The 71,371-nt window shown below is 36.4% G+C and overlaps 6 protein-coding genes and 1 long non-coding RNA gene across 10 annotated transcripts; 3 read left to right on the top strand and 4 right to left on the bottom strand.

Annotated features, from left to right (window-relative positions):
• Window positions 1-3,897: 3,897 nt before the first annotated feature.
• Window positions 3,898-5,714, bottom strand: LOC133781352 (uncharacterized). 2 transcript variants are annotated; one of them, XR_009870068.1, is made up of 4 exons: window positions 5,523-5,714; window positions 5,368-5,442; window positions 4,838-4,899; window positions 3,898-4,120 (listed from the first exon to the last, which is right to left on the bottom strand). It is a non-coding gene; the product is annotated as an uncharacterized LOC133781352 (long non-coding RNA). The 2 variants fall into 2 exon arrangements; XR_009870069.1 differs by having other exon boundaries at window positions 4,209-4,899; window positions 5,523-5,690.
• Window positions 5,715-25,037: 19,323 nt separating this feature from the next.
• Window positions 25,038-25,964, top strand: LOC133812649 (syntaxin-112). The gene has a single exon (XM_062246440.1). It carries the CDS (start codon window positions 25,064-25,066, stop codon window positions 25,958-25,960), a length of 897 nt encoding a protein of 298 aa, XP_062102424.1. The 5' UTR covers window positions 25,038-25,063; the 3' UTR covers window positions 25,961-25,964.
• A 358-nt stretch (window positions 25,965-26,322) lies between these two features.
• LOC133812646 (pentatricopeptide repeat-containing protein At5g66520) lies at window positions 26,323-28,547 on the top strand. The gene has a single exon (XM_062246437.1). The coding sequence runs from the start codon at window positions 26,399-26,401 to the stop codon at window positions 28,244-28,246; it is 1,848 nt and encodes a 615-aa protein (XP_062102421.1). The 5' UTR covers window positions 26,323-26,398; the 3' UTR covers window positions 28,247-28,547.
• Window positions 28,548-30,751: 2,204 nt separating this feature from the next.
• LOC133812645 (putative glucose-6-phosphate 1-epimerase) lies at window positions 30,752-34,079 on the bottom strand. The gene is made up of 10 exons (XM_062246435.1): window positions 33,923-34,079; window positions 33,642-33,755; window positions 33,333-33,446; window positions 33,068-33,119; window positions 32,749-32,886; window positions 32,455-32,553; window positions 32,037-32,134; window positions 31,405-31,512; window positions 31,208-31,289; window positions 30,752-30,989 (listed from the first exon to the last, which is right to left on the bottom strand). Exons 1-10 carry the CDS (start codon window positions 33,988-33,990, stop codon window positions 30,924-30,926), a joined length of 939 nt encoding a protein of 312 aa, XP_062102419.1. The 5' UTR covers window positions 33,991-34,079; the 3' UTR covers window positions 30,752-30,923.
• Window positions 34,080-35,090: 1,011 nt separating this feature from the next.
• LOC133812644 (laccase-11-like) lies at window positions 35,091-38,860 on the bottom strand. The gene is made up of 6 exons (XM_062246434.1): window positions 38,707-38,860; window positions 38,477-38,628; window positions 38,129-38,373; window positions 37,871-37,999; window positions 36,136-37,059; window positions 35,091-35,457 (listed from the first exon to the last, which is right to left on the bottom strand). The coding sequence occupies exons 1-6, from the start codon at window positions 38,827-38,829 to the stop codon at window positions 35,327-35,329; spliced, it is 1,704 nt and encodes a 567-aa protein (XP_062102418.1). The 5' UTR covers window positions 38,830-38,860; the 3' UTR covers window positions 35,091-35,326.
• Window positions 38,861-51,682: 12,822 nt separating this feature from the next.
• LOC133812641 (tubby-like F-box protein 5) lies at window positions 51,683-54,188 on the top strand. 3 transcript variants are annotated; one of them, XM_062246431.1, is made up of 6 exons: window positions 51,697-51,861; window positions 52,008-52,069; window positions 52,293-52,678; window positions 52,787-52,874; window positions 52,956-53,085; window positions 53,177-54,188. In XM_062246431.1, exons 3-6 carry the CDS (start codon window positions 52,319-52,321, stop codon window positions 53,859-53,861), a joined length of 1,263 nt encoding a protein of 420 aa, XP_062102415.1. In that variant the 5' UTR covers window positions 51,697-51,861; window positions 52,008-52,069; window positions 52,293-52,318; the 3' UTR covers window positions 53,862-54,188. The 3 variants fall into 3 exon arrangements, with proteins under 3 accessions (XP_062102414.1, XP_062102415.1, XP_062102413.1); XM_062246430.1 differs by lacking the exon at window positions 52,008-52,069 and having other exon boundaries at window positions 51,683-51,861; XM_062246429.1 differs by lacking the exon at window positions 52,008-52,069 and having other exon boundaries at window positions 51,698-51,961.
• Window positions 54,189-54,783: 595 nt separating this feature from the next.
• Window positions 54,784-56,787, bottom strand: LOC133812643 (anaphase-promoting complex subunit 10). Its single transcript, XM_062246433.1, has 6 exons — window positions 56,518-56,787; window positions 56,370-56,430; window positions 56,183-56,275; window positions 56,009-56,079; window positions 55,223-55,327; window positions 54,784-55,136 (listed from the first exon to the last, which is right to left on the bottom strand). Exons 1-6 carry the CDS (start codon window positions 56,694-56,696, stop codon window positions 55,067-55,069), a joined length of 579 nt encoding a protein of 192 aa, XP_062102417.1. The 5' UTR covers window positions 56,697-56,787; the 3' UTR covers window positions 54,784-55,066.
• Window positions 56,788-71,371: the final 14,584 nt, after the last annotated feature.

The raw sequence follows: 71,371 nt of genomic DNA, 5'->3' as shown, positions 1-71,371 counted from the left end.
CAATCCTCACCATCCCGAATAGTATAGACGAGTTTGAAAATTTTTGTGACGCTTCAAAGATGAAATTAGGAGTGGTGTTGATGCAAGAAGAGAGAGTAGTAGCTTACGCCTCCAGACAATTAAATGATTACGAGAAGAACTACCTCACACATGATTTAGAGTTAACTGTGGTAGTTTTTGCCTTGAAAATTTGGAGACATTATCTCCACGGAGTAAGATGTAAATTTTTTACTGATCACAAGAGTTTGAAGTACTTCTGTAATTCCCAGAAATCCCTAATGCGGATTAGTAGGCCGGGAGGGTCATAACTATTTAATTATGCCATTAAATGATAATATGCATGCTTATGTGAATTATATTATAATATGATGTTAAATGCATGCATGTGGGTCCACATTTCATGACAGGGGTATTTTGGTAATTTGGCCCGTTGAGGGCATAATTGTATATTTGTATGCATGTCGGTGATATATTGTTGAGGCCACATTATAATGTGGATTTGTTCGAGCTAATCGGCATGAGACGATCTTTGAATATTAAGTAGCGGTTTAGTCATAATGGGAGTAAGTTTGAGGCTCAGGGTGAGTCTCGGAATGTTTTAATGATTAGAGCGTTGCCAGGAATAAAATGGTAACGAGATATGAATTATTGGTATTTGGGAATATTGAAAGTAGCGGGAATTGGAAAGCGTTAATTATGATTAACGAAATAGGTGAAAGATGACGATTTTACCCTTGGGGAGACTTTAGAAGCTTTAAATGACCTAGGGGCATTAGGGTCATTTGGCTTAAGATATATATGATTTTGGTTGGCTGTAGAAACATACAAAAACAGAGCCTCACTTCTTCTTCACGTACATCACCTTCCCTCTATCTTCCTTTGAAGTTTTTGGTCCCAAACTAAAGAATCAAGTTAGGAAATCAAAGCTTAGAGGTTATAGAGTTAGTTCATTTACTAAGGAGGATTCAAAACCAGCTTGAGGTAAGAAATTGTCCATGAATTCCAAGTATTACTCTGTTTTCCTTTTAGTTTTCAGCTTATAGATTTTGATGTGGATAGTAGGAATCAATGGAAATTTTTGTGTAAGATTGATTGGGTTTTGGTGAGGGGCTGATGTAGATGAGGTTTAGGGGTTGAATTGGATGTTTTGGTGAGTTTTGGGATTGGTTTGGAAGGTTGGTTTCAAGGGGAATCGCAAGGAGGGAAAATCAGAGGAGTTGCTGGTCTGAAGCTGGCGCCCTAGCGCCAGTCCTAGCGCCCCAGCGCTATGCAGGGTAGAGAATGGCCCTCTCTGTTTCTGAGGCAGCGCCCCAGCACTGGTGGGCAGCGCCTAGGCGCTAGGTCAGTTTCAGGGAATGTTATTTTTAGGGCTCGGGATGGTTTTTAAGGCTCGGGGGTTGGTTCCTTTACCCCTTTTGAGTATATTAAGAGTCCCGAGAGTGAGGGATTGATCTCGGGAGTGTGGTTTTAGATTGTGAACCTTTTATTAGTTTACTTTATTAATGGATTATAATTGGTTATGATTAGGTAACCGCTAAGGAATCTAAAGGTTGATCGTTCTTAAGGGTCGTTCTTATATTATTTCTCGTTCGAACCAGAGGTAAGAAAACTGCACCCCAAATGTGACATGCATGGTTATTCATGAGGCATGTTGAGTGTTTAAATGTGGACATGGAATGATTATTGAATGCTTAGCAAAATCTTGCTCACTTGTGCATGGTACTGACTAATTAGTCAGATTTGGCAAAGGTGTCAGTATCAACTGTGAAGCTGGGACTTATTAGTCAAGTTCGGCAGTGGTACTGGGCACTGGTCACACAGTGCTGACTTATAAGTCAGGACGGACTTAGTGTGTTTAACGCAAGCCAATAAAGATTAGATCTAATCGACATCTGCATTAAATGACTCAGAAGAGCATTAATGCCGGACCGACCTCAAGTTCGATGAAAACTAAAAGCGCTTGTGTGACTTACCCAGCAGTCACTCATCTGTTAAGGCTAGTGACTTACCCAGTAGTCACTCATCTGCTTAAAATAGTAACTCCCTTGTCGGTCACTCAGTATGGTTTACCAGAACCTCAAGTGTTGAATCACTCATCTGTTTAAGAGCTATAAGCTCTGCGTGATTAAAATAATAGTCAGTTGTAAATATCTATATGCATTACTGTGTTTTCTTGCTGGGCCTTGGCTCATGGGTGCTATGTGGTGCAGGGAAAGGGAAAGAAAAGCTCACCCAGCCTTGAGTGGAGAGCTTAGGTGGTGATGTGTACATATGCGGCCGCTTGACCACCACGGCCAAGGAGTTCTCAGAGGAACTAGGGGGTTTACCCTATTTTTGCCGCTTAGGACGGCGGGCTTGTAAATTTGAAATAGTAATGACCATTTTGAGTTGTAAATAACTTGTAAAGGATTTTATGGGCCCATGAACAGTTTTATGTACTTAATAAAATATATCCTTTCCTTTTTATTGTTTTCCACCTTAGCCTATTAATAACACTTAGAAGCACGTTTTAACCAAATGACTCGGGTAGCGAGTCAAATTTCCGGTTCACCATTCACCGTAATTGTTCTGGAGTAACCAGGGCGTTACAACTTCTTTACCCAGAAGGAACTTAAAAGCTAACAAAGTAGCGAATGCATTAAGTAGAAATACATCGACAAGCTTGATGTTCCTTCAAGCCTTGTCCAAACCTCTACAACATGAGGTAGTAAGATCGGGTATAGAAGTAGTAATCGGAGGATTGTCCAATTTGACGTTGCAGTCGACTTTGTTGGAGGAAATAAAAGAAGGTCAAGAATCAGATCCTCACCTAACCAAGGTCAACGCAGAAGTTAAAGAAGAAAAAAATGAAGAATTTTAATGTTTCTGACTCAAGAATATTAAAATTTAAAGGAAGAATTTGCGTACCTGCAAGAGAGGACAATAAGAAAAAGATTATGAATGAAGCTCATAACACTCCATACACGGTACACCCAGATTCAACAAAGATGTATAGAAGTTTGAAGGAACACTTTTGGTGGCCTGGCATGAAGAAAGATGTAGCCCAATACGTAGCTCGGTGTTTTACCTGCCAAAGGATTAAGGCAGAACATCAACGACCTGGAGGAGAACTGCAACCCTTAGAACTACCAGAATGGAAATGGGAGCAGATTGCAATGGACTTCATTATTGGATTTCCACGAACAAGTAAATGATATGATTAGATATGGGTCATCATCGATCGATTAACAAAATTTGCTCGTTTCCTTCCGGTAAAGGTGACGTACACAGGGGACCAGTTAGCAGAATCTTATGTGCAAGAGATAGTACGATTACATGGAATTCTAATTTCCATAGTGTCAGATAGAGACTCAAAATTTACTTCGAAGTTATGGAAAAGCTTGCACAAGGCTATGGGGACAAGATTGAAATTTAGTACATATTTCCACCCACAAACAGATGACCAAACAGAAATGACTATACAGACTCTTGAAGATATACTAAGAGTGTGTCTCCTAGATTTTGAAGGATCGTGGATTAAATATTTATTGTTGATTGAATTTGCCTATAACAACAGTTATCAGGAAACCATAGGGATGACACCCTATGAAGCGTTATATGGGCGGAAATGTTAATCTCCTATCCATTGGCATAAGGTGGGTGAAAGAAAGTACATAGAGCAACAGACTGGACCAGATATTGTGACGTTGACAGCGGAAGTCGTTCAAAAAATTCAACAGAGGATAGCAGCAGCCCAAAGTCGACAAAAGTGCTATGCATACAAATGAAGAAGACCATTTGTAACACCCTCACTTATTTTAGTTAAAACCATATTTGAGGTGTTACGTTTTAAAACTATATCATAATTTATTACTGCAAAAGTTTGGACATTTTTTTTTTTTTTTTAAACTTGAAAACTTATTTCACATTATTTACATTAAACATAAAGTGGGTCTCAAACATATTATACATAAGTATTAAATAACCCAATTTATTTTCAAAACATAACTTCACACTTTATTACAAACATCTCACTGATAATTGAAATAACCCACAAAAGGTCGATATGTTCATATGTACAAATCAGGGTCAGGACCATGCTTCAGTTCTCCTCATGTCATTCACACATTTCTTTCTCTACCTGCAACACAAGACAACTGTGAGCCTAAAGCTCAGTAAGCAAAGTAATGCATGCAATGCTAATGATTACCCAATATCAAAGGACATACACAACTTCTTTTTAAATTTTGGGCCCCTTAATATTGTGCACACTGTTTGAATTGGTCAATGCCTGCAGGGCTTGTTACACATACAATATAAAATCCCATGGGTTCTCCTCCGGCTAGCCATCACCACAGTAGGGCACATTAAAAACCTTATTCCATCGTTGCCCCGTCAGGCTCAAGAGTTAAGGCGGCCACACACTGTGGTGTCAATACATATAACAATAACTCATATGGAGGAGAAATAAAAACGGAAATATGGCAAACAATATAATTGGTTCACTAAACCTAGCCCAAATTATTGGGCAGCCACTATAAGCCTACTATAGGCCTCCGTTTACACTTATTAACACTTTCATTTGCCTTTTCAAAACAGTGGCACTGAACTTAAACTTCTTATTACAACTTTCTTTTATGTTGCACAAAACTTGCAAAGGCATCATATAATTAATCATCATAATATCATGCATGGTCTTATATCATATAATAATTTACCATATCACTATTATGCCATGCATACAAATTTATGATGAAGTGTCAATGTATGTTAATACCACTTACTCACAAAATATTCATATAATGCATACTTTCACATAACATGTAATTCTTGTGTTGCAGTTGAGTACTTTACTTACCTTTTGTCCAAAATATAGTTCACCGTGTAACAAGTGGTGTCTTAGGTATTGATGTGCTTATCCTGACAATGGCATGGATTTCTCATCATAATGAAGGCAGTAAGACATTGAACTCTCATTTAAAAATACCCCTAAAACATCATATCAACTTTCATATCCAAATCATGCCTAAAATGCCTTAAACCACCTAGATCGAGCATTAGATTTATCTTAGACATTTGGGGAAATTTTGACAGAGTTTCCCCTTAATTTTAGCTATCCTCAAATATCAAAATATACCAATAATCAACATCAATTAACCTGCCATAACCATATATCCCAAATACCAACATGATTCATCATAAAGTTATCATATACCGATTTTGATAAAATTCTTATCTCCTAGATCATCACCCAAATTAAATGAGTCTCCACATATATTCAAACATTTATAAACATATATACTCTCTTATAAACTCAATCAAATAACCAAAAATCATCTTGTACTCCAAGAACCCCAAAAACCTCATAAAACACAAAATTTCACTTACCGAGCAACTTTTCGGCGAAAACAATCTCTTCAAGCTTTTCTAAACCTCAAACCACTTGGAAACCCCAAGAAATATCTTAAAAAGGATAAAACACCATATATAAGTTCTCAGAAAAATTCAAAAACATAGTTTAACTTCCAAGTACAAGAACTTACCATAAAAAGGCTAGAACTAAGCTTAATCTACTTCTTTGGCTTTGCTTTCACTTGGATCTCCTTAGAATTTCTTCAAACCAGCCAAGAAATGGTTTTTGGTTTTCTTTTCTCTCTGTTTTTCAGAATAATGGTCGTGCAAAGTGATAAGGTTGATGAAAATTCATTATTTTCAATGATTTAGCCTTATTGTCAAAAGTTGACACCTTTCATCTCATCATTTCACCTTTTGACTTATGAAAACCTTATCACTTCAATAATTTCGACTTAATCATCTGCTAGGCCTATTATCCTTATGTGTAAAACACTCACACCAAACCTTAGGTCCATATGACTTCATACCCAATAGTTATGCTTACCCGATCGAGCGTAGCGCACTTATGCTAAGCTCGTTTTGACTTTGCATCAATACCACTGATTATGTATACCTCCCATCAAGAATTGATCTAATGGTTCTAAAACCATTTTTACATCATCAATGAGACCTTAATCATACCTCGATTACATTTGGTAAATCCATAAATACTCAATTTTACACCGAAATACTAGTAATCAACATTGTACTATTTTTCACTACTTAACCTATTTTGCCTTCTATATCTCACTTTCATCACTTAATTCCATGCCTTGTCCATATTTTTCATACTTTCTTATATCTTGAGCACATCAAACACCCATAAAAGACAACTCAAATGCCACAAGGTTAATAATATTGAGCATACATATAGACATCACATACACAACTTTTATACTTATACATGAGAACACTTATAAGAATATGCATATGCTCAAATTATACATATTGTATGATATGTAATGCAATGCAATCATGTGATTATTGGCTATATATATCAAAATAATGTGGGTGCTACACCATTAGAGTTCCAAGTCGTAGAAAAAATATTTCTACGGATAACACCAATGAAATGTGTTATGAGATTTGGACAAAAAGGAAAGTTGAATCCAAGGTCCATTGGACCTTTTGAAATATTAGACTGAATTGGAAAAGTGGCCTATAAATTAGCACTGCCACCAGAGTTGTCGGATGTATATGATGTCTTCCATGTGTCTATGTTGAAGAAATATATTCTTGATTCCAGTCACGTGTTGCAACATGAAGTTATCAAGGTGGAAAAAGACCTTACCTAGGAGGAAAAACCTGTCCAAATCTTGGATCGAAAGAATAAGGTCTTAAGAAATAAATAAATACCTTTGGTTAAGGTATTGTGGAGAAGCCAGACAATAGAAGAGGCTACGTGGGTGCGTGAAGATGAGATGAAAGCTAAATATCCCGATTTACTCTAGATTTTCAAGGAGGAAAATTTATAAGAAGGATAGATTGTAACTCCCACTTCTTTCTACAACTGCATTATAACAATTATGAAAAATAAGAGAAGATATTTCTATTCATACTTTTGAGTGCATTACAATGTTAATCAAAGGCTAGAGCTATTAAGTAAAGTGGAAGAATAACTAATGAATACGCAACTATAATATCCATGGGCATTTCATTAGTATAATACCCATAGAATGATGCAAAGTACAAGCAAACAATCACTAAAGTTATGAGCAATAAAGAGAAATTCATAATTAGATGTTGAATTTTATCTAGAAGGGTAAGAGATGAAGAAATTGTTGCAAGTAAATGATTGAAGGAACAAGTTTTATAGGACAAAAACTAGCCGTTATGACCGTTGGTGAATAAAGATCCAACCGCTGGAAATGGTAACTTGACTGTTGTGGATATAACTGTATTCTACTGTAGGATTTTAATAATTTTAAGTTGTTGAAGTAACTAACACATAAGAATAATTAATTTATGGATGTTAGATAAACTTTTTCAGAAAAGTTTGTGAGTAAAAAATGTTGAACTAAGTAATATAAGAAGATTGTGAAGTTTACATTTTTTTGGTTACTATTCACCAGGTACTATTTATAGTGGGTCCCACAACGGGGTCCGCAAGGGTCCCACAGCAGGGTCCACCCCATGAGTCTCACATGTTGATGTAGTAGTGATACAGTGATGACTTTAGCAAATTACTATGTTTGATATTTTGAATATTTTATTATTTTACTATGCTTGATCTTTTAAATATTTTACTATGCAGCATAGTAACCCAAGTTTTTCCTATAAATAAGCTCTTCCAGAATTCATTTTGAATTACAAAACCTCATTTTTTTTCTCTCACTTTGCCTAAAAATCTTCTTAACACTTTTTTAAAGTTCTAAATCTCTAAGATCTAGGCAAAATTCTGTCTGTAACGCTAGCCTACGAAGACCTTTTAGGTAAGCTCCTTCCCGAGCCTTTCAGTTCAGTTATTTAGCTATTATATATATTTAGATTATTTTACTATGTCGTTATAATGCCAAAATTTGTATATAGATTATTTTACTATGTCGTTATAATGCCAAAAATTTATGTATAGATTATTTTACTATGTTGTTATAATGCAAAAATTTATATATAGATTATTTTACTATGTCGTTATAATGCAAAAAAATCATATATAGATTATTTTATCATGTCGTTATAATTTACAATGCCAAAATTGAAATATAAACTATTTTTTTTATGTGTCATTATAATACTAAACTTATATAGGCCATGGTCACACTTTGGACTATTATGGACTTTTATTATATGACCTTATTCCCTATTATTATGGACAAGTATTCTGACCTGGACATTTCCGTATGACCATTGACCACAACTTTTAGACTGGGATCTTGCCATGGACAATTATAGTATGACCATACGCTGGACATAAAATAAATAATAAAATAGGAAAAATGGAATAATAACAATTATAAACTAAAATCATATCATGTAGATTTTATGCAAGTTAATAGTTTATGTTTTTATGAGGAAGCTAACAATTTTAGTTGTTTTATCAGGACGCAACGTAAGTAGAATCATCATCTACAACACAAGTCTTTTATGTGCATTTATATGCTTTACATGTTATTATGTCATATTGTTTTTATGCATAAGTTATTTTCAAAAATGTTATATATATTATGTATAAGCACGCTTAATGTTCACAGACAAGTTATTGAAAGCGTTAAAGTAGAGGTGCTGCTTGTGAGACCTATGTCCCAAAATGTAATAAGGGAGACGTACTTCCCTATATAATGAATGTTTATGAGGGAGAAATTCCCTATTATCATGTTTATGTTCAGGTGGGAATGTGATTCCCTATGTAATGGCGGTAGCAGCATCCTCTAGTGCCCAAAAGAAAGGAAAGTGAAAGAAAGAAAATACATAACATGTTGCACGTTTATTTTAATGCATATGAGGTAGTTATTCTACTTACTGAGCCTTAGCTCATCAGATAATGTTTGTGTTGTAGGTAAGATGCCCCAAATATAAATTATTGATGAGTATACGTAGAGCCAACATGACTGTACATATGAGGCTGACCTGGAGGGAGTGGAGTTCGGCTATGCGATATTATAAATAAACGAGAAACTTGATTTTATATTTATATTTCATAAAAAGTATTTTGTGAATTTTATAATTTACATAAAGCTTTAAAAATATTTCTTGAACTTTGTAATTTACATAAAACTTTTAAATTTATCAGTTGGATACATCTATAGTTCTACATTAAGGTGTAGTAACGCCACGAAAATTATTTATAAAAGTATTAAGATTTGTATGTAAGATAAATTATTTATTTAGTTGTGAGTATTGTATGGTTTGAAGTTATGAACATTAGTTTATGTGTTGTTTAATATAGTTATTTTTTTGTAAATTCAAAATTTCAGTATTGTTGTATTCAGGTTGAACTTTATGTTTACACTATATATATGTATGTTAAGAAATGATGTCGTTACAAGTTTTCTCCAAGAAACTCATAAAGAAAGTGCTTGACTTTAAGAGTTTAAGGCTTGTTCAATCCCAATTCTCATTTCATCTTAGAAAATGTCTCAAGCATCAATGGTAACTAGGAAATAGAGAATTAGGACAACGACTCGAGTCGTGTATAAGCCTTTGGTTGTGTTTTTGCATTGAAGAAGGAAAAGCTCAAAGTGTTGGTTTCAAAGGGTTTTGAAGGTTCATCAATGTTGAGGAAGATTGTTCTACAACTAGGGTTTGCATCTTCTTTTGCAATCTTTCTTTGGTCTCCGTCAATCATTATTTTGTGTAGATTCCAGATATTGTGGTGGTGTAATCTCACTCTCCCCCAACAAAAATTCTGTAAAAACATTGTTAGAGGTACAAAACTGAAAAATAGATATCAAATTATTTTTCATGTTAGGAACACATTAGACATTATTTAAGATAAATGTTGTTTTACGAGTTGAGAGAAAAGTAGAACCAGTGTGAGTAATAGAAAGACCCGTGCCAACTCCGATCATGATGTCATCAGTGCCAGTGTATGGTTCATAAAGAGATAGATTGCTCAAGTTAGAAGTAACATGGTGTGAATCCCAACTATCTATGAGCCATGATGCAATGTTAATAGTAGTTGTAGCAAATCGAGCTTATGGCTGCCATGGTGAAGTGGTGCGACTCATTTGTGGGGTGGAATAGTTCGATGATTGAACTGGTACTATGCGAAAAAAGATGGGCATTTTTTGCTGTGTGTCCTTGAATCCTACAGATTTGGAAATAACCCAGATATGGACTTGAAGGTGGACGATCTCCGTGAGATAAATTTTGGTTGGTATTGTTTCCAAAGTTGGACAATGGACAATTTTTCATGTAGTTCGTCAAAGGTAATAGTAGTGTCTCTTGCTTGAACAGCTCGCACCAACTCCTTGTAATTAGTAGGGATATTTACGGCATAAGTTCCCAATGTTTGGGTTTTGTACGCGGCATAGACCCAATGTTTATTTTTAGTGGCAAAAGTACCCAAAGTCAGTAAAACTGTAATTCCGTCAGCCTCCTCCATTAGGTTCCGTTTCATGATGACTGGACCAACACGTGTCACTTTGTGATTGGTCCAACTCAATAATATATTAGGGATATTTGCGGCATAAGTACCCAATGTTTGGGTTTTGTACACGGCATAAGTACCCAATGTTTAAAAATAATTATGATTCGGACCAATAAAAACGTGACACGTGTCTGCCTAACAGAGTCTAACGGAGGAGGCTGGCGAAATTACAGTTTTACTGACTTTAGGTACTTTTGCCACTAAAAATAAACATTTGGTCTATGCCGCGTACAAAACCCAAACATTGGGTACTTATGCCGCAATTATCCCTAATTAGTATTAAGGCTGTACGCCCTGGTTTTCCCACGGGCTGATTAGAAGGTCGAGCCTCGGACTAATCAAGGTTAGTCCGAGACCTTCCCCAGGTCAGAGATTTTGTTTTCCAGGTCGTGGCTCATTTAGCTCGAGGTATCCTCAAGAACTCGCCAATGCTGCCCAAGGCTGGGGGAAGGAGTCCTTAAGGCCGAAGGTTGGGTCGGTAAAGCAGCTCGTTGTGCGAGCTGATGCTCGTGGATCTCTGATCCTTTGTGAAGTCAACACACGCAAGATAAACGTGCCTATATCTGACATCATGTGTCCGATATCTCCCTGACTTTCCGGTCACGCATCAGGAACGTGCGCATTCAGACACCCACGGCTGGGTTGGGCCGTGCGACCCATTATCTCCTTACATGCTGATTAGACCACACTTATGTGTCAGGTTTAGGAATTAATCATAAATGTTACAGAGTGGATATGACCAATGGTAAGGTCACGTGATGGCCTCCCTACCAACTTCCAGGTGCCTTCTCCTATAAATATGGGGACCCTGGGAGTTGATAGGGGTTGGAAAAAATAGTCTCTGAAGAGCCATATACTTTGTAAACCAAATACCCAGAATACATCAATAATATTGACTAGTGGAGTAGAAGGATTTTAACCTTTGAACCACTTAAAAAACTTGTCTTAAGTCACATAGTTCATTCTCTAAGATTTTATATCTGTGACGGTTCTACTTTCAGCACTAATCCCTTTCTCTTCTTCTCTTAATTACCTGTTGGCGAAGAACCGCGTCAACAGTTTGGTGCTTTCATTGAGAGCTAGTTCGATTAGTGCTACCGCAAACACCCAACTATGGTGACCACTCGATCCAGGCATGGCAACGAAACAGAACCTCATGATGGGCAGGAGGCCCACCATGTTGCCATCCCTGATGAGCAAATTCCTGAAGTCCAGCAGAGGCCAGGAAAGCAGCCGGCGGGCCAGGACGACACTGGTAGCTCAGCACCCTGGCCACCTAATCTAAACCCGTGTTATTATACTGTAGTGGAAATGGAGAATGCTCAACTGAGGAGCCAGTTAGCAACAGCCGGTCGGCAGATCCAGGATTTTCTGGCCCGACTACCTCCTCTCACAACCAACGTTAACGTTGGAGAGAGGCAAGGTGAGGCTCCTAAGTCTCACCGGAGTAATCGGTCCAAGCATAGCCGTTCAGATAGGCCTCATGCAGCCAACTCCGCCCCTTCATCGCACCATCGAGAGGCAAACTTCAGGGAAAGGCCTGGGGTCAGACAACAGGAATACAGCTGTTCAGTGAGGACGTCAACCCCTAGCTCTCAACCTTCCTCGAGGGCGCCCAGGAGAGCTCGAGGAAACTCCCGAAGGAGATCCGGGGCGGGCCAGCAGCGCCAGCCCGTCCCAGAAGACCGTCCTGCACCTCGTCCAGCTCGCCCTACGCAGGACCAGCAAGCTGGCAGGGCTGAAAGGCCCCCGCCAAATTTGATTCGTACGGACGGAACTAGGATTGCCTCCCCAGTCAGGCATCCTCATTCTCCAATCAGATACCCATCTCCTCAACCCATTCAGGACGTCCCAGCCTACGGGAGTAGTAGGAGAGACCCGCCGTCGCCTGGGCCTTCCTGGCGCAGCAGGGTGCCAGGGGAAGGGTCAGGTCGTAACCGCCAAAGACGCACTCCAAGCCTATCCAGCAGGAGCCACTGGACTGATAGTCGCCGGAGTGATCTCTCGGGAGGAGACCTGCGTTAGAGACTGAGTTCGGCACAAAGTATCCCGACTACACAAGGAGTTGACCTCCGAGATCACCTCAACTCTCACAGAGACGATCGAACCGAAGATGGTAGGCAGGCCCGCTCGGCGGGGGTCCGATCCGAAGTACGTAACGGAGGGAATGTCCCAAATAACCTATCTCAAGATAGGAGGGGCAACAACCCACCTAATGTGTACAATGGGTCCGGAGCTGTGGAACAGCCCCGGAATAACCTAGGATCTCAGGACAAAATCCTTGAGCGCCTGACTCAGATGGAGGAGCTGATGAGAAAGCTCCTGACAGAAAAAGAAAAAGACGAGTATGATTCTGGCGACGAAATGGAACTCTTCGCCCCTAATATAGCAGCGACGGCCTACCCGTCCGGTTTCCGTATGCCCCATTTGTCAAAGTTCAACGGGGACGGAGACCCGTCGGATCATTTGGGAATGTTCAACACCCTAATGATGGCTCATAACATCGGCCCGGAGCTGGGTTGCTTGATCTTTCCTTCCACACTGATCAGACCTGCCAGGCAGTGGTTCAAGCAAAGTAAAAGACAGTCAATCAGTTCCTGGAAGACTTTTTCAGCTGATTTCAAAAGGGCATTCCGCGCCTCCCAGGCTGCCCGAATCCAGGCAGACTCCCTAGCTAACATAAGACAGCAGCCCGGTGAGACGCTAAAAGCCTACTTGAGTAGATTCGCGAATGTCGCTGCTCGAGCTCGGGACGCTGACGATAGTTCTAAGCTCATGGCCATGAGAACCGGAATCCTGGTCGGAGGAGACCTGTGGAAAGATATTCAAAGGAAGGGAGTCGGCTCGGTTAACGAATTCCTTAACAGAGCCCAAGAATGGATAAACTTAGAGGAAGCTGAAGCTTCAGCCGCGGGGACCAGCCAGGTTCCCGAGAAGCCCGCAGGAGCAGGGGCGGAGATCGCGGTGACAATTCCCGGCGACGCGCAGAACAACCAGCCCGGCGGGGGCAAAAGAAAGGGAAACGGTGAAAACAGCCAGCACGGTCAAAAGAAGAATAAGTCTGTGGATAAATTCAAGCCCGTATTCACAACATATACTGAACTCACCCAGTCCAGGGAAAATATTTTCCTGGCCAACGCTGCTCGGGTCCCCTGGAAGAGGCCGGAGCCATTGAAGCACCACAAGGGAAAGAGAGATACTTTGAAGTTCTGCCGTTTCCATAACGACATCGGCCACAATACCGACGATTGCAGACATCTAAAAGGTGAAATCGAGACTCTCATCCGAGCAGGCCCCTTGGCGCAATATTCACGAAACAGGGTCCCAGCGGGTCGACCAACTCCAGAAGTCCCAGCCAATCAGCCCGGGCCTCGGGTAGATCAGGACGTCCCTCCTCCCGTGATTGAGGGAGAGATATCCACCATCTCTGGAGGGCCGCATATGGCTGGCACGAGCAGAGGCGCACAGAAGAGGTATGTGAATGAGTTAAAGGCTCATAACGGAGCGGAGTTCGCCCCGGAGCAACGTCAGTCAAAACAGCAACGGTTAGAGAAACAACCGATAACTTTCACGGAGGAAGACGCATGCCATGTCCAATTCCCTCATAACGATCCCTTGGTCGTAGCAGTCCAGCTCGCCAACCGGAAAGTAAGGAGAGTGTTGGTGGACAATGGGAGCTCGGTGAACCTCCTATTCCGATCCACCTTAGAAAAGATGGGTCTGACTGTCGCCGAGCTAAAAGCCACCTCGATGATGCTGTATGGCTTTTCGAGAGAAGGATCGGCAGCGATAGGGACGATCGAGCTGGTGATCACCCTAGGAGAAGAGTCTCGGACAGTCTCCAAGTTACTTGAGTTCGTGGTCATTGACTGCTCCGCTGCCTACAACGCCATTTTGGGCCGACCTGCGCTCATAGCTTTTGAAGCCATCACTTCCGTTCGACACCTCACCATGAAGTTCCCTACTTCAACAGGAGTCAGTACCATCAAGGGCGATCAGCTCGCTGCCAGGGAATGCTACAACATTTCCATGAAGGGAAAGTCTAAACCCGGGCAGCTGGCAATGGCCATTCGGGGCGAAGAGGAATCTCAGGGACCCAAGGCGGCTCCCGAGATTGAAAAACCTCAGATTTCCGAAGAGGAAAAGATCGCCCTAAATGAGGACATTGACCCCCGAGTAGGCGAGGATAGATCCGAGCTCCAGGCTATTGAGGAGCTCGAGGAGGTGATCATTGACGAACAAAATCCATCACGGACGGTTAGGCTTGGGAAGAACCTCTGCAACAAGAGAAAGGCGGAGCTGATTGCATTTCTGAAGAGTAGCTTGGACGTATTCGCCTGGTCCCACGAGGACATGGTGGGGATTAGTCCGAGTGTCATCATGCATACACTCCACCTGGATAAAAGTGTTCCTGCCAAATCCCAAAAGCAGAGGCGTTTAGGAACGACCCGAGCCGAAGCGCTTGAAGAAGAAGTGGCCCGACTCAAAAAATGTGGTTTTATCCGCGAAGCCAAATTTCCAATTTGGGTCGCTAATCCCGTGCTAGTTCCAAAGCCCAACGGGAAGTGGCGGACCTGTATTGACTTCTCCGACCTGAATAAAGCATGCCCCAAGGATTGCTTTCCATTGCCAAGGATCAATCAGCTGGTGGATGCCACGGCGGGGCACGAGCTCATGTCCTTCATGGACGCGTACTCAGGCTACAATCAGATCGCGATGAACCCGGCGGATCAGGAGCATACCAGCTTCATGACCCCAACGAATGTCTATTGCTACAAAGTCATGCCATTCGGTCTGAAGAATGCCGGAGCTACCTATCAAAGGCTAGTAAACAGAATGTTCGCGGACCAGATCGGAAAGAACATGGAGGTGTATGTTGATGGCATGCTTGTCAAATCAAAGACTGCCGACAACCATGTTCCTGACCTGGAAGAATGTTTTAAAATACTACGAGAATACGGCATGGGGCTCAATCCTCATAAATGCACGTTCGGTGTCGCGTCAGGGAAATTCCTGGGGTTCATAGTCAATACCCGAGGAATCGTGGCAAACCCCGACAAAATCAGGTCACTGCTCGAGCTTCCTTCCCCCAGGTCGCGGAAAGACGTCCAAGGCCTCACAGGAAGAGTGGCAGCACTCAACCGGTTCATTTCCAAATCAATCGACAAGTGTTTGCCCTTCTACAACCTGCTCCGGGGAAACAAGAAGTTTGAGTGGACAGTAGAATGCGAAAGCGCATTCCTCGACTTGAAGGCGCATCTGGCTGAGCCGCCCGTACTGTCCAAGCCCAGGGCAGGAGAACCTCTTTATCTGTACATGGCCGTCACTAAGGATGCAGCAAGCGCCGTGCTAGTACGGGAAGAGGACCAAGTTCAAAAGCCAGTCTACTACATCAGCAAGAGACTCCTCGGAGCAGAGTCGCGATACCCACTAATGGAAAAACTGGCGTTCTGCCTAATCACGGCCTCGCGAAAGCTCAGGCCGTACTTCCAGTCCCACTCTGTACACGTCATGACCGATCAGCCTCTAAGGCAGGTGTTGCAAAAGCCTGAAACATCGGGACGTTTGCTAAAGTGGGCGATCGAACTCAGTCAGTTCGAGATTTTCTATACTCCCCGAACTGCCATAAAAAGTCAAGCCTTGGCCGACTTCGTGGCGGAGTGCACGGGATTCCAGGAGAATCCATCAGAAGGCTTGCCTCAGGTCGCCTCCCCACATTCGTCGAGGAAGATCTTCATCGATGGTTCATCTAACGAGAACGGCTCCGGGGCCGGAATCATCCTGATATCCCCCGAGGGACATAGATTCCACTCGGCGCTAAGGTTCGGGTTCAAGGCGTCTAACAATGAGGCAGAGTACGAGGCTTTGTTGGCTGGGCTGAGGGTAGCTAGCGAGCTAAAGGCGAGCTCCGTCCAGTGCTTCAGTGACTCCCAGCTCGTGGTGAACCAGGTTCTGGGAGAATATCAGGCGCGGGGACCAAAGATGGCGGCCTACTTGGCAAAAGTAAAAGCCGAGCTGTCCGCGTTTGGGCTAGGTTCGATCGAACAAATACCTCGGGAGCAGAACGCCAACGCAGATGCTCTCGCCAAACTCGCCACCTCGGGAGAGGCAGAAACCCTGGGGTTGGTGCCAATAGAATTCTTGGAAAAGCCAAGTATAGAGGGAGATCGGGTAGAGATCGAGATGATTGATATTAGGCCGACCTGGATGACTCCCATTCTTGAGTATCTCGTCGAGGGCAGGTTACCCGAAGAGCGTAACGACGCACGACGAATCCTTTATCAAGCTCCTAGATATACGCTAGTCGAAGGAGTGTTGTACCGACGTGGGCATTCCCTACCTCTCCTCCGGTGCGTTCTTCCAAGTGAGGCAAAGGCCATCCTGCAGGAAGTTCACGAAGGATTCTGCGGAGACCACACTGGGGGGCAAAGCCTGGCCTTAAAGGTTCTCAGGCAAGGTTATTATTGGCCGACTCTGTCCAAAGACTCAGTCTCGTATGTGAAAAGGTGCGACAAGTGTCAGCGATTCGCTGTGGTTGCCCGAGCTCCTCCGGTCGAGCTAAAAATGATCTCGGCTCCTTGGCCAATTGCCGTTTGGGGAATAGATCTAGTGGGCGCCCTGCCCACCGGGAAGGGCGGGGTCCGTTACGCCGTGGTAGCCATTGACTACTTCACCAAGTGGGCCGAAGCAGAGCCATTGGCGACAATAACGTCAAAGAAAGTACTCGACTTTGTGGTGAAAAGCATCATTTGTCGATTTGGCCTTCCTAAGAAGATCGTCTCCGACAACGGCACCCAATTTGACAGCGATCTGTTCATCGAATTTTGTGAAAGGCACGGAATTGTGAAAAGTTTCTCGTCCGTGGCCTATCCCCAGGCGAACGGCCAGGTCGAGGCTGTGAACAAAACTCTAAAGACGAGCCTCAAGAAGAGGCTAGATGAGGCAAAAGGGGTCTGGCTAGACCAGCTCCCCCAGGTCCTGTGGGCGTACCGGACCTCGCATCGAACTCCCACGGGTCACACTCCTTTCTCCCTAGCCTTCGGGAGTGAAGCAGTCCTCCCCGTTGAGGTTAAGGTTCTGTCGCATAGAGTCCAATCCTACGACCAAGACCGGAACCACGAACTCTTGTGCCATTCCCTAGACCTGATTGATGAAAATCGGGAGGATTCGCAACTCCAACTCGCCCATTATCAGCAAAAGATCACTCGCTACTTCAACACCAATGTCAAAAAATGCGTCTTTAGCGTTGGCGATTTGGTCCTAAGGAGAGTTTTCCTGGCCGGTAAAGATCCCAAAGATGGGGTTTTGGGACCGAACTGGGAAGGACCATACCAGGTCGTCGAAGTCATCAAGGAGGGAACTTATAAGTTAGCTCGACTTGATGGAGGGGCGATCCCGCGGACTTGGAATGCCATCCACTTAAAGAAATACTACCAGTGATCCACTTGTAAGGCCTGGAGGGCCACTTTCTATGTATAAATAAGAATCGAATGTTTCTTTTTATTTGCAAGTGTGATTTTAAAAGTAACCACGAAAGACCCTTTCCCAGTTACTTGGGGGGCATATGGTACCTGGACATAACCAGGTCTCCTTAACGACTTAGGTGTTGACTCTTATCTATGGGTAAGGGTTAGCGCGAACTAAGTTTTCAAAATAAGTTCCTGGTTTTAACCGGGTCATAAAACTTAGAAGTTAACTTAAATTTATTGATCGTGGTTCTTCTTAAAGAGCTCGGGATATGGATAAAAGTTAACACGAACTAAGTTTTCAAAATAAGTTCCTGGTTTTAACCGGGTCATAAAACTTAGAAGTTAACTTAAATTTATTGATCGTGGTTCTTCTTAAAGAGCTCAGGATATGGATAAAAGTTAACACGAACTAAGTTTTCAAAATAAGTTCCTGGTTTTAACCGGGTCATAAAACTTAGAAGTTAACTTAAATTTATTGATCATGGTTCTTCTTAAAGAGCTCGGGATATGGATAAAAGTTAACACGAACTAAGTTTTCAAAATAAGTTCCTGGTTTTAACCGGGTCATAAAACTTAGAAGTTAACTTAAATTTATTGATCGTGGTTCTTCTTAAAGAGCTCGGGTTATGGATAAAAGTTAACAAGAACTAAGTTTTCAAAATAAGTTCCTGGTTTTAACCAGGTCATAAAACTTAGAAGTTAACTTAAATTTATTGATCGTGGTTCTTCTTAAAGAGCTCGGGATATGGATAAAAGTTAACACGAACTAAGTTTTCAAAATAAGTTCCTGGTTTTAACCGGGTCATAAAACTTAGAAGTTAACTTAAATTTATTGATCGTGGTTCTTCTTAAAGAGCTCGGGATATGGATAAAAGTTAACACGAACTAAGTTTTCAAAATAAGTTCCTGATTTTAACCGGGTCATAAAACTTGGAAGTTAACTTAAGTTTATTGGTCGCGGCTTTTTCTTAAAGAGCTCGGGATATAAATAACGGTTAGCATGAACTAGGCTTATATATATAAAATATATATATAAGTTAAGATTGCCAAATAAATCGTCTCGAGATGAAAACACCTCATGAAAAGGTTACAAAGAAAATAAAAATAATTAAAAATGCTCAGAGAAGCGCCCTAGGCCCCGTCAGCTGGTCCTTTTGAGGTCGCAGTCTCGTCCTGCTCCACCGTGCCAGAGGCCTCCCCAGTCTCCGAGGGCGGTGCCTCTTTGTTTAGGCGGGCTTGGAGCTTCGGCAGCAAAAAAGCCCAGAGGTCCGGCGGCATAAAGGAGAAGTAAGCATCCGGGTTATGAGCCCAGCAGTGATAGAACAGGTCCTGCAGGGACTGCTCCGAGATGGCCCGCTCGGCTTCCAAGGCGGCCTTCAGGGCAGTCTGGGCCTCGGTCTTCGCTGCCTCGAGATCTGCTCGCGAAGTGGCAAGGGAGGTTTTAAGTTCTCGGTTCTCGGAGCGACTCCTCTCTAGCTCGGCCTTCGAAGTCGCCAGCACGTCTTTCACCGCCTGGGCTTCCTGAAGGGCGGCCTGGCGTTCAGCCTCCATCTCCTCGAGCTGAGCCTTGGTCTTGGAGATGCCTCGATGAGCGGCAGCAATGCCCTGCAAGAAAGGAAGGATAAGTTGACTAAGTGGAAAGACAAGGCATTGTATAAGTGTTACAACTTTAAAAGAGTGGGGCAGATTACCGTTAAAGTCATGTCCAGCGAAGACTCTATGACTCGGACTGGGCTCGTTGCTTTGATAGCTCGGAGATCCTTCTCTTTGAGCTTGTAGAAGCGGCCGATGGCATAGCTCCCGACTCATACAACATCCCCCGGAATGCTTCGGGGATCTTTCCCAAATCATGGGAGTTGACCGGTATGCGTACGTCCGGGAGCACGGGAGCCCCGACCTCCAGTACCACGTCCTGGGTGGATGGTGGAGACCGCTGGGGTGGCGGGGGCATGTCTCCTGCTCGGGCAACGGGGAGCATCGCCCCATCGACCTGGGATGGCGGGGTCTTCTCCTTCTCCTTAGCCGGGGATTTGGTGGAGGCCCCGGCCGCGCTCTTGGACTCTCGGAGCCTTTTCAGCCTTGGCCCTGCTGGTGGATTCCCGCCGAAGACTACACCCCGCAAATTACCCCCGGGCTGAGACATCTCTTCTGCCAAAGACAAAAACATGGTTATTACAAGTTAGCAAACATGCAGAGAGTAAAAGCAAAAAAGTATACGAATATTAAGGGAGCCCTACCCCCCGAGCTGGAAGAGCCTAGGACAATTATCTCACGAACTGGCGCGGATTCTAGGTCCGGTTCTGACTCGGGGCTTGACTCTTCTACATATTGTCTTAGCCCCGGGGCATAGGTACCCCTCTGGAGTGATGGCCATGTGCGTAAGTTGGTCCCATACTCCTCAAAAAGGATTGAACTAAAAGCTAGGGTGTTATCTACTACTATGGTACCCCTAGGCCGGCTCTCTTGGTGATCCAGCACGAGCCGGTCAACACACTGGAGCAGGAGTGTATTCAGGTCCGGATCCCTCCCGTGACGATGGACGATCTGCCTAGGGTTGAACCTAACCAGCCGGGGGTCTGCAGTGGCCCTATCTACATTCTTAAACAAATAAGGGTTACCTTAACCAGAAGGACCCGCGGCTGCTCCGGTTTGGATCCTCTCCTCGTCCATCCCCTGAGCAACCTCCAAGGTCCTCTTTCTATTCCTCACGAGCGGAACTTCAGCTATTTCGTCCTCCTCTTTCGCGACCTCCTCCACGGGGATAGGTCTGTTTGCGCGAGCTGGGGGTGGCCCCCAGGGTCTCTTCAGGTTCAGAGTCTGATTTGGAAAAATCAGTTTGCAGAACACCATCGTCTCGTCCGTCACGAGCACGTGGTAGTCCTTTTCACTGGGGGGCAAGCCCGCCAGTGTTTCATATTGACCCCCGAGGGTCGCAGACTTCTCGGTCCTCGCGTAGATGGCTGCAAGGTTGGGCTGGAGTCAGAATGGAGTACGGGGGAGCTAAAATTAAACAAAACTCAAAAGGCGAGCTAGGGTCAGGGTTCACTTACGAGGACGATTGAAGTAGTGGTGCTCACAGTTCCGGAACCCAGTTGACATGAAAAACTGGTCCTTAAAGTCATTTGGATGACTTGGCAGCTCGATGACCGCCGCCGTATTTGGAAAACGGGTTAAATAGTAAAACCCGTCACCTCGCCCCCGCTGATCCGGGCTGGCTTTGAGGCAAAAGAAATATAAAATATCAGCAGGAGTAGGGACCTCCCACTCCTGCTTCTTGAACAAGTACCTCAACCCCGCCAGCAGACGGTAGGAGTTGGGGGGAGCTGAAATGGGGCCAGCCCCACGTAATTTAGAAAGTCGGCGAAGTACTGGTCCAGGGGGAGGAAGGCCCCTGCCTTGAAGTGCTCACCGCTCCAGGCCGCGAACGATTCGTCTAGCGGCGTACAGCTCCGCTCGCCCTCTGCAGCAGGTCGGGCTATGACTGAGGCCTTCCCCAGTGGGATCTTGTGGGTGAGGAAAAGTTTATTGATCTTCGCCTGGTCGGTCACCTTTGAGACGATCCTTTCCGCCTCAAAGAATGCGTCGGGGACCACCTCGACTTGTCTCTCCACGGCCGGGCCAAAGTGGGGGATCGGCGAGCTGGGCATCACCGCCTTTCCTTTCTCTTGCTGGGAGATCGAGCTTCCCACGTTCTTCTGAGGCAAGTCCCTTTTTGGAGCCATCTGGTCGCCTATCGAACAAAAAAAAACACTTTAGAAAAGGCGACCCAAGCAGAAGGACGAAGCAATTATTATTTACACGAGCTGAGGTAAGCCCAGCCCGTGGAGAGTGGAACCACGCGGTTCAATGAACACGCGCATATGATCCCAACAGATCCCAGGTTACTCGGAATTCGTGTGTCAGGGGGCTCAGAGTAAAAATTTTCCTTGGGGGGGAAGTTCCAACAGGCAGAACGATGCAAAACCACTTTTGAAGCGTATCCCCTAAGCTACCTGGTTTTACACCCAAAGTTCCTAAAAATCCTAACCAGAATTCCTGACGAAGCATCTTGAAACCCATACTCTAAGGCAATTTCCTACAACAAGTGTGCCCTAGCCTAAAAAGGGCTGTCACCCTCCTACCCTCGCAACCCAGAAAACCCTTGCATGCGGCTACAGTAAAAATTCTCACCTAAGCTACAGTGGCATATTTTCAAAATGAACAGGGTCAGAAAACTTACAGTATATAGCTGGATGGAAAACGTGAGTGTTGCGTTGGTAGGAGCCTCGTCAATGCAGCAGCTTCCAAAGCTTTGGAGAAACTCGTGCGCCTGAGCTTCGAGAACAAGGAAAATGGTGGCAGTAGAGTCGAGGGTTTCGTTCTTCTGAGAGTCAGGAAAGGAAGAAGGAAAGAGATTTGGGGAAATTTCTGAATGAAGGGGTGGTCCGTGCGTAGGATGGCCACCCCCTTTTTATATAAGGGAAGGATCACGTGAAGAAGGCTCTTGGATGACCCTAGTGAGGGATCCGAGGCCTTCCACTCGAAATATGAAACGACGGCTGGGCAATAGGCTAGGCCATTAAATGCGGTTCTCGTAAAACGTACCGTCACCACCCACGACGTTCCACGTATCAGACGCCTGCACAAAAAGTGGAATGTGAAGGGTTGTAGGGAAGTCTAAAAGCCCCTACTGTGGTCTTCTATATATGACGTCATATACCACGAGCAGGAGCTTGGGGGGCAGATGTACGCCCTGGTTTTCCCACGGGCTGATTAGAAGGTCGAGCCTCGGACTAATCAAGGTTAGTCCGAGACCTTCCCCAGGTCAGAGATTTTGTTTTCCAGGTCGTGGCTCATTTAGCTCGAGGTATCCTCAAGAACTCGCCAATGCTGCCCAAGGCTGGGGGAAGGAGTCCTTAAGGCCGAAGGTTGGGTCGGTAAAACAGCTCGTTGTGCGAGCTGATGCTCGTGGATCTCTGATCCTTTGTGAAGTCAACACACGCAAGATAAACGTGCCTATATCTGACATCACGTGTCCGATATCTCCCTGACTTTCCGGTCACGCATCAGGAACGTGCGCATTCAGACACCCACGGCTGGGTTGGGCCGTGCGGCCCATTATCTCCTTACATGCTGATTAGACCACACTTATGTGTCAGGTTTAGGAATTAATCATAAATGTTACAGAGTGGATATGACCAATGGTAAGGTCACGTGATGACCTCCCTACCAACTTCCAGGTGCCTTCTCCTATAAATATGGGGACCCTGGGAGTTGATAGGGGTTGGAAAAAATAGTCTCTGAAGAGCCATATACTTTGTAAACCAAATACCCAGAATACATCAATAATATTGACTAGTGGAGTAGAAGGATTTTAACATTTGAACCACTTAAAAAACGTGTCTTGAGTCACATAGTTCATTCTCTAAGATTTCATATCTGTGACGGTTCTACTTTCAGCACTAATCCCTTTCTCTTCTTCTCTTAATTACCTGTTGGCGAAGAACCACGTCAACAAAGGCCATCTAATATTTTGTCAGTCAGATCCTCATCATCAATTGGAGCATCGAAAAGTGCTAGTTCATTGACTCAAACTTTTACCATTTGGAGAAACTATGTGATATTCTGCGATCCTTTGTTTAAATTCTTTAATTGAGTTTTGACTTGCTTAATGCGTCTACGAGAAGGCTTAGCATATATATTGGATTGGGTATTCCATACGTCTCTATAGGTTTTAGAGAACCAATAATAATATTAAGGATTAGTTGAAACAAAATTTAAACTGAATTCAAACAAAATAATATTGAAACTTTAAAAAATTATTAGGCTTTTAGTTTACTTTAATTAATTTAAAAAATATTGCTTTAGTTTTTTTTTAAAATTTATATTTGGAATTAAAAATATTTATGTTTATTTAACTAATTAAAATAGTTTTATCAAATATTTTTAGTTTTAAACTAATTTATTTATTTATATTTTAAAATTTATTTTCAATTACTATTTCATTGATTAATTTATAAAACATATTTTTTTATTTTATTAATTCATAAAATATTTTTAAATTATTTCACAAGAACAAAAACAAAAAAAGATCAAATAAGTTATTAAAAAAGAGAAACAATATGATTATATTTGAAATTTACATTTAAGAGATTCCAACAGAAGTAACAAACTAGTACGAATTGGAAAAAGATGTTACCAAATGATTATTATTATAACCAAGTGTATATAGTATACTAAATAAGTATTACCCAATAAAGTGTGAAAATTAATAGCTTCCATTTTTTTTCTCAAATGAATATATTGTCTTATTCATGACTTGAATAAATCACATTTAAATGGGTGTCGTTTTTTGTTTCGTTCTATATTTTAAATCCTGGACATGAAAATTTTCAAATTATTACCAATAATAATTTGATAATTATGTTTTTTTTTTTAAATGATTATTATGACTGTTGTGAGAGCTAAACGCGAAATGAATGGTGTAGTTTCATGAGGAATATAACTGAATTCTACATTCACCGCGTTTCGGATAATTAACGGCTATATTAATAAACTAAAATTCGAATTTTGAAACAGTGTATGTATAAACTGACAAACTCTACAAACCCAACAATGCAATCCCACTTTTCCATTCTCTTCTTCTCCAACATTCTTTCTTAAAGTTTCTGCTTCTCTCTCTTTCTCAGAGAATTCTTTACTTTAATTCTCAACAGTCACTAACAGCAGCAACAAGACCATTGGTCAGAGAAATTGTTGGAAAAGAAGATCGTCGGTCAAAACTAGGCCATTGATTTTTCAAGGTTTTGTTTTAAAAACTCCATTTCTGATCATCTTAACCCAGTTTTGAATTTTCTTCTTTGATCGTTTTTGTTCTTCTGGGTTTAATTGTTTTTATGAGTTTTTCATTAAGAAATAGATATATTTTTATTTGAAATTCAGATTCTTGAAGCAGAGACTTACTCCCAAGTACCCGATTCAATTCTTGATTTGTTGAAAGGTAAACTACATGAAGTTTTTGTTTAATCACTATGTTTTTTTTTTTTTTTGATGTGTTGTAATCTTTAAGCTTCTTGTTATCACTTGATGGATTTTTTTTCTCTTTATTTTGAGTACATATTTGCAGGGTTTGGTTTTGTGAAATCTTGCAAAGATGAATGATTTGATGACAAAATCGTTCTTAAGTTATGTGGAACTGAAGAAACAAGCCCAGAAGGACCTTGAAGAGAATCTTGATATCGAATTAGGCCAAATTCTTAACCCCATAGATGAAGAAAACCTCTCTAAGTTTTACCAAGAAGTTGGTGAAGTCAAGTCTGAAATGGAAGAGATTACCAATCTCTTGTCTGATCTTCAAACCTTGAATGAAGAAGCAAAATCCACTCACAGTACAAAGATTCTTCGTGGGCTTAGAGATCGTATGGACTCGGACATAGTTTCCATACTTCGTAAAGTGAGGATAGTCAAGACAAGGCTTGAGAATCTTGATCAGTCCAACATTAACAATCGGAGTGTTTTAGATGCTTATAGAGAAGGAAGCCATGTTGATCGTACCAGGATTTCGGTCACCAATGGTTTGAGAGTCAAGTTGAGAGAAATGATGAACAACTTTCAGAGTTTGAGAGATAAAATTGTTGAAGATCACAAGGAAGATCTCAGGAGGAAGTACTATTGTGCCATGGGCAAGTTACCTAGTGAGGAGGAGATCGAAAAGATGGTTTCTGGGGCCATGAAAGTTCAAATGTTTGAAGGGAAAACAGAAGTGGATATGGAGAACAAAGTTAGGCATGAGACAGTGTTAGATATTCAAAAAAGTTTGAATAAGCTTCATCAGGTGTTTCTTGACATGGCTGTTCTGGTTGAGATCCAGGGCGAAAAGATAGATGATATTGAAGAGAATGTTGTGAATGCAGGTAACTTCATCAATGGTGGCACTAACAGTCTTTACTATGCTAACCAGATGAAGAAGAAGAACAAATGGTTTTACTGGGTTTGGGCAGTGGTGGTGATGATACTCCTGGTCTGTGTCATATCAACCTTAGCTTCTTGAAAGTTCAACTATGTCAGAACCTTTCATGGGCATTGTGGAAAACCTTGGTATATTGGGGATTTTTTGTTAGTTATTCAATTCATGTTCATCTCGAGAGGGTCTTATGTTCATCTCTAATGGCTGCTAGTGTTCAGTTTATCTTTATAGTGTAATTCTTGTTTTGATACAGATTGACTTAATGCTTATTACATAGAGACGAGAATTTAGATTTGGTTCTTTTTTTTTTTTGCATTTTATATGATGGCATGGTGTAAACGACAATAAACAATAGGGGACCACCCAAAAGATTTTGAACTTTTTCAATTGAAAATATCTAATAGGAAAAGAGCATATCAAATGACCTTATCTGAATTGCTTTAATAATAAGAACCATAGAAAATCAGTTTCCTAAGTTTTCTTTTGCAGTGTTTTTGAGACTGTTACTGCCTTCACACTAAAATGACCACACCGTTCTTGCTACCAAACCCGGCTCATCATATGTTGTCTTTGCTTGAGACATGTTCAAACATGGAGGAAGTAAAGCAAATTCATGGCCAAATGTTGAAAACAGGGCTTGATTCAGATGCCATCCTGGCCAACAAGCTCCTAACTTTTTGTGTTTTACCAAGTTTAGGCAACTTAGGCTATGCCCGGATGTTTTTCGACAGATTTCGCAGACCGAACACTTTCATGTGGAACACCATGATCAAAGGATACTCAAACAATAATCAAGCCGAAGAAGCTTTACTTCTTTACCATCAAATGATTTGTCAATCAGTTCCACACAACAACCACACCTTCCCTTCCTTGCTCAAAGCCTGCTCTTGTTTATCAGCTTTGGAAGAAACCAAACAAGTCCACACACGCATCATAAAGATGGGTTATAGCTCAGAAGTCTATGCTATGAATTCCTTACTCCACGTTTATGCCATAACAGGCTGCATTGAAGGGGCGAGTCTTGTGTTTGATAGAATTCCACAAAGAGACATTGTTTCTTTTAACTCGATGATTAATGGGTATGCAAAACGTGGGGAAATGAGCAGAGCTAATGAGTTTTTCCGGAACATGCCAGAGAAGAATGTTGTGTCATGGACAACAATGATTTCAGGATATGTCAATGCAGGTTTGGACAAGGAAGCTTTGAACATATTTTCAGAAATGCAAATGGCTGGCGTTGAACCAGACGGTGTAACGCTGGCAACAGCTCTCTCAGCTTGCGCTCGTCTTGGTGCGTTGGATCAAGGTAGCTGGATTCATTCCTACATCAACAAGAACAGAATCCACATTGATCCAATATTGGGTTGTGTTCTTATAGACATGTATGTCAAGTGTGGCAACATGGAACAAGCTCTTGAAATTTTCAGAAATATGGAGAGGAAAGATGTCTCTTCCTGGACAGCAATTATTGAAGGTTTTGCAATTCATGGACAGGGAAGAGAAGCTCTAAACTGGTTTATGCAGATGCAGAGTGCAGGCATCAAACCAAACCATATCACTTTTACTTCCATTCTGACTGCTTGCAGCTATGCTGGTCTGGTTGATGAAGGAAAATCATTATTTCAAAGCATGAAAGTTGTTTATAAGTTGATTCCTTCAATAGAGCATTATGGCTGCATGGTTGATCTTCTCGGCCGAGCTGGTTTTCTGAAAGAAGCAAAAGAGTTCGTTGAGACAATGCCTATAAAACCAAATGCAGCCATATGGGGTGCGCTGCTTAATGCCTGCCGGATTCATAGACACCTCGAGTTAGGCAAACAGATAGGAAAAATCCTTGTCAAACTCGACCCTGCGCATGACGGAAGGTACATTCACTTGTCAAGCATTCATGCTGCAGCAGGAGAGTGGAACCAAGCAGCAAGAGTGAGAAAACAGATGACAGATTTAGGAGTTTCAAAAGTTCCAGGCTGCAGTTTGATTAGCATGAATGGTGTTGTTCATGAGTTTTTGGCCGGGGGCGGCTCTCATCCACACATGGAAGAAATTTACCGCTTGTGGGAATCTATAGCAGAGAGACTGAGAGAAGAAGGACATGAACCTGCAACAAGAGATTTGTTACTTGATCTTGTGGATGAGGAGAAAGAAACTGCAATCCAGCAACACAGTGAGAAGCTTGCAATAGCTTTTGGACTGATGAGAACTAAACCAGGAGTAACTATTAGAGTTTTCAATAATCTGAGAGTTTGTGAAGACTGTCATAAGGTAGCTAAACTCATCTCGAAGATTTATGGCAGACATATTGTTCTGCGAGATCGTGTTCGATTTCACATTTTTAAGGAGGGAAACTGCTCTTGTGGAGATTATTGGTGAAGAGATTAGTATCAAGAACTGCATTATCTACTCATAAATCATGATGGGATTTATTAAATTTATGTCAATAAGTGATGAATTAACAAGCACAACTCTATCTTCATGGCAAACTTAACCACAAACTTGGCACATTTCAGTTGATACTGTTTTGCTGACAGTTTCAATCCAAATTAGCCATCGGAGGAATAATAACACGAGGAAATCATTTGTGATTAAATGCTTAGCAAATAAGTCATGTTGCATAGAGAAACATTAAAACTCAATTGTATGGACACATATTTGTTAATGTATAATACTATCATAAAATAAAATTGATACAAATAAAATCACCACTTATGTAAATATATATGATTGGATATTTAAGTGTTATGGAATTAAAGTGTAGATACCGTAAGTAACATTTATAACTTGATAAGGGGTCAAGTTGTAAATACTTATTACTAATTTAATATCAGTAATTATAGAGATTATGGTGCCTAAGAGTCAAGTCAACTTCTAATTCTCATCTTCCCCCATCAACAAAGAGAAAACTCATAAGAAAAGTTTGGTTTTTTTAGAAGATCATAATCTTCAACATCAACTCCAAACAATGAATCAAGTTACACATGCTTCCGCTTTTAATGATCATCTTCTTTGATTCAAAAAAGGTATGAGAAATATGTATTAGGATTTCATATTTAAGCACTTATAAGAACATGTTTAGATCTTGAGTTTACATGTTTAAAGAATGATGATCTTGATGTTTTATGAGTGTTTAGAATTGTTACAAGTTAATAATACATTATTATCACCGAACATCAAAGAATCAAGCCCAAATCACAAAAGGAAGATCAAAACCCATATTTTTTCAAACTTTTAGGAAATCTCAAATTTTTGAACATAAAAGTCAAATATTTAAATAGTTCAACAAAGGTAGCTCTGATACCACTTGTAGAAAAAATATCTGTGCTGGGATTTGAACTCCTATCAATAGATTTATATATATCAGCTTACACATTACACCAAAGTCTACTTTATTAAATATTAGCTTCAATTAAAAATATATACATTGATTAATTAAAATACATATATTTTTTTAAAAATAATTATATATTTTTTTCAGTGGGGGCAGCTGCCCACACTCGTCTCTATGTTGACCCATCACTACATAAACTTAAGATCTAAACATGTTCTTATAAGTGCTTGAATATGAAATCCTAATTCATATTTCTAATACCTTTATTGAAGTTGATGTTGAAGGTTAACCAAGTTTTTCTTATAAGTATTCTCTCTTGATGGGGAAAATTAGAATTTGACTTGGTTCTTAAGGACCATAACCTCTATAATTACAAATATTAAATTAGTAATAAGTATTCTCTCTATAATTACAACTTGACCCCTCTTCAAGTTATAAATACTACTTAAGGTATCTAAACATTAATTCCATAACACTTAAATACCCAATAATACATATTTACATAAGTGATCACTTTATTTGTATCAATTTTATGATACCATTATACATTAATAAATTTGTGCCCATATAATTGAATTTTAGTCCAACACAAAATCCACATTGGTCCAATTTTGGGTTTTGTTCTTATAGATATGTATGTGGCAACATAGAACAAGATCTTGAAATTTTCATAAATATGGAGAGGAAATATGTCTCTTCCTGGACAACAATTGTTGAAGGTTTTGCAATTCATGGATAAGGAAGAGAAGCTCTAAAGTGGTTTATATATGCAGACGGAGAGTACGGACATCTAACCAAACCATATCACTTTTACTTCCATTCTTACTGCATGTAGCTATGCAGGATTGGTTGATGAAGGAAAATCATTATTTCAAAGTATGAAAGCTGTTTATAAGTTGATTCCTTTAATAGACCATTATGGCTGCATGTTTGATCTTCTTGGCCGAGTTGGTTTGCTGAAAGAAGCAAAAGAGTTGATTAAGACAATGCCTATAAAACCAAATGCAGCCATATGGGATGCGCTGCTTAATGCTTGCTGGATTCATAGGCAAACAGAATGGAAAAATCCTTGTCAAACTCGACCCTGCGCATGGCGGAAGGTACACTCACTTGTCAAGCATTCATGCTGCAGCAGGAGAATGGAACCAAGCAGTGAGAGTGAGAAAACAGATGACAGATTTTGGAGTTTCGAAAGTTCTTCTAGGCTGCCGTTTGATTAGAATGAATGGTCTTGTTCATGAGTTTTTGGCTTGTTTTATCAAATAATTGTTGAGTTTCATTGTTCAGCAAGTGCTTTTAACTTGTTAGTAAGCTTAACCAAACTAGCTGTTGAGCATTTATGAATTGTTATCACTTTTAGGCTCCCTTTAGATTGAAAGTAATGGAATGGAATGGAATCCATTTTTAATTCATTCCTTTACTTAGTTATAGTTGAAAGGAATTTTCCACCATTTTGGTGGAAAGACCATTCCAATAGACAATTAAAAAAAAATACTCATTCTATTCCGCTCCCATATCACTTTTAGGAGGTTAAGTTGAAAAGATAATGATGGAGGTATGAAACAAGAGATACATTATTGTGATTATTTTAACACAGAAATACAAGTTATGGTCTTGGCCAACCCCATTATTTTCTTTATAGCTGAAACGCTCAAGGGAAAAATATATATTTGAAAAGAAAAAAAAAAGAACAAAGACATATATCTACAAAATTGGCACATTTCACTCGATGCTGAGTAGCTGTGTAGCAGTCCAAGATTGTCCAGGCTCCAACTGTTTGGTTCCAATCTGAAAGTAGCCATACAAGGGAAGTAAAATCAGAAAAATTAGCAACAAAATCATGTTGCACACATCTCACACTTAAATGATGAAACAAGCCAAATATCATAATTGAGTGGAAAAAAAAATCAATAATTAGTCGTAAAATGCGATCAAGAAGACAAACTTAACTTTTGACTTGTTCAAGTTTTGCTAGTTACTAATACGAAGGCTAGAAATTTGTATACCTTGGCATTTTCTACGCAGACAAAATCTTTGTAGCATGCTTCCATCTGTAGATGTGGGTTCCACAACACAGCATCGGTCCAACTACAAGGATGAAAAATACAGACAAGGCAAGAATGTGAAACAAATGAAAAAATTGATTAAAAGAAAACAATTGAAGCAAAACCATAGTTAACCGAGCTTCAAAGTTCAAACTCACTTTGTGTTCTTAATGGATATTGTATCCCCCAAGCCATTATCAAGGTGTAACTCATTAGGGGCATCCAGATATATGCAATCTACAAATCCAGGAAAAGTGACCACGTCCCTGTGTAATTACAATAAGAATAAAAAACAAAGAACCATGGCTAGAATATTCAAAACGAGATTGCTGTTATTTAAGCAATGGTAATGTAGAATGTTTCATTTTTCATGTCCCCTCCCACTCCAAAAATATAGTTAAAAAAAGAAAGATAATCAAACTACCATAAAAGTAATAGTGAGGCTAGTTCTTTGCAAAATAATTATATTTAGGGCCATGTGAGGACGCTGCATGAGAACTCTTATTTCATCCTCAGTCAAAAATGTAAAGATTAAACTATGTTCTTGTCCTAAACGGAAAATGGATAAACATAACTGTACCATGATTGCAAGTTCACATGCATTAATGAGTCTAGCTGTGTAAGAATCAAAGTGTAGCACAAACCTCAACCAATCAACTAAGAAATTGAGATATAATTATTTATTAATTTCTCTCTTCTTTTCTCTTCTTTTTCTTTTTCCTAATATTGACTTTATTTTCTTTTTGTATAGTAATAAAAGCATGTCTTTCACATGAAATTTGACACAAACCTTTCTTCTTTGCCCTCCAATGGATTCTTTGGATCGGGTTCTTTATTGAGGGTTTTGCAACCTTTTAAACCTCTAACTGATGCACCTGTGACTGAAGCCTACATGATAAATACCAATGTTACTGTAATTAACTTCCTTTTTCTCTTTCCAGGCATCTACAGGCCCACAGTGCAATTAGAGATGCAGAATACAGTGTACAATGAAACATATTTTCTAAACCTTCTAAAGAAACTTGTTATCAATGTCAAAGCTTGCAATTCTATAAATTACAATTTTTTTCATCTACAATTTATTCCTGAATTCTTGGTGTCTCTGTTACAAAACAATTTAATATAAAATCAATTCATAAGAATATATTTTGAATTTAGAGTCAAACATATGAAATTTGAATCACGAAGCAAGAAGATAAGCTACTTACGCGGAAGTATGAGTGCAGGGCTGTACTAAATGAAAATGGCTTGTTGCCTGTATTTGTAATTACAAGTTCAGTGGAAAGGCTGTTTGTTTTCAGAATCACCTGGAACAAGTAGAATGATTATAAGAATATTTTCAGTAAAAATCATACACATAGTAGTCCCAAACACTATAGGTACTAACTACGGTTGACAGAGTAGTCTAACCATAGACCACTCACCACCGTCTGGGTGGGCCAAACAAGGTGCCTAGTGAGTTATCAATATCACTTTACAATAGCATTATTTTCACAACTAACCTTGTATAAAGCCTGAAAGCTGAAATCCCACATGGAACGACTGTAGGGCTCATCCTTTAGCTCTAAAGTTACAACAGGATTTCCTTCGACGCTTTCGGAATCAATGACAGACCAATCCATATTTCTTGCAAATCCATGCTGTAAACAGCATAAATGACTCCAAGGTTAAGTACACACTCACACCTGTTAAGGCTTAATACACAATCATAAGATGAAAAACACAAGACACTGATAAAATATCATTTCAAGTAACATCAATGTCTCTAATTTACAGTGGGAAGAACTATCCTACTTGCCCAAGAAACATAAACAATCATACCTGCTGTATCTCACCAGGTCCAAACTGCGGAAAACAATGGGGAAGACCTCCACTATCCCAAAAAAGAGATATTATTAGTATCTGAGAAAAATTATGCTCTTCAGTACAAACAAATCAATATTCAGAAACCTTGATATTATATATGTACCTACACATATTCATACATGAATTGATCGTAGCAGAGTTAGCTTTGTTTTAGTCACTACAATTTTGTTGGCCATTTAGCTTATTTGTCCTAACAATCTAACGAAAAAAAAAAACCAACCTTATTGGTTTCTTCTTATTGAATACAGCATCTGGTCTAACAAAAAGGAGGTCCTTGCCATTTGGAACTTTCCAAGATGTAATGCAACCACCATATAAATATATATCAGCCTCACTGCAACAAAAAAAGAAAAAGAAAAAGAAAGAAAAGTATAATCTATCCATTAGAGAAGGTCTTCAAAGCTCATACAATCATTATTGGCTAAACTTTTAACAAATTCTAAAAATCATCATCATGAAATGAAATCAAGAAACAATGCACCCAAAAGAAAACTAAAATGAACAAATTGAGGAAAATGGGTTCACATACCTACCCTGAGCAGAAGTCAGGACAACTTTGGGCAAGTTCCCTTCTCCTTCTGTGACCTTCACTCCAACAGAAGTAGTCTCACTGCTCAAGCTTGCAAAAGCCATACCAGAATACCTGTCACAAACTCAATTCAGTGCCCCAAAATGTCAATTCAATATTTTGATGATAAGAATATGGTCAAAACTAAATCTAATTAAAAAAAAAAAACTTTCCAAGAAAACTTGGGTCTTCATGAAAATTGAAATGTAATAGTGAAGAGTGAATAAAAGGAGAAGCTTTACCGGTTAACTCGCCGGAAGGAGTAACGGGTCGGAGTTGGGAGTGAAATGGGCATAGAAAGCATCGCCATCTCTCTTCAAATGGATCAGTCACTGCGTTAGAATTCAGCCAATGATTCGCCCAATATTCTCTCTCTACGTGGTCGTTACTTAGATAGAAGTGCTAGTGAAAATTCGGATATTCTTATTATTTGTTTTTTTCTGAAAAAAAATGGGAAAATAACATTTTGGGGACATATTTTTCTTCATTAATATGTTTTGTTAAATTACAATTTGAATCGTAAATGCTTATGAAGTAAATCAAAATAATATCTTAGATTAGATTTTGATCAAAATATTTTTAATAATTAGATCAATTATCAAATTGTTAGTTAGTGATATAATAAGTTTAGAGAAGCGGAATCGTAGACAATGCGAAGGGTTTAAAGAAATTAAAAAAGTAGTAAAGGAATTGAGAATAAAATATTATATTTAAATTTTTTTTTAACTAAAACTGGGTATAATATATTATTTTGATCAATTTTATAAAACACATAGTCTGAATTATTATTTAACAAAGCACATAAACTAAATGCGTATTTATAAAAAATATATAGGCCAAACTATTACTTTTCCAAAAAAAAAAAAAAAAAAGATATTTATTCATGTTTTGGGGGAAAAGTAATAATAATTTCTAAATAAAATCTTTATATTGTGATCCACTTCTTTTAATTTGTTTACGATAAACTAAATTTTAATATTAAAAATGGTATGCGTTATTAATGATATTTGATTTTAATTTGAAGTCCTAACAAGCTATGTAACAAGTACTTATTTTTTTCTATTCAACAATGTTTTATATAATATAGTTCTGACTAAAAATTGGGCACCAAATAGTAATAATATACTAAATAAATTAAAAACATGAGTTATGACGCCTCATGTAATAATATACTAAAAGTGAAATTAATAGTTTTGAACAATTAAGGTTGATAAATTACTTTTATTAATATTTATTATTTTAATGAATAAATATTTAGTTATTTTTGTGTAAATTCTCATTTAGCTAAATTTTGTTTAATTTAGCTTTTACATGTAATATTTAGATTTTTCTCATTCTAACAAATATATTATCAACACATGTGCCTCTTAAAATTATTTTTGGCAAGTACTATAAGTGTAAGATAGTACATATTAAATTTTATATTCATCTCAATAGAAATCTTACAAACATTTTCTTTCTTACAATTTGTTCCCTTTCCTCAAATTTCACACTCAATTAAACAAACCTACAACTTTCAGAGGCTGTTGAATTATTCTTATGATTATACACAATAACAATTTGTGCCCATTTTGCAACATAAAAAAATCTAATTAATGCAAACATTAATTAAAAAATAAACAAGTTTTTTAAACAATTAATTATGATTAACACGATGGAAGATCCTTAGGAGGAGGTAGAACAGTTTGATCTGAATTGGGTCCATCTTCAACAACAAATGCTGTTTTCAATCCCCAGCCAGTGTGGAGCTCCAAATGACAATGCATGAACCATACACCTAACACAATAATGGTACAAATCAATAAAACAAAACTATATAATTTGATTAAAAGAATCACACTTTTCAATACTAATCCACTTCACAATTGTACTACTTTTGGAAAAATAAAAATTGGTAATAAAAGAGTTATCCCACAATGATATGCACCAAAATATTATATCAACTAATTGACATGACAGTTTCGTTTAACAAATTAAATTTATTTCAAGTAAGATTCATTATTTTAAAACGCATACTGTCACGTCAGCTAGTGTAATATTTTGATGCATAATTTTAGTGCACATATCATTATTCATTAAGTTAATATTTAGAACCAAAATTTATGTATAATTATTTGGAATTATGCTTTAATTATTCTTACTATTAATCAATTATCTAAGATATTGGCATTTTTACAATTATCAAATTTAAGAATTAGATTGCACAATGCAAGTAAGACCAAAATATTCTTGACACTTTTATCTTTTTATTTCAGTATTTCTCTCCTGAAATCATAAAAGGAATTACTCTTGTTACTATTTTGTTAAATTATTTTTAGGATTTTTTATAATTATTTTGTACAATAATATTTCTTTTTATACATTATCAAAAAAAAAAAAAAAACTTAACACCTTGTCTAGAAAATTAGTTTGCAAAAAATAATTCTGGTCTAATTTTATAGTTTAGTGATCATACTAGGATTATCAGCTCTAAATCGAATGGCAGTCCAACCTCCGGTAGGTACTCCAACAGTATTTCTTTCAACAGGATCAATCAAATTATACTTGGCCGGATCCTTAGTAGGGTCGAAATTTCCAACACCAGTCCCCATCACAAAAAAGTTATATCCATGCAAATGAAATGGATGAGACTCCACAGTCAAGAGATTAGTATCTTGTAAAACCAGCTCAACAGTAGAATTAAACTTAATCTTGCTAACTCTAGTACCCACCAAAGTTCCCAAATTGGCTGTGAGAGGGGCACCAGTGTAATTAAAAGGAGTTGGGGGCTTATCAGGAAAATCAGTCTTGAAAACTCCTTTGATGCCAAAGTAATGGGCCTGAAGAAGCCCAATCTGAGGCATATTGAATGAGATATTGTTTAGCGAAGCAACAAGTCGAGTCCCATTGAGACAACTGGGACAAGAATCTCTTCCCAAACCAATAGTGTAGAAGAGGTTTCGGTCAACGGTCAACGGGACATTGGCTGGAAACTGTGGTGTGTTTAAGCTCTTGAGTTTTTGGTTGTAGCCCAAAGCAAACGACGTGTCGTTTTGAGAGGGAAGTTGGGGTAGAGCTGGGATGACAGTGGTTGGGACACCCTTGTATTGGAATATGGCAGTGGCTGTATTGTTGTCTATGGGGAGTGGCACATCCAAGAATGGCCTGGCTGCTGCGAAGTATCGACCAGGCACTTGGTTAGCCTTGACCAAAACGTTTGTCGTTTGGCCTGGTGCTATCAATATGGCTTGTGTCGTAAAGGGTTTTGTGTACACTGCGTCTACTTCCACCACTGTCATGTTATGGCCCGCAACGGCGAAAAATAGTTCGTCGTTTAATGCTGCATTTACTATTCTCAATAGGTATGTCTTCCCTTGTTCAACCTCCATTGCAAAAGTATCTATACATATATATAATGCAATCAATATTTTCACAATGAATATATATAAATATATATCACCTATATATATATTTGTGGGTATTTGATTGAAATAGATAGTTTATAATGTGAATTTGTAAAATAATCTTGTTATAATATAAATTTTGTCACATTTAGAATTTCAAATTGGTGATTTACCAAAGGCGTTTGGCAAAATCACTTATTTTTTAAAGTCGTTTTGTATTCTAGCTTAGTTTTAATAATTTTTTGCAAAAATGTCTCTCATAATTTAAACAGCTAGTCGAAATTTTAGACAGGTGGTCGAAAAATTCAAAGAGTAGGTCGAAAATTTTAGACAACTGATCGAATTTTAAACAAATGCTATTTTGCAAAAATTATCAAAAGTAAGTCAAAATATAAAAATATCTTTAAAAAATAACTTATTTTCACCAATTTCTCTTTACAAAATTATCCTATATATTTTTTTTTATTATGATAATTTTTTAGAAAATAAAATTCAGACGTCTCGACAATATATTATTTAGAAAAAATTTCTACCTAATGTCTGAAATTTCACACTTTGTCTGTATTCGAAACAAAAATTATTTTGTAAAATATTATAAAATAAAAAGCCTATTTTTATATAGTGGGCACTAAGCATGTAAATAAGGCAAGTATGTCTCGTCCCACTTTTGCAGCGGCAAAGACGCCCTATCGGGTCGGGCCCGCCTCACCACCTCATTTTGTCATACCTAAGTGGCACCAATTACTTTATACTAATTTTTCAAAATAAAAAAAAAATTACTTTATACTAATATATATAATCACTTACGTTTCTCAGAGCATGGGAATAGTGGCCCTGGCTTTCCATTAATGGTGTGTGCATCTGAGGAATTTGGTGGCAAACCCATGGCGTTTCCTTGATTAACAAGCGTTTCAACATCAGAGTTCCACCATTCTCCTATATTTTTTTATACATTATACCCACACACACACAAAAAAAAAAGTTAATAATAAGAATATTGTTGAGCTTAAAATAATTACAAAAGTATATTGATGATATAATAAGTGAAAAAGATTGCTCATCAACCTAGCACAAGTTCAAATTCCCTGTTTGGTTGTGGGAATGGGAATGGAGTTCCTTGTTTGGGCATGACAACAATGGCACCATAGACTGTGGCCCTCAACCAAAGGATATGAGCATGCCACCAAAGTGTTCCTCTTTGCCCAGTTACATTATAATCATAAGTGTAGCTATTCCCTGTTTGGATTGGACACTGTGTTATGTAAGCTGGTCCATCAGCCCAACCATTTCTATATTGCTTCATTCCATGCCTATAAAAAACACCAAACAATAATAATACCCAGATAAGTTATACAATGATATGTAATGGGTTTTTCTTTTTACTTATTTTTATAATAAGATTAGTCTTTTTACCAATGAATAGATATGTTATATTGAACATGATTTGTCACATTAATTTGAAGTCTGTCTCCTTCTCTGACATATATAGTTGGCCCTGGAAACCTCCCATTTACAGTCACAATAGGCTTGGCATGACATAACCTACTCACATTCTTCACTTGAATCTGAAAAACAAAAAACAAAAAAAAAAGTCATCAAATTGATATCAATACAAAAATTATTGCATTATTAAAAGTACTTACATCAAAGTTGTATCTTTTAATAGCAGCTTCAGCAGGAAAAGATAACATAAAGATGATGAGAAACCCCAAGAAAAGAATAGTTAAAGGGTTGAAAAATCCATTTCTTGGAGCCATTTTACTCATCTGGCTTATGATATATATGGTATATTGAGATCATGAGAAGGGTCAAGTATTTATACATATATGTATCAATGAACCAAAATAATAATAATAATAATAATGGTGTACTAGTTTGTTAAAGGGTCTAAAGTTTGATATAATTTTGTATTTTGATTAGGTAGGAGCTTCAAAAATGGTTCACATATACTAAAACCTTCAAGCAAAATAATATCGAAAGAGACTCCATATATGGTCTTTGACCAACTTAGAGGTTGTAGTTAGTTTCAGTCAAAAAAAATATCAATATATGTAAACTTAAAGGGAATTATTTTGTAAATATATCTATATATATTTATGTTTTTGAACTGTAAGAATGGTGAGTTTAGGAAGAGTAAGAGAGTTACGTTAAGCCAAACCCCAAAAAAAGCAATAGTACTCTTCTAGACTTCTAATTAAGCTTTACCGTTAAGAAAAAGGAAAAAGCTTCAAGATGAAAAAACTGGCTTAGGAACTACACAGAAAATATATAAAAAAATTTATACACATAAAAAAGTGTTATTCTTGCAAAGTGATTCTCTTCCAACTGAAATGGTTTTACTATACTAAAATGTTACGTTTTGTATACTATTTGGTTAGAAGTCAGTCTCAAAAAATCACTTTCTAAATATGCCTTAGCCCTTTTGGCGGTTGCCCACTGATTAATTAATCATTTGGAAGTATTTGAATCTTACTTTACACTTTAGTTTTATGCTCTTATATATAATATGATGTACACGAATATATATATATATATATATTAGTTACAAACAACACCCAAAATGCACTTTAATTTTATTTATAAAATTTATTAATTATTTTTATTAAATTTATATTAATATCATATAAATTTTAAAATAAATATCCTATTTTAATTAAATGATTTATTTAATTTTTAAAGTTTATGTTTGATCTAATTTTTAAATTTAGACGTGACAACAAAAGATTATATATTATATATTTAATATAATATTAAATATTATATGTGGATTTTAAATTTAAGTATTTTGCTATTTTTTTTAAAAAAAAAATTATTGCTAATTCACAGTAAATTATATTATATATTTAATATGATATTATTCTAATAAGTGAGTTTAAGTTTAATTAAATTTTATTTAAATTATAAAACGTATGATTTTATTATATTTAAATAATTATCATTGTAAAATATATCAAAAATATCATATTTTAATTTGTTTAATTATTTATTACTTTAAAATAATTATCATTGTAAAATGTCTTGAAAATATCATATTTTAATTTGTTTAATTATCTATTATTTTTAAATAATTATCATTGTAAAATGTCTCAACAATATCTTATTTTAATTTTTTTAATTATTTATTTAATTTTATTTAAGTTTAAGTGTTTACAAACTACTGTTAAATATAAGAATATTCTGTTAAATATAAGAATATTCCGTTAAAGTTAACATCAAAAAAATTAAAAACCGTTAAAACCAAGAATTTCTGTTATTTACACACTTATTATATATATATATATACTAGATACAAACAACGTGGAATATACACGTTTACTTAGTTTTATTAATTATTTTTATTAAATTTATAAATATCTTATTTTAATTAAATAATTTATTTATTTTTGTTTAAGTTTATGTGTGTTCTATTTTTTGAATTTGAGAGTGACGATAAGAGATTATATATTATATGGTTAATGTAATATTGAATATTATACGTGGAATTTAAATTTAAGTTTCTTGCTAGATTTAAAAAAAAAAAAGCAATTTGTTGCTAATTCACAGTATATTATATTATATATTTAACATTATATTATTATAATAAGTGAGTTTAAGTTTAATTAAATTTTATTTAAGTTATAAAACATATGATTTTATTATTTTTAAATAATTATCATTGTAAAACATCTAAAAAATATCATATTTTAATTTGTTTAATTATTTATCATTTTTAAATAATTATCATTGTAAAATATCTTTAAAATATCCTATTTTAATTTTTTTTAATTATTTATTATTTTTAAATAATTATCATTGTAAATATCTCAAAAATATCTTATTTCAATTTTTTAAATTATTTATTTTATTTTATTTAAGTTTAAGTGTTTACAAACTACCGTTAAATATAAGAATATTCTGTTAAATATGAGAATATTCTGTTGAAGTTAATATTGAAAAAAATAAAAAACCGTTAAAACCAAGAATTTTCGTTATCTACACACTTATTATATAGAAGAGATAAGAGATATATACAAGGGACTCTCGGCAAAATAACCTATTTTTTAAAGTCATTTTACACTCTAGCCTAGTTTTAATAATTCTTTGTAAAATGGTATCTCATAATTTAGACAGCTAGTCGAAAATTTAGACAGAAGGTCAAAAAATTCAAATAACAACTTTGCTGACAATTAATTGTTTGGTCAGAAGAGTCCTCCGAATATTTTTTTCTTGGATTGGTGAGCAGTTTCAATATTTTTATATTCGAATATGAGTAGAGAAGAGAGAACATGCTCATTACATTAAAAAAAATATTTTAGGAATTCTGATGAGTATCAGAAGTAATTGAGCGTGAGAACCAAATGAATCGAAAGATTCATGTTTGGTTCAGAAAGGGATCGTGGAAGTTTTGAAATGAATGGAAGATAATCTACTTTCATTAAGTGATTTATTAGATTATCGAAAACAGAAGATCTTGAAGACTATTCGAAATTCAAAAGAACTAAAAGTAGAAAAGCCCGAGCCTGCTTACTAAAAGTAGAAAAGGAAGTGGATATGTTTCGAATGAATGAATATTCTGAGATAGAACAAGAAAAACTTATTTTATTTAAGAGATAGTATAATCGAAAATAGACTTTCTATTTATATCTATAAAAATATATGAATTATCGGAGCCTGAGGGTTGCATTGATTCAAACTTTTTTGTAGTCGAGTCGGGATAACAACAAAAAGGAAATTGACTGTCATGAGATAGACAACTGGTAGAATTTTAGATAGAGATAATTTTGCAAAAAATTATCAAAAGTAGACCAGAGTACAAAAATACTTAAAAAAAAAAATTATTTTCACAAATTTCTCTATATATTTATATTTATACATGTTTATTTTGTATAAGAGTTTACTTGTTAGCTAATATGTCAATTCATTGGATGTAGATTCTTAGCTTGTTCTTTTTGCCTGTTTCAGTGGCTCGTTTTCTGGGTACTTCATTTGTTTTAGAATTATCTTCTTATATATATCCATGAATATCTCTCTCATATATGTATCTTGGATCTATTCAAATCTAGTTTATATTTCCTCATTCTCTATCTTGATTCTATCTTCCCGAATATGTTTTTTTTTTCTTCCAAATAATTGTTTTTATTAATTTAAGATTTGACATTAAAAAATATATATATTTGCCAAACATTATATTTTTTATAAAATGCACGAAGAATGATTAATTCTTGGTCGCGGTCAAAAAAAAATTATGTAATGAAAATTATATATTTATTTATTCAAAATATTCTTTATTAATTTTCTTTTTGATAAAAAGTTAGGAGCCATAACCCACCCCTAGTCCTTTAGATCTTCCACCACATAATTTTGAGAAAAAATAAATAATAATAATAATAGACTAATATTAATGACATTGACACCCTAGGTTTGCTAACCCTGGGTAGGGGTGTTCATTGGATGACATCCAATGTTTTTAAGCTCATCCGATCCGATCCAATCATCCAATTGGATGTTGGATCTTTGGAACCGATCCGATCCAATCATCTTGAACCAACCAATCCGATCCGATCCAATGGATGATTGGATCGGTTCGGTTCCATCCATTGGATGCATCCATTGGTTATCCGTTGGATCGGATCGGATCCATCCGATCTTTTAAAACATTTATTTAGGCTGATTTTAAAAATAAAAAAAATATTATTTCAATTATAAAAACACTAATTACTCATCCAAATAATAAAAATATTTAATTGTAATGATTTAGAAGTGTACAACACAAATCTAATATAAAATTAAAAACATAAGTCTTAATAATTTGTAGGAATCCAACATAAAATTAAAAACATAAGTCTTAATAATTTGTAGGAATCCAACATAAAATTACAATAATACATCATAATTAAATAAAAAAGTTTAGTACATCAAATATAATATATGTAAACAGTAAATGTAATAAAATATAGTATATTTTTTTATCTGAATATTAATTGGATGGTATTGAATTATTATTGGATTGGATCGGTCGGTTGGATCCATTGGATTTACATGTCATCCAAGAACCGACCGATCCAATATTGGATTTTTAAAAATGTCATCCGATCCAATCCAATCATGATTGGATATCCAATTTTTAGCGGTCGGTTGACATTGGATCGGTCGGTTTGTTATTGGATCGGATCGTTTCTGCACAGCCCTAACCCTGGGTATGTTTAAAGTTTGTTACGTGAAAAAACAAACGATAATATGTAATGAAAACGACAATAAATATGGTTAAATGTGTTGAAAAAAGATAAACACGTGAAACTTTTTTGACTAAAAAATTATTTATATCCATGAGTCACTCTTAATTATTGTTTTCTGTGCTTATAAGAAATCAAAGAAATTTACAATAAAAAATGGTCGTCCTCTTTACGTTTAATTTAACCAAACTTCGTATATATATAAAGAAAGAATGATACAATTTCTCATTCGAATACAATCAATATTTATTTGGATGAAAAACACTAAAAAGGAGACAATAATGGTTTTGTTTGATAATACTTAAAAAAATTAATTTTTTATTTAATTAATTAAAAATTTGATAATTAAACATAAAATTGTGTTTGACAACTCTATTTTTATTTATTATTTTAAAAAAATTTAATTAAAATTTATTAAATTTTGAAAATATAATTTTTTCACTTTCAAATTTTTTTTAAACCGTTGTTTTTTCTCTTCTTCAAATCAATACCTCATTTTATATTGTTAAACAAAAAATAAAAATAAAAATTATCAAACACATTTATTATTTTTTGTTTTTAAAAACAAAAAACAAAATAGTCACCAAACATATTTTTATTTTTTAAAAATAAAGAAACAAAAATAAAAATAATATTTCTACTTTTGTATTTAAAAAAATTAAAAAACAAAAATTTTACCAAACAAAACCAATATTAATTCAAATGAAATATCTAATTAGTTAGTGCGGTTGACCAATCAAGCTAATTGTTTCACTCAAATCATCCAAGACTAGCTAACGCAGAATTAATATCCATTGGTATTGCTTCTTTTTGAGGTTCTTCAAGCCTATCAAATGATAAGTTACTTACTTACAGTTAAGCAGGGTCGGGCCTGAATGTTAATGGGTCCTATACAAAATTTGTTATTTTTAAAAACTTTATATAAAATGATATTTTTCAAATTTTTAGAGACCTTTGTACATATACAAAAAAAATAGATCTCATTATGTGAGAGCCCTAGACATAGGTTTAACTTGTCTGTACTCAGGGTTGGGCTTGCAACTAAGATCCTATGTGCACATCTCAATGCCCGCTCGACCATTGAACGCTCACTTTTGTTGTATGAAAACATCATTTCAAAACAGTAGTGTGTTTTGGGTGATTACTTGTACTTACCTAATTTTGTGATTATGAAAAATTAAGTCTGATCCTAAAAGATTAATAACCATATTAGTCATTTGTGTAACGTTGATATATGTGAGTTAAAGCTTCGAAAAAGTGAATATTAACATATAGGTGAGTAGTTCAATGTATATGAGTGGATATATTAGATCTAGATAAATGTATCTTGCTCGCATAATAAGAAAGCGATTATGTAGAAAGTTAATGTAGAAACTAAAGAAACTCTGAGATTATAAAGGAGGGGGAGAAAGAACATTTAGGTATGCCTATTTGTAGGAAAAATTAGGAGTACTTTGTTACATATATAGTAAATTAATACAATAATTCCAAATATGTAGCATAATAATTTGTTGATGTCATTGCTTGTTTTATCACTAGCATTATTGCATATCCAAACACTTCTTTCATCAAATGCATTGTGACAGATGGGCCTATAAGAGCATCTACAATGCAGTAGCAACTTTTGTTTCTTGACAGATTTTATCAATCTTATTGTCATGTGGTATTGTAAAGTAGAACTTTAGTGGACAACGTTGCTTGGCGGATGCAACGTTGCTAAGCTTTTTTTTTTTTTTTTTTTTTTTTTAAAAATATCACATGGATGAGAGTAAAACAAAAAAAATAATATTTAATTTTCTTTTGGCAACATATAAGGTTGCATGCGCTGTGAATGCTCTAAGCCATTTAAGTGGCCATTTATGTGGGACTCAATATGGATTCGATGTAGACTCCATTGTTGGGAGACTTGGTTTGAACTTAGTGGACCTAGTATGAATAGTAACGTATGAAGTAAAAAATAATAATCTATTTTAATCTTTTCTAGTTCCTATGTTTATTTGAAATAATTTTTTATACATACATTTTTAGTTGGCATTTTTTATAAAAGTAATTTTGAGTCTTTTAAAAATCAAAAATTATTTTAATGCTTTGTTAGGGTTTACTTATATTTGAGTTTTTAACTTTAACAAGCTCGTTTACAAAAAGTTTCACGACGTAGCTTTTGGAAGAATAGCTTTTGAAAAGCCAAAAACTTAAAATAAGAAGTTTGGCTAACCAAATCCATAAATTGTTTTATAATTTTTTTTGTGTGTGTAAACTCTTTATATATTTTTATTGGTCAAAAAATAACAATTTTTATATTGCTTCTTGAATTTAGTACAGTTAAATCCTCACAATAAAGCAATCTATATTCTAATAATGAAGTTACTATTCTAAAGAATTGTAAAAGACTCTTTTTTTTTTCTATAAATATGTGCTTCCTCAACTATTTACTAACAACAAAATTGTTTGGCATTGCAGCGAGTTAAAAAATAATAATAATAATTATTAGGCATAATAGAATTCTATGTCAAACTATAATTAGATATGATAATACTAATAGTAGATTTGATTGTTATGATCAATAAAATCAAAAATAGATTATGTTTAAATTGGTAGATTTGATTGTTGTCAATAAAACTAAAATTCACTCGGTTTAATTTCTAAAATGTAGATGCTACAAAAATGGAAAGTTGTAAATCTCTGTTTCTAGCTATATTGTACTAGATTTTGGACACTAGTTCCATTAGGGAGAAGAGAAGTCAAATTAGGAATCTTGAGAGGAAATATCTGAAACATTGCCAAAAATGTTTGTGAACTTTTTCTATATTTACTGTCCAAACGGTCACAAGACTTGTGAAATGAAAACCGTATTCATGTATAATAAGTCCACACATATGGAAGCCAGAGAGCAGAGCACATAACAGAACGTACATAAACTTATGCATACATATATATATATATTACCATTTTATTGTATATATAAATATAGGAGATTTTTCTTTTGTATTTTCAACCCGTTAACTGATTTTAGCGTGTATTTTGTAAATTTTTAAAAAAATTTGAATAATTTACTCAAACATGTTATTTTTCACGAACATAAAAAAATAGTCATACGTACAATAACTTATTTTGAATCTAGTATTCGACACGGTAAATTATTCCGAATTTTATAAAAATTTGCAGGATGCGTTAGATAACTACAATATACATGATCATAAAAAAAATTGTGCCGAAAATTATTCACGGCTCGATAATAAACAAGTGGGGCTCTTTTTGAAGCCCCTAGAATAGATTTTCTATATAAATATATATAGAGATATTCTAGTAAAGGAGTGTCACTTTTGCCTTTATTGGTAGGGTCATTTTTGATTTTAGCATGTAGAGAAATTATAATCAATTTTTTTATATGACGGTGTACATTGTAGTTATAATAGGCATCCTACTAATTATTTGGAAAATTCCGAATAATTTAAGATGCTAAAATCATAGTTCAAAAAAATTATTTTACATGCATATGAAGAGAATAATCATAAATCAACTAACTATTTGAACCTTGATTTCGGTTCGATAAATTATTTAAAATTATGAAATTTTTTTAAATACACAATTTTTTTTGTTTTACTTTTTTACGCTTCCTATTTTTTCTTTTAAAAAATGCGCACTCGAGTTTTTGAAAATACGATTTTTAAAGTTTCATAATTACGAAAAATACAATTTTTAAGAAAAATAACTTATTGGATCAACTAAATATCAACAAAAAAAAAACTTAAAAAATGAAAATAACTTGAAAACAACAAAAAAGAAAAGAAAAAAAAGACAAAAATGTAAAAAAATTCTTAAAACCATAAAATTTGAAATATATATATATTTGATTGTAAAAATATAATTTTTTAACAAAAATTAGTATTTAATGTAAAAATCTAAAAAATTATAAAAAGTGTAGTATAACTATAATACTTTTCTTATCAAAATTCAACTGATGTCCACACCATTTAATGATCTCGAACATTAGTTATAATCTACGTGACAAAATCAGAAATACTCAAAAATCGACATGTCCCTTTTACAAAATAAATTGAAACAATTTTGAGGCTCCCTCTCATTCCAATCGACATGTCCCATCATCATCATCCATCGCACCAATCTTATAATTTATAATTCAATGAATTAATTAAATGTATACATTTATACATAAATGTACGTGTGTATATTGCTGTCTGTTACCCCAATTATATATATGAATTTGGCAACAAAAGTCATCATCATTCTTCTCTATAATACAAATAAATGGAGATCGTCTACTTGGCTCCACACTCTAGATACTGTGGTCCAGCGATGATGCTCAATTAATATTATACATAATATTCATTTTTAAAAATAGTATTTTTTTTAATTTTGCCTGTATCTGAAAATTTATAATATAAATATTATTTTTAAATGAAAGTGTTTGGGTAATCAATAAAAAAATATATAAATTATACAAATTTATCCTAATTTAGAAAATAACTTCTCAAATTTTTTACCATCTCTAATGTATGGTGCAAATTTTATGCCAAATTTGATCAAAAAGAAGTTAATGTTATATTTAAACCAATTTTTGTTATTGTAGTCCTATACACAAGATACAAATTTACAAAAAAAAAAAAAACCAACAAAGTCATTTTACTTTTATTGAAAATGTATAAAAAAAATTACTTAAATAAAGAAATAAACAATTAAAGAAAAATTAATTAACAAATGGTATTAATTAGTGGCAAAAGTGTAAATAAAAAGGTAAAGTAAATAAAAAATGTAAAATTTATTGGTTGCCTTTGGTAAAAATTTTGTTTTAAAATTTTTTAAACTCAAAAATTAAAATACATTTTTTGTTTTATGTTTTTTATTTTTATAAAATAAAAATGTGTTTGGTAATATTTTTGTTTTTATAAAACAATTAATTTGTTTCTGTTTAAAAATTTCTTGCAATAATTGATGACTAAAAGTCATAAAAGGTAAACTAAAGTGAACTAATATTGGGTCTGTTCGGTAATATTTTTGAAAGTATAAATAAACTGTTTTGGAAATTTTCAAAATTTTAATTAAAATTTTAAAAAATAGAAAATACAATTAATATTACCGAACATAATTTTGGATTTTATTTTCATATTTTTAATCAAATAAATAGAAAATTGTGTTTATTAATGGTTACCGAACGCTACTATTGTGTGCCAAATTTGAATCATGTTATACTTTGTACAAAATTTGACATAATTTTTGCAACATCATTCAAATTTTTTTTTTTTTTAAATGTGTCAAAATATAGTAATACATTACTATTATAGCACTTTATTAGAGCATCTCCAATGCAGTGCTATAAAAGTGGTGTATAGTAATTTTTTAGCCCATCTTCATAAAATTGAACTCCAATAATGATCTAAAATATGTGCTAAATTTAGCACATAAATTTGGCACAAAATATAACATAAGCTAAATTTGACCAACAATAAATATCACATTTTTAATTACTTATTTGCCATTCATTAATACAAATTATTAATTTTTTAATTTTTATTTATCTTTTATTAAAAAAATAATTGTTTTTGTATATTTTTAGATCCTCTAATAATAATGTAGGTGCAGAATATAGAAGTGTGGCTTTTCTTTGTGTCATTTTCTTTGCCATGGCCTATATATAAATAAATACATATATAAAAATATATTCATTTCACTCCAACTCTTTGTGGTCCTTTTTTTCTTTTCTTTGCTTAGCTTTTTCGATACATTATTATTGGAGGGTATGATAAGTGTCGTATTCATTAGGTTATAGAGCTAATTATAAATCTTTGTTATAGCTTTTTCTACATCTTTTTAATGAGAAATTATTATAACTTAGAATTTAGAAGAACACACATTTATTACAATTTACTGTATAATTTAATATTTGATATAACTTAACTCATACTCCATGGTATGGAAAAATGTGTGATGTAACGTGAGAGGCTAACAATATTATTCTGATAACATTATTAATTTGGAAAATGTTAAAATATGATAACCAAAAATAAATAAAAAATCAAGCTCATTACCCAATTTTAAAGGGACTCTTCAATTTTCACCTACCTTTTAAAATTCTATTATTTATACCCAATTTTGTTAATTATTCTTCCCATAATACCCTTTGTCCCACTCAAATTTATATGTGCAGTTTGGTCACTCTTTCTGTAAAAGTGGCTAAAAATTAATAAAATAAAGTTTGTCTATTTGTAATTAGTGAATAATAAAATTAGGTAATTTTTAAATTCTCCCTAAAAAAATATATTGTTATGAATGATTAACTGTACTTAGTATTATTTATTAAATCAAAGAGCATTGTTATACACACTAAGGTAATATATTAAGATTTTTATAATTTAATATCACACTCTAGAATGTAATATTTTAGTATTTATACGATTTGATATCATGTCACACACAATGATAAGTAATATGTTATTTTATTTGACGTTAAACACCTTAATATCGTAGACATCGTACTATCTCTTATGAGAGATATAAATAATGTGCTATATTTAGTACAAAAAATTAATATATTATATATTTAACATTATGATCCAATGCATAATTATAAAAGAAGTTATAAAATTTAATATTTTATTAATATTAATTTTATATTTATTAAAAATATACAAAAAGTAATCATTTTTCTTTATATTTGATTGTTGATAATATAAGATAACAATAAAATAATAAGGTAAAAAGTATAGCATATAATGCAAATAGATAAAAGTAATGCTAAAAAAATATAAACGACATAAAAGTAAAGGGAAATTTGAGTTTTATGCTTAATGAGAGGTTCTAAGTCAAAAAAATGCCAATTATTTGACAATACCCAAAATACTCATCGCATAATTTTTTTCCATCCACTTCCTCTTCTCTCTTCCCTCTCTCTCCCTCAACCCATTCCTCTCAACTCCCTCTCTAGAAAAAAAATCAAAGGGTAAGGTAAAATATAATAGAAATCAATGTAACGACAAGTATTTTACACTTAGAACACTAAAATACTACATTTCGAACAGATCTTGGCATAATTTTTGAGATTTTTTTGCGATTTTTTTTTTCAGATCTGAAACTTTGAAATCTACAGAAAATCGACATGGTTCAATGGTGCTCGATGGGGCCTTCAAAATCAAGATTTTCATGAAAAAATCGATGTTGCTCGATGGTGGTTCGATAGAGGTTCGATGGTGGTTCGATGCAAATCTTGTAAGAGACATAATTTTTCACTCGGGTGTCCGTTTGAGATGATTTTTTTTTATTTTTGGTATTTTTTTTTAGATCTACACGTTTTAGATGTTCATATACACATTTTCAAAGTTTAGAATTTGAAAACATACTAAAACATATCTTGAACATGAGGTATGTTTTGCATTTGTCATTTTTTTTTCAAAATTTATATTTCCCAAATGTGTATATACACATCTCAAACGTGTAGATCTTGAAAAAAATACAAAAAAAAAATCACCCCAAACGAACACCCGAGTGAAAAATTACGTATCTTGCAAGAATTCCATCGAGCAACATCGATTTTTTCATGGAAATCTTGATTTTGAAGGCCCCATCGAGCTGACATCGAGCACACGTTGATTTTCTGCAGATTTCAAAGTTGTAGATATGAAAAAAAATCGCAAAAAAAAACTCAAAAATCATGTCCAGATCTGTTCGAAAATGTAATATTTTAGTGTCCTGAGTAAGGAATACTTGCTATTACATTGAGTTCTCTTATATTTTATCTTACCCATGAATTTTTTTCTAGAGAGAGAGTTGAGAAGAATGGGTCGAGGGAAGAGAGAAGAGAAAGTGGATAAAAAAAATTATAGGAGATGTATTTTGGGTATTATCAAAAGACTTGACATTTTTTTGAAATGATTAGAAGACCTAATATTTTTTTATTTATGACACATCATTAAGCATAAAAACTCAAATTTCCCAAAGTAAATAAAAATATGTAGCATTTATGATAGTGAAAAATATGCACCAAGTTATATTGTGTGCCAAATTTAACAAACTTTTAACATGTAGCAAATTTGATACAATATTTGGCACACTATTAGATCAAATTTGTTGTAAAGTAAGCTATATTTTAACATTATTCTAAAAAAAATGATTAGAAAAATAATCTAAAATTGTTTTATTACTATTTAAAGAGATATATTCTCAAAAAATGGGTAGACAACCGTAAAGTGGAATAAAGGCCACGTATACCAAGACCGCACACACTTTGAGATTGACTATGTATGAATATGTATGTATGTATATAGCTAAGCTAAACTACAACAACTGTTCACTCAGTTGACGACGTACGTACAAAACTTAATTAGATTCCCCAATCCCATTCACATTTCACAACAAATATCTTTATTTTCTTCTTTATTTTATTTTATTTTTAAAAAAAATTGAAAATTGAAAATTGGAAAATACAACTCATTTTCATGTCGTTGTTTGCTTCTTATCCATAATCCGAGCAAGTAGGTCATTTATGTCCGCCCGGATCCAGTTTAGTGCTTTGATCCAGCTCCACCATCACACTAAGCTAAACCCCAGCTTAATCTTCTACTGCTTCCATGGGTATGCTTCTCTCTGATCATTCTTGATCCACACCTTTCTACTGCTTTTTCTTAAGCTTCTGCATTTTCCCAGCTACCTTTTTCTGAATCGATTGGGGCAGGTTTGGTTCTCTTCTTTCTTAATTCTCTTTTTTTTCGTTGTTCCAGTGATTTTGGTTGATTTCCTGAGTAGAAAGAAGAAATCTTTTTGGATCAATTTTGGATTTTTGGTACACATTTTGATGCCACTTGTAGTTCGTTGTTCTGGGATCTGGAAAAGTTAGGGTTATCAACTATCTGATTTGGGGTCTTGATGGGTTTCTTGTCTTCTTTTGTGATTTGGGTTTTTTTTGCTTGTTTTGAACTTAAGTGGGTAAGGTATGGAATCACCATAAAAGGAAGCTGGTTCAGTCTTTAGTGTGATGTGTTGATTTCATTTTTCTATGTATGCAGTTGGGTACACTTGAATACACACGAAAATGTCTTTTAGAAGCATAGTTCGTGAGCTGAGGGAGATGAAAGATGGGATTGGAAGCATGTCGAAGAGAGTGAGTGAAGGGAAGCACTGGCGAAGTAGAACTAGGTCACAAATCGCCATTGTTCCTGACGAAGCACCATCCTCAACTCCCTCCATTCCTCAGTCTCGGTGGGCAAATTTGCCACCTGAATTGCTTTTAGACATTTTGAGAAGAGTTGAGGATAGTGAGACCTCATGGCCAGCTCGAGCTGTTGTTATCTTCTGTGCCTCAGTTTGTAGATCTTGGAGAGACATTATAATTGAGATTGTCAAAACTCCTGAGCAATGTGGACGAATCACGTTTCCAATCTCATTGAAGCAGGTAATGATACCAGTGCCTATGATCTCTGTCGTTTGTTGTAGATTTTCCCTTCTTGTTGACTGTTTCTACTTGTCGTTTTTACACTCTTTCTTATGGCTATGTGTGTAGTCGGGTCCTCGCGAGTCTCCAATACAATGCTTCATTAGAAGGGATAGAGCAACTTCTACATACTATCTGTACTTGGGTCTGGTGCCTTGTGAGTTTTCTTAACAACAAAAAACTTTCACCTTATCAGGTTCATTATTGTGTTGACTTACAGTGTTATCAAAATTGATAGCTGAGAGCGAGAGGCATAAGTTGTTGTTAGCAGCCAAAAAGATTAGAAGGACAACAAACACGGACTTTGCTATATCTTTGGTGGCAGATGATTTTTCCCGGACCAGCACTAAATATGTTGGTAAACTCAGGCAAGTCTAGTTATATCTGAAGCTATATTTTGTTGTTCTTTGTTAATCTTCTTTGTGCCCTTGTCAATTTTGTCCTCAAAAATCTTGTCAGGTCCAATTTTTTGGGTACCAAGTTCACCATATACGACAGCCTGCCACCATGTAATGCTCCTGTAGTTCAACCAAGTAACCAATCAAGTCGAAGGTTCCATTCTAAGCACCAGCCTCCAAGAGTACCGTCCTGTAATTACAGCGTTGGAAGTATCTCTTATGAGCTTAATGTTCTCCGAACAAGAGGTCCACGGAGATTACATTGTGTCATGCACTCCATTCCTGGCTCTTGTATTAAGGAGGGAGCTTCTACCCCAACACCGACACAAAAGCCATTGTCGCATGCCTCTAACGAGCAGTATTCTTCTCCCTTACTGAGCATAAAGGGAAAGGAGCCAGCCACAGAGTTCAGCTCCACAAGCTTGGCAAAGATGCCATCATCGGTTCAGGGTGAAGAAGAACCTCTAATTCTGAAAAACAAGGCTCCAAGATGGCATGAGCAACTTCAATGTTGGTGCCTCAATTTTAAAGGACGTGTTACTGTGGCATCTGTCAAGAATTTTCAGCTAGTCGCAGCTGTTAATCCGTCGCACAACATATCAGATGCAGAGCAAGAGAGGGTGATCCTGCAGTTTGGAAAGATTGGAAAAGACATCTTCACCATGGATTATCGCTATCCCCTCTCTGCATTCCAAGCTTTTTCAATCTGCTTGAGTAGCTTTGACACTAAACCAGCATGTGAATGATGCTCTAGTTTGCTGGACGTCTCACTCATAATTTGATCAAAGTTTGCTCTATAGAATGGAACTTTGTCATCCATGGCCTTCCACTGCTTAGAAACGTTGGTATGCTTGTGGGCAGACATGTTTCGCTCTGCATCTTATCATGTGTTACGAGTTGTATGTTGTATTATCTTGGGTTATAACTGAAATCTGGATGTAAGTGAAGGGTATTTATTTATAATGTGGTGATTCCAATTGAATCTTTTACTGTTTTAAACATGCACTATTCTGGACCTGTAACTTTAAAGTGCTATGCTCATCTGTTAAAACGCAGAAGTTCATTACATTAAATCTCTTTCCTACTTTCAAATTCTTCAGTTGGGGTGAAAAATTGGCTAGTCCAGTCTTGTGTGGTTGAAGATTTGGCCCAGAAAATGGAAAGCAGCGCTTGCTTTTGATGGAGAATTTTCATTCCAGTGATTTATAAATAGGAATGAATATTTGGAAGTAAATACAAATACATATCAATTGGTATCCTTAGAACTTTATATTTCCAAGTTTTACTTCAAAATTTTGATAGTACTTCAGCTTTTAATTTTCAATCTTCCTATTTAGACTCTTATTAGACTCTATCTCATGTTGCCATCACTTGCTTCAAATGCCATTTACGACAGACAACGACGTTATACGTACTTGTTCGATAAAGAAATTAAGTTAATGTGGCTCGTTAGCTCAGTAAATAACAATGATTTTCTGAAAGTACTTGCTCAACAAATCTAAAACTAAACATGTACTTTCGTTACAGATGTCAATTTCATCTTCATCACATGATCACATCATTGTTAATGCCATTTTTGTTGTCCTATCTCAATAATCTTTATAAGTCAACCTGTAACTATCAAGGAGAAAACTAATTCATGCAACCTGTTGGAAGAGATAAGGAAAATTAAGTTTAATTTCTATAATGCTATTCATTCACTTGTCAAACTATTAATTAAGATATAAACATACATCACCTAACAAACACCCTCTCTCAACCCATTCAAGATGAATCAGGTGAAAACCAAGCAATGATTCCTTTTGGTAACATGTCAAAAACACAATTTTCACATGGTGGCATGCATTAGAATCTTGTAGTATTCTAATCCTAAATGCTTCAAATATCTTCGAGCTTCGCAGTTTACGCTCCTCGCCCAATCCATTTTCCATTTCATGTCAGGTCTGCTACATCATCTTATTGTGGAATAGGTGATGAACTCCCTAGATGTAAACTCAAATGGCTGATGGGGAATAGGGTTCCTGCATGGGAATTTCAAGGAAAGAAAAAATTACTTGCAGAATTAGCATGGAAAATTGATGAGAAAGAATGTAGAAAGAGAACGCACGGTCGAGGCCCGTAAATTTTGATCTGGCGTAGATGAGTGTCCCTCCCATTAAGGTGATTAGACAACACAGAAATTTGCAACATGAAAGTATTGACAAAAGTTTCCCTGTCAAAATATAGGTACACAACTTAATTCAGAACAGAAGGAAAAATAAACCATTACCAAGAAAACAAATTGCTTAAGAAATGATCTTTAAGTTAATTATCTTTCGTTTCAGTTTCAGTTTCAGTACACTGGAGAAAGAGAGATCCCATAATTTTTTCAAGGTTAGATTACATGGTACCATACTCATACATTCAATTTCAGAAGAACCCAACTAAACTATCATAGAACAGACCACCAAATGCTGTTTAAAGAATGTGCTTTTGTCTACATTTGAGCAAAAATTTGAAATGCAAATCTAGCTGCAACAATACTTTTATTTCTCAAGTTCACCGAGTATTTAACTTGACCCTGTAGTTGTGCTATCTAGTTTAACGAGCAGGTTTTCCTATCCCTCTACACCCAAGCTCCAATCCTCAAAATGTTCTTCCCTTGAAATAGCATAACAGTACTAACGAAATAACAAAATTACTTGAAATGACACCCAAGTCTCAACGATCAAGAAAAAGAACTTATTCTCTTGGGAAAACATAAACTAGGCAAGTATCAAACAAAAGTGATAGAAATCAACAGGTAAAGATAACAAAGATATCATCTTTTTTGTTTCTACAATAGCAATTACCCACACAAGGTGTCAATACCATATTCTAATGAAGAAAAAAAAAAAAAGCTTTTACAGCTTACCTTGCTTCATTCCCGGACAAGGATATATGAACCCAACCAGTTGGCTTATCAAGTTCCACAGTCTTAATCTCCTAAAAATTTCCCAGAAACTAACAAAATTAGGTTCCAGCAAAGATCACTAACAACAAAAGTAAGAGTTTTGCCACTGAGATTAAATACAGAAAGCTAAGCTACCTTCAAATTGTGAAATCCATCCCCAGCTCGTATAGATATCTTACCAGGCGTATAGCTCTCATCCAACTTGAAATCTACATATATAACAACAAGCTAAAACAGAAAAAAAGTCACAAACAATTATAAACAAACAAAAAAAGGGTTTGAACGAAAGCAATTAGATGGTTAATACTTCATTCATACATACTTGGAGCTTTACTTTCTTCTGAAATTGAACGTTTACGAAGTGAGGCTGAGCTCCGTCTGATCTGCAATCCAAACAATTAGAGTAAACACCAGCAGGGATTTGTTTGGATAGAGAGAAAATTGAAGAAAGAAAGAGTTAGGGCAGAGACTGCCAATAAGTTTCGAGATTGTCGTCGCGGAGAGAGGAGACGCCATTGCCGGTCTTGCAAGAGCTGACACTCCAAGCGGCCTTCTTTCCCATTTCTCTGAGATCATCGTCCACCACAAGCACTTGATTCCCTCCACTGATCTTCACTTCTTCTTCTCCTTCCGACGATTCTGTCGCCATAGCCACTCTTCTTTCTTTGCACTCTCACGAACACTCGTCGATGAACGCCTCTTCAATTCTGTAAAATTTATTTTTCTGACAATTCACAGTTAAATAATCGATTTTAATAGTTAAATAAATTTTAAAAATAGGAGGATGAAATGTTAAATTAAAATATTACAAAAAATTAAATAAAAATGTTATTAAAAGTAAAAGATTAAATTTGGATCCGAGTTAATAAACTTTATTTAGTACGTTATCAGACAATCTAAAAAAAGAAAAAAACTTGATATAAAAAGAAAAAAAAATTAAATGAAATTAAAAATAAAGAGTTTAAAAGAATAATCTAAATTATAGATTGGCAAAACAAACACTATTAGAATATTTCTCATGAGAGTGAACACTTTACTTCAAATACTACTGATAATGAAAACAAGTGAAAATTTTGCTTAATATAGGATTGAATTTTGACTTAAAATCAAATGAGCCATTAGTATTAATTAAAATAACCCCTTATATATCTATTTATATAGAGAGAGTTGTTTTGTTGACTATTTTATTTCAATGTGAGAATTATAAATACTATTTCATTGCTAATTTTGTATTTGTTATGTATTTTGCGATAATTCTTTTATAGGGTTTCACTTTAAGCTTTACTGGTGAGACTTTTCTTTGAACAGTTTTCAGTGCGATTTTTTTTTATGATCGTGTATATTGTAGCTATTTAGAGCATCGGCGCGATTTTTAGAAAATTCTGAATAGTTTACAGTATTGAAAACTAGGTTCAAACATGTTGCACGCGTGACTAATTTTTTTTATACGCGTGGAAAACAACATGTTTGAACCTAGTTTTTGGTACTGTAAACTATTTAGAATTTTCTGAAAATTTGCAGGAAGCTCTAAACAACTACAATATACACAGTCATAAAAATAGTTCATACCGAAAACTGTTCACGAGTAAAAAATAGTAAATAGTCCAACTAATAGAGCTTAAAGTGAAGCCCTTAGGAGAATTGTTCATGTATTTTGTACTAGAAAATTTTGATTCCCTTTTGGAAAAACAATCTCACCACGGGATGAAATTGTTATTTAGCCATAATGATGCATTTTCATTCTCTTAGCCATTAAATGTGTTTTTGTCTAATAAATTTCTAAAAAGCAAAATCCCAATGTTCATTAAATAATAATAATAATATAAACTAATTCTATAATAATAATATAGAATATATTTTATTAAATAGAAATATGGAAAAATAAAATATAACTCTAGGCAAGAATACAATAAACAAAGTATTTGATAAAAGTAATGTTACAACTTAATCGTTGAGAATACAAGTAAATAGGATAATGTAGAAGATGAAGATCACAAACTCAAAATAATAATAATAATACAAGTAATTAAGAACAAGAAGAACAAAAGAATGAATACAAACACTCATACAATTAAAGTGTAGAGTAGTGGGGACCACCAACTTGAACAAAGTTCAAAACTTTTGTCCAAAAACTTATTTCCTCATATTCTCTAAGCAAACTTATTTTTAATAGGTTACCATTTTGATTAGGCTGGTCTTAAAAGAAATTTTTGTTAAATTTTTTTTCTAATAAATAGGTCTTGATTGGTAAAAAAGGTATTTTGATTTTTTTTTTACACAAAAAACTTTAAGTAGAGTTTATTGGTGTATTCGGTAATTTAACGAACTAAGTACGTACAACTTTTATTAAAATAAATTATCTCCAAGAAAAAATTAATATAATGGAAGTTGTAACTAGTTTCCTAGAAAGAATCTTTAAATGATATTTTTCTAATAAGAGATTAAAAGGGATATTTCTTAGAGAGATTAATTAATAGTGGTTTTTACAAAACTTGCAAGTATGTTGTAATTAGACTGTGTTACTGTAACGTCCTGGTTACCCCAGAACAGTTACGGTGAACCGGAAATTTGACTCACTACCCGAGTCCTTTGGTTAAAAACGTGCATCTAAATGTTATTAACAGGCTAAGGTGGAAAAACAATCAAAAGGAAATGATATATTTTATTAAATATATAAAACTGTTCATGGGCCCATCAAAAACTTTTACAAGTTATTTACAACCCCGCCGACCTAAGCGGCAAAAATAGGGTAAACCCCCTAGTTCCTCTAAGAACTCATTGGCTGTGGTGGTCAAGCAGCCGCATATGTACACAACCCCACCTAAGCTCTCCACTCAAAGCTGGGTGAGCTTTTCTTTCCCTTTACCTGCACCACATAGCATCCATGAGCCAAGGCCCAGCAAGAAAACACAATATAGCGTGATATAATATCAACAATGATCGTAATAATCATTCAGTCCAAAATAGAGAAGTGACAATTGGAAAAGTCACCAAGGTGGGTACAACTCCCTTTAGCCATGTGACGATAGGGTACAACTCCCAAATTTTCTTTTTATCTTTTTTTTTTTAGATTTTATATAAATATATATATATATTTTTTAGTTTTTTTTTTAAGTGCAAAAATTAAAATAACTAGTAGAAGAATTCACTAACCTTGAGATAAATTTAGTTTCTTTTCTCTTGCAACTCCCCGGCAACGGCGCCAAAAACTTGATGAACCCAAAACGGGTATGTTTAAAAATTTATACTCGCAAGCGCACGAATCGTATTTATAGAATAGTTTTCGTGTAAGCACAAGATCGAACCCAAGGGAGTTGTCTAAAATAAAAAAGAAAACTATTTTAAGTCAAAAATAATAAATTATAACCTAGTTCCAAAGCTTGATGAGTTTTAATATTATGAACATGAAATAAAAGATTGAAAAATAAAGCTATTTAAGAGAATGAAAATAAACCAATAATGATTTGACAATAAGTGTTAAAAGAAAAGATTATTAAGATACTAGAATCCACAAAATGTAAGTTTAATAATATTTATTAGTATATTGATTCCCAAGTTTTAGTGATAGTTAAAATAATTTAAACTATCATTTTCCAAAAATATTTATAATTTTAAGCACAATTTTCTTATAAAAAGATAGGATTTTTCTTCACTTTTCAAAATTATAATTTCAAAGCATTTAGTATAAATCAATCTAATGAAATAACAAATAAATCAATGAACATTATTTATAAGGCAAAACATAATATTTTTGTTCTAAGCATGGATGTGTACAATTTAATGACACATCTTACACAAAGAATATTATGTTTATGCACTAATGAAGAACAAAGTGTAAATATGTTCTAACAATCTAAAATATAAGATATTTAAGATGAAAGAAATATATGTAGAAGAAAAATCCATAAACTTTGTTGTATTACAAGGGAAATCAACATACAACATAAATATTACCTAGTTACAAGTTGCTTCATCATGATCTTAATAATCTTATGAAAAAGATTAGAAGCACATAACTAGAGTAGAAATTACAAAATAAAAGACATACATACTTGCAAAATGCTCTTGAAAAACCCAAATGGAAGAGATAATGGTAGAGAGAAAATGAGAGAAAAAAATGGTAACCAAAACATTAAGCACACCAAAATGGTCTTCAAAACCCTTATTTATAGCCAAAATGAGATTATTAAAATAATCAATTTAAATTAAGCAAATTGATTAAATTAATAATAATATGGTAAATAGGGGTAATTTGTAGGAGTGATGATGATTTTGGGGTAAAAAGTGTGTAGAAAATGGGTAAAAAGGTGGCATTTTAGACAATGGGACAATGAGCAAATTTATGGGCTCAAGGGGTGTTTGGACGGCAGTGACAGGCAGCTGGGAGGCTTTGGACTGCTATTGGGCCTGAGGGAGTAAGCCCACGGTTTGGGCTTGCACTGGGAAATGGAAGGTTGATGATGGAGTGATGCTATGTTGAGGCAGGTGGCCCATGGAGCTGGCCTTGGAAGGGGCAGGCGGTTTGTGCTTGCTGCTGGGAGAAGTGTTGGGTGCTGGGTCACGTGAAGGCTGAAGGAAATGCAAGCTGAAGAGAACTTTGGTGGGCAGCTGGCAAGCCCGTACGGCTGGGAAGGAGAAGGTTGATGGCTGAAGCAAGGGGAAGTGGGCCAGGCGTGGGCCTTGGGCAGGTGCTGAAGGCAGAGGGAGTTGGGCCAGGCGTGGGCCTTGGGCAGGTGCTGAAGGCAGAGGGAGTTGGGCCAGGCGTGGGCCTTGGGCAGGCGGCCCAAGGGGGCTGAAATGCCATAATTCAGCAATCTTTTGACATTTGCCACTTTTATTTCTTTTCTTTACTCTTCTTTTTCAAGCATAAAAATTGCAAAGTACAACCTACAAAATAAGTAAATATTAAATTAGAATCAAATATTTTCAATTATAAAATAATTCATATTAATTCCATGAAAATACTAATTGAAATTTAATTTACTTTGGCAATTAAGCACAATAAAATCAATTTTTTTTTAACTTATAATCTAACAAAACAAATTTTAAATAATTTAAACTACAACATATTATAATAAAACATATAAAAATCTAGAAAACTACAATAAGATTAATAAATTAAAAATTACATAAAAACTTTAATAAGTTAATTAAAAACTCAAGAACTAAGCAACAATTAGCATATAAAATATGGTAAAACAACTCTATTTTGTAGAGTTATCACTAGTCCTAGACTAGCCAAGCGCTTATAAGTTTCGTCGGCCTTTGGGTCGGTCCAGCATTAATGCCTTAGAGTTATTCAATGCTGATATCGATTAGATCTAATCTTCATTCGGCCATGCGTTCAGGACTCTTATGTCGTTTCTGACTCTTAGGTCAGTGATATGCGACCAGTGTCGTCCCTGACTAATCAGTGCCATACACAAGTAAACAACATTTGCTAGCATTTAATATGCAATCAATGTCAACATTTACCAACCAACACGCCTCAACAACAATCATACATGTCATATACACAGGGTGCAGTTTCCTTACCTCCGATTCGAGCGAGAAATATAATAAGAACGACTCCTGAGAACGATCAACCTTTTGATTCCTTAGCGGTTACCTAATTATAACCTCCATTAATGAAAATCAACAATGAAAGGGTCTTAACCTAAACCCCACTCTCGGAACCTCGAAACATGCCCACACGGTGAGTAGATTCGATCCCGGGCCTTAAGGATTGAAACCCCGAGCCAAAAACACTCAAAACGGGATTCTGGAGGAACAGAGTAGCGCTACAGCGCTGCTCCCTAGCTCCCCAGAGCTATACTCAGAACCCCCAAACGCCCAGAAAACATCCTGTGTAGCGCTATAGCGCCCTCTGATGGGTGCTATAGCACTACCCCCAGAACAGCTCTCCCCTGAAACCTCCTTCTTCGACTCCTGCGATTCCTACTCGATTCCAATGCTTCCAAATCCCATTTTTGGTGCCAAATGAACTCAAAAACCATCCTCACATACCCCAAGCATCACAACCACAAGAACCCTAGCCAAAACTCCCAACAAAACCAAGCATCCATCCTAGGAATCCCAACTGAAAACCAGAACTAAAACAGGGCAAGACAAGGAATTCAATGGCTAGAAACTTACCTCAAGCTCAGATTATGATGATCTTCAATGGTGGAACACACTCCCAAACTCCCAAGGCGTACTTCGCAAGCTTGAATCCTCAAGAATGGCTCAAAAATCACAAAGAAAGCTGAAGGAAAATAGGTACGGGAAAGCTCTTGAACTTACTCTGTTTTTCTCCACCTTTTTATAGCCATAAATGGCTTATATCTATCCTAGGGGTGAAAAGACCAAAATACCCCTAGGTCAATTAAAGGTTTCTAAAGGCTCCCAAGGGAAAAATTGGTATTTCTGACCTATCTCGTTAATCATAATTAACGTTGTAACGCCCTGGATAGCTAAGACAGTTACACTGTGTGTTTATAAAGGTGCAAGACTTGCTAATCAAGTCATTTAATTCAAAACGTGTTACTGAAACTATAGTTGAACTAGGGTTAAAAGATTTTGGCCTCAAAGTAATAAGTTAAATACTGTTTACAAAAGATTCAATATTTAAATACAGTGATTAGCCATTCTAAGGTAAAACAGATATATAAGCATTTCTCGTCCTGTTCCACTCCTCAGCCGTGGCGGTCGAACAACTGAGTATGTACATTCATCCCCGCAGCTCTCCATCTCAGGATTGGTCCAACTTGCCTTTGCCTTTGCTTGCACCACGTAGCACCCGTGAGCCAAGGCCCAACAAGAAAACACAATAACAGAGCACATTCATTCAACAGACAATCAGGTAACTCATACCCCATAAGCATGTATTCAACAGTTTAAGCATTCATGTTATTCAAGTATTCAGCATACCAAGTATATCATTCCATAACAATAATCAATCCACATATGATAACTAGGGTTAACGCCCTTAGGACGCACCCTCTATTTATCCCACTGACTCCAGCTCGCTTAAACCGAGCTCAATGAATATTAAGTTGTCCTCGGCACCCAGTGGCCGAGCCGCGCCCTGTGCGCAAGTATAATTTACGGCACTCTTAGGCCGTTTATCACATGTCCCATGGCGTAATACCATCTATGACATTATACAAATATCGGGAGCACTTAGTCCCTTCACAAACACATAACCGGGTGAAGTTTTCTTACCTTTAGATTTGCTAGCTTTGTTCGATTTGATCCTCAAGCACGATCCCTCTTGAGCCCTAGCGTAAACCTAGTGACAACCATAGATTAGAATCATCACCAAACCTCAAGTCCAAAACCTAGCCTCGGGGAGCCCTAATTCCACCAAACGGGGTGGTGGAATCGAACCCCGAACCCCCGAGCAAAAACCCTTGAAAATAACCCAAAAACCCCTTTCTAGAAACAGGGTAGCGCTACAGTTCTCTAAGGAGAGCGCTACATCACTACAAACAGAGCCAAAAGGCTCAGAAACTTCAGGGTCTAGCGCTACAGCGCCCAGTGACTAGCACTGTAGCACTAGTTACAGCACAGCCCTACACATCATTTTCTCCTTCGAATTTTCCCGAGCCAAACCTTACCAAGACTCTTCCAAACTTCAACCAAACTTAAAAACAAGCCTACCAACATCCTCCACTCATCCAAAACATCCTAACCACACATAATTTAATCACATGCACCCCTAATCAAAGAATTCACCATAGCTGGACCTAAAGCTCAGAAACTCAGCAAAACCACAAAAATCACAAAGCTTAAAACTAAAGTTCCTTACCTTTGATGGATGAGCTTAGCCTAGGTTATCTCCCACTCTTGCTCAGCCTTCTCCTCCTCAAATCTTCAGCCTCAACTCCCCAGGATTCCCACAGAAGTATGCTTAGAAAAACCAGCTCAACACCAAAACCAGGAACTGAAATATTAACCTCAAAGTCTTACCTCAACTGATGAACAACCTCAGCTAGTTTCCCCAACCTGATCAAGACCCCAAGTATACAATCTTAGCCTTAAGCTCCTTTGGATTCTAGCCTCAAACCTCCAGAAGAAAATGATGAAGAAGTCCCAAACCGATCTTAGAAATTGCCCTGTTTTTCTTTTCCTTTTTTTTCCTTCTCTTCTTTCTTTTCTTTCCTTTCTTTCCTTCAGAATTCCAGCCCTTTCTACACAATCCACTAAGGCATAAAACCTAATAACATTTATCCGTTATAAGCCAAATGACCACAATACCCTCCCATAAATCCTAAGCCTTTTAATCCACCTAGGGGCATTTTGGTCATTTCACTCAATTCCCCCTAATTCCTCGAGTGTCTCTAATATTTACCGTTTACCTCCCAACATCTAACTAATCACCAATTATATTCCTCAATGTCAAAATTGACCCTAATATATTCTCTAAATTCCCAGAAATACCTCCAGGCTCGCCCCGAGCCGTGTATAAATCCCCGCCGTGAATTTTTCGTTAAACCGCTCACTGGGATCGCCTCGAATCACAGATTACAATTATATCCACATAATAATGTGGTCTCATCAATTTATCCCAAATATATACAGTTATGCCCTCAATGGGCCAAAATTACGATTATTCCCTTCTAACTTAACCAGGGCCTACATGTATACTAATACACATAGTCATGCATCACAAATATTCAAATAGTCATATAACATGCTTTAATCATTAAATCACATATAATCCTGTTATGCCCTCCCGGCACACTAATCAAGGCCCTTAAGCCTTATTAGTAAATTGGGTCGTTACAACTATCCCCTCCTAATGAGAATTTCGTCCTCGAAATTTACCTGAATAACTCAGGATACTGATCCCGCATAGCTGTCTCAAGCTCCCAGGTCGCTTCCTCGACCTTACTATTCCTCCATAACACATTGACAAGAGGAATCGTCTTATTCCGTAGTACTTTATCTTTCCGATCCAAAATCTGAACCGGCTGCTCCTCATAAGCCAAATCTGTCTGCAATTCCAAGTCTTCAAACCTCAACACATGAGTCGCGTCTGAAACGTACTTCCGGAGCATAGAAATATGGAATACGTCATGGACTCCTGACAACGATGGTGGCAAGGCCAACCTATAAGCCACATGACCGACCCTTTCCAGGATCTCAAAAGGTCCAATGAACCTAGGGCTTAGCTTGCCCTTCTTACCAAATCTCCTCACCCCTCGCAATGGTGAAACTCGGAGAAACACGTGGTCCCCAACCTGGAACTCCACGTCTCTACGCTTGGGATCAGCGTAGCTTTTCTGTCTGCTCTGTGAGGCGAGCATCCTAGCTCGGATCTTCTTTATAGCTTCACTTTTCCTCTGAACCATATCTGGCCCCAAATACTTCCTCTCACCCATCTCATCCCAATGTATGGGTGATCTGTGTAACGCCCCAACTCCAGGGATCGTTACGGTGTGCCTTGTAAACAGTGCTAAACTCGCTAATCGAGTCATTTGGACAAAATCGTGTAATTAAGTATGATTAGCGGTTTAGGGATTAAAAATTTTGGTTAAGATATAACGTTTCATTAGAACGTTTACTATATACATTGGGATCCCAAAAATATAATTTAAGAGTCTATTACAGGAAAATATTTACAACAGGCCGATCTAAGCGGCAAAACAGGGTTTAACCGTAGTTCCTCTTTCAACCCTCGGCCGTGGCGGTCGAGCAGCCGCATATGTACACGTCGTCACCTAAGCTCTCCAACTCAAGGATGGTCTAGCTTTCTTTTGCCTTTACCTGCACCACATAGCACCTGTGAGCCGAAGCCCAGCAAGAAAACTTAATATGCTCATGATCAGTAATAACATGTCATCAATCATAAGGCACATGCCTAGCAGATATAGCCCTATTCCAGCAGGCAAACAAATCCACGTAATGTTGAGTATAACACATCAACCAATGACCATAATAGTCATCCAGAGCTTTTAGCCCCAATAGAAGAGTGACGGTGGTACAATCACTAGGGTGGGTTCTGTTCCCAATAGCCATGTGACGATAGGGTCACCGAAGCTCATAGATAAGTGATCATTTCACTAACTTAAACAAGATAGGTATCTGGTGAAATAGTCACCAGCACAAACCTGTCGAGTAGATAAGCGATCATTTCACTAGCTTAGATAGGATAGGTGCATGATGAATAGTCCCCAACATAACCTTCCTCGTGACCATAGAGTCATAACCCTGGAACATCGTTCCCTAGCCATGTGACAAGCAGCTACCTAGGCCTTAGGCCCTGGCTCTGAGTAACTAGTCCTAGACTAGCCAAGCGCTTATAGGTTTCATCGACCTTAGGGTCGGTCCAGCATTAATGCCTTAGAGCCATTCAATGCTGATATCGATTAGATCTAATCTTCATTCGGCCCTGCGTTTAGGACGCTTATGCCGTTTCTGACTCTTAGTTCAGTGTCCCTGACTAGTCAGTGCCATATACAAGTAACCAATGCCACCAAACATATAACACATATCCAATATCCGAATACAGGGCATTCAGCATGCTTACTTACAAATACTAGCACAATTAGGATCATGTATAACCATAGAGGCTCAAGCTCTGAACAATATCATACTCAATATACAAAGCATGTCCTAATCACATGCTTCTCGTGCATTACATTTAAACATCCAACATGCATCAAGAATAACCATGCATGTCACATATACACAAGGTGCAGTTTTCTTACCTCCGGTTCGAGCGAGAATTAGAACAAGAACGACCCTTGAGAACGATCAATCCTTAATCCCTTGGCGGTCACCTAGTCATAACCAAATACAATCTCCGATTAATGAAAAGCATCAAATACAGGGTCTTGACCTAAACCCCACTCTCGGGACCTCGAAACATGCCCACACGGTGAGTAGATTCGATCCCCGGGCCTTAAGGATTGAAACCCCGAGCCAAAAACCCTTAAAAACACTCAAAACAGGATCGCGCTATAGCGCCACCCTCCTAGCGCCCCAGCGCTATACTTAGAACCAAACCGCCCTAGCCTCCTCTGCAGGTAGCGCTGTAGCGCCCTACACTGGGCGCTGTAGCGCTACCTTCAGCCAGCAAATTCCCAGAAATCTCCTCCTTCAATTCTACCATTTCCAACCCAAATCAAAAGCTTCCAAACATCAAATTTAGTTCCAAATGAACCCAAATACCATCCTCACATGACCTAGGCACCACAACCCCAAGAACCCTAGCCAAAACTCCCATTGAAACTCAACTTTCCAATTCACAACCCAGCTGGAACTCAACTATGAAAACAGAGCGAAACCAAGAGTTCTAATGGCTAAAAATTCACCTCAATCTCAGCAACACACCCTCTTCAATGGTGGACCATAACCCTAGCTTATCCCAACTTGGTTCCTTGGCTTGATTCCTCAAACAAAGCTTGAAAATCCAGAGAGAAATGAGGGAGAAAACTTATTGGGAAAGAAGGAGAAAGGAGACTCTGTTTTTGTTACTCTTCTACAACCTTAATGGCTGATATAAATCCTTTAGGGGGAAAAGACCTAAATGCCCTCAAGTCTAAAATAAAACCTTAACAACCACCAAGGGCAAAACCGTCCTTTCGCACCTATTTCGTTAATCATAATTAACACCCTCCAATTCCCGCTATTCTCAATATTCTCACATACCAATAATTCATATCCCGTTACCCTTTGATTCCCGGCAACGTTCTAATCACCAAATTACCCCGAGACTCACTCCGAGCCCCGAACTTAGTCCCGTTATGACTTGACCGAAAACTTGCATTCCATGATCATCTCATGCCGAATGGCTCGAACCAATCCACATATAATGTGGTATTATTTATAACTCACCCACATGCACGAAAATACACAATTACGCCCTCAACGAGCCAAATTACCAAAATGCCCTTATAATTATAAATACACCCATATGCATGCATTTATCATCATATTATAATATAATTTACATAAACATGCATATGATCACTAGATAACATAATAAATCAATTATGGCCCTCCCGGCCTCCTAATCAAGGTCCTAACCCTTATTAGGAAATTCGGGGCATTACAATCTGCACTTCCTCCCATATAACATCTCGTAAGGAGCCACTCCAATTGTTGACTGGTAATTGTTATTATATGAAAATTCAATCAACGGGAGATACTTACTCCATGATCCCTCGAAGTCAATCACACACGCTCTAAGCATATCCTCCAACACCTAAATCGTCCTCTCATACTGTCCATCAGTCTGAGGATGAAAGGCTGTGCTGAACGTCAACTGAGTCCCCATAGCCTTCTGCAAACCACTCCAAAACTTGGAAGTGAAGATAGGATCCCGGTCTGACACTATAGACTTAGGAACCCCATGGAGATGTACGATCTTCCTCACGTACAACTCAGCATATTTATCCACAGTATATGTCAACTTTACTGGAAGAAAATGGGCTGACTTGGTGTATCTGTCCACTATCACCCACACCAAGTCATGGAGTCCTACAGTTCTGGGTAAACCTCCCACAAAATCCATCGTAATGTCCTCCCATTTCCACTCGAGAATACCTAAAGGCTGAAGCAACCCTTCCGGTCGCTGATGCTCAGCTTTCACCTGCTGACAGGTTAAGCATCTGGCTACGTACTCCACCACATCCTTTTTTGTAACGCCCTAAACTCCAGGGACCGTTACGGTATGCCTTGTAAACAGAGCTAAACTCGCTAATCGAGTCATTTTTCCAAAATCGTGTAACTAAGTATGATTAGCGGTTTAGGGATTAAATTTTTTGGTTAAGATATAACGTTTCATTAGAACGTCTATTGTATACATTGGGATCCCAAAAATATAATTTAAAGGTCTATTACAAGAAAATATTTACAACAGGCCGATCTAAGCGGCAAAATAAGGTTTAACCCTAGTTCCTCTTTCAACCCTCGGTCGTGGCGGTCGAGCAGCCGCATATGTACACGTCGTCACCTAAGCTCTCCAACTCAAGGATGATCTAGCTTTCTTTTGCCTTTACCTGCACCACATAGCACCCGTGAGCCGAAGCCCAGTAAGAAAACTCAACATGCTCACGAACAGTAATAACATGTCATCGAATCATAATGTGCATGCCTAGCAATAATAGCTTCCGTCATGCATGCAAATAAGTTCAAATAAATGATTATGGGGTCATGCATCTGAACAGAAGACTAATGAGTCATTCTCTGAGGACCTGCTTCTTGAATAGATGACTAGTAAGTCAATCTTGGAGTGGGTGACTAATGAGTCACACCCTGCATAGGTGACTAATGAGTCACACCCTGCATAGGTGACTAATGAGTCGCACTCTGCATAGGTGACTAATGAGTCGCACTCTGCATAGGTGACTAATGAGTCACACTCTGTATAGATGACTAATAAGTCATACCCTGTGTAGATGACTAATGAGTCCATCTCTGTCTAGGTGACTAATGAGTCACACTCTGTATAGGTGACTTATAAGCCACACTCTGTATAGATGACTAATAAGTCTATCTCTATGTGGATGACTAATGAATCATACCCTGTATAGGTGACTAATGAGTCACACTCTATGTTGGCAACTAATAAGTCACACTCGGTATAGATGACTAATAAGTCAATCTCGGTGTGGATGACTAATGAGTCATACCCTGTATATGTAGGATCTTAAAATTTAAATCTAGATGCATGCTTCCTATTATTTTTCCTAACACATAATAGAAACATAGAATAACACGACATACATATGAACATTAGATTTGTAAATTAACATAAACACAATGATGTAGTAACTTACGAATACGCAGCGGAACTGGAACAACTCATTCCTTCAATCTCTCTAACTCTTGATTCCTTTCTGTAGCAGAGTATTATCAAGAGATTGAACTAGATCAGCAACACAGTCTTCCTCACCAAGCCTTTGATCAATCTAGAACTAGTGTGGGATCGTTCTCAACACATGAGATAGAGATCTAAAAAAGAAGAAGAGAAAGTGGCTAAGAAAGGATTAGAGTGTCTAGGTTTTCACTTACCCAATGAATCAACTGATACTGACATCTGAAAACCCTAGATATCATATTCCTTATATAGACAACTTAATGGGCTTTATTTAAATTAAATTTTTAATTAATTAAAATAATAAACAAAAAGATAAAAGCCTTGGGCTCCCACAAATGGACTTGGGCCCAATACTTTTATTTTGAATTTAAATCCCAATTGGGCCTAAATTCAAAACATTTTATTTATTTATTTATTTTAATTAATTAACTAAATTCTTATTCAAATTAACTAATTATAATTTGAAACTTGATTTAATTTTTATTTATTTATATTGACACCAATTTATCAATATTAATAAATTTACCCAAAGATTCTCTTTTATTCTCTAAATCTCATATCTCTATAAATTTTCCAAAATTGACCTAGTCAACTTTAAAAAAATCCTAATTGATAATTAAATCAATTAATTGAGACATTCTAGATGATTTACTCAAAGGTGATGCGGGGACCATGGATCCATGAAATCAAGCTCCAATAAGTTACCATGAATTTATTTACGAATAATTTCACTACCTTATAAATTCCTCGTGACTCCACTATAGACTTGGAATTGAACTCTTGAATTCATAGAACGTATTTTCCAAACCATAAATACGTTATCCATTGTTATAACCTGTAACGCCCCAGCTCCTGGGACCGTTACGGTGTGCCTTGTAAACAGTGCTAAACTCGTTAATTGAGTCATTTGGCCAAAACGTGATCTAAGTATGATTAGCGGTTTAGGGTTTAAACACTTTGGTTATGATGTAACGTTTCATTAGAACGCTTAATATATACATTGGGATCCCAAAAATATAAATTTCAGAGTTCATTACAGAAAATATTTACTACAGGCCGTTCTAAGTGGCAAAACAGGGTTCAACCCTAGTTCCACTTTAAACCTCGGCCGTGGCGGTCGAGCAGCTGCGTGTGTACACGTCATCACCTAAGCTCTCCAACTCAAGGATGGTCCCACTTCCTCTTGCCTTTACCTGCACCACAAAGCACCCGTGAGCCGAAGCCCAGCAAGAAAACATAACACTTTTCGTAAACATTATCAAATGATTATCATTGTAATCACACTGAACATAAAGCTTTCAAGCCAATGGGTGAACATCACATGATTCTAGCGGGAGAGTGGCTGTTAGGTAAGCCACTAGCCTCCAAGCTCTCTTTTCTAGCGGGAGAGTGGCTGATAGGTAAGCCACTAGCCTCCAAGCTCTATTTTCTAGCGGGAGAGTGGCTGTTAGGTAAGCCACTAGCCTCCAAGCTCTCTTTTCATTCATCGACCCTCAGGGTCGGTCAGGCATTAA

The sequence above is a fragment of the Humulus lupulus genome, chromosome 1, assembly GCF_963169125.1.
Source record: "Humulus lupulus chromosome 1, drHumLupu1.1, whole genome shotgun sequence".
Taxonomy (NCBI): domain Eukaryota; kingdom Viridiplantae; phylum Streptophyta; class Magnoliopsida; order Rosales; family Cannabaceae; genus Humulus; species Humulus lupulus.
This window is presented reverse-complemented; position numbering and strand designations above follow the sequence as displayed.

Bases quoted from the DNA above. Each gene is read 5' to 3' on its own strand.
- LOC133812649 (XM_062246440.1), top strand. From the start codon at position 25,064: ATGAATGATTTGATGACAAAATCGTTCTTAAGTTATGTGGAACTGAAG.
- LOC133812646 (XM_062246437.1), top strand. From the start codon at position 26,399: ATGACCACACCGTTCTTGCTACCAAACCCGGCTCATCATATGTTGTCT.
- LOC133812645 (XM_062246435.1), bottom strand. From the start codon at position 33,990: ATGGCGATGCTTTCTATGCCCATTTCACTCCCAACTCCGACCCGTTAC. The intron at 32,135-32,454 runs GTAAGTAGCTTA...TTTATCATGTAG, and splicing joins CCCTGCACTCATACTTCCGC to GCTTCAGTCACAGGTGCATC. The intron at 31,290-31,404 runs GTGAGTTTGAAC...TCATCCTTGTAG, and splicing joins ATATCCATTAAGAACACAAA to TTGGACCGATGCTGTGTTGT.
- LOC133812644 (XM_062246434.1), bottom strand. From the start codon at position 38,829: ATGAGTAAAATGGCTCCAAGAAATGGATTTTTCAACCCTTTAACTATT. The intron at 37,060-37,870 runs GTAAGTGATTAT...ATATATGTATAG, and splicing joins ATTCCCATGCTCTGAGAAAC to ATACTTTTGCAATGGAGGTT. The intron at 35,458-36,135 runs GTATGATCACTA...TTATTGTGTTAG, and splicing joins ATTTAGAGCTGATAATCCTA to GTGTATGGTTCATGCATTGT.
- LOC133812641 (XM_062246430.1), top strand. From the start codon at position 52,319: ATGTCTTTTAGAAGCATAGTTCGTGAGCTGAGGGAGATGAAAGATGGG. The intron at 52,679-52,786 runs GTAATGATACCA...CTATGTGTGTAG, and splicing joins TTCCAATCTCATTGAAGCAG to TCGGGTCCTCGCGAGTCTCC. The intron at 53,086-53,176 runs GCAAGTCTAGTT...AAATCTTGTCAG, and splicing joins AAATATGTTGGTAAACTCAG to GTCCAATTTTTTGGGTACCA.
- LOC133812643 (XM_062246433.1), bottom strand. From the start codon at position 56,696: ATGGCGACAGAATCGTCGGAAGGAGAAGAAGAAGTGAAGATCAGTGGA. The intron at 56,276-56,369 runs GTATGTATGAAT...TTTCTGTTTTAG, and splicing joins AGAAGAAAGTAAAGCTCCAA to CTTGTTGTTATATATGTAGA. The intron at 55,328-56,008 runs GTAAGCTGTAAA...ATATTTTGACAG, and splicing joins TTGTCCGGGAATGAAGCAAG to GGAAACTTTTGTCAATACTT.